Here is a 72,089-nt window from a genome sequence, read left to right as displayed (position 1 = left end):
CTAGAATAATCTAGAAAACAAGAAAGAAAATCCAGAGCCTACTACCAAGACTCCCTCCGGGTAGGAAGAGGAGTAGCTGTCCAATTGTTGATATTGACCCTAGGCCCCACAAACTGTATATCTGCCATACTGGAACCTTCTCCAGCTTCTATCACGTTGACGTCGGTGAACAGCCTTTCAAAACCCTAATTCAAATCTCCATCTGACCCAATCAGAGGTCCGAGAATTTTGGGGACTGACAACTTTCTAATACCTGCTCTGACAAAGGATCTGGAAAGACGTGGAACTGGCTTGGGAAGAACCCAAACCTTTTTCTTCAACTTTCGGGCCCGCCTTACATCTGCTGCTGTAGGCTTGAATCCTAGCCCAAAAGTGTCCAGGTTCTTGGGCAAAGAAACTGGCTGGACCATACCTTGCAGATCAACCCCTAAACCTTTTCCTGGTACAAACCCGCTGTTTAGCATTTCCGAGGCTACCATGAAGGTCGCAGCTGCGATCCTGGGAAGTGGAAGGTCCTCGGCTTCAGAAATTTTATCCACTGAAACCGCGTCGAAAACCTGGTACACCCATGGACCTTTGTCGTCATCAGTTTCTATGAATGGCACAACGGCATCACTCACAATGCCTGTACCGTCATCCCCGTGCACCACTATTTCTTGTCTGTCCCATTCAAATTTCACCATCTAGTGCAATGTAGAAGGCACTGCTTTGGCGGCATGGATCTAAGGTCGCCCCAATGGAAGATTGTATGATACTACCATGTCTACCACTTGGAATTCCATGGTGAATTCCACTGGACCAATGGTCAATCCCAGTATGATATCACCCACCATGTCGGTACCACCTTTATCAAAACCTCGGACGCAGACGTTGTTCCTGTGAATCCGGTCATGATCAACTTTCAGCCTGTTCAGAGTAGTCAAAGTACAGATGTTGGCGCTTGATCCATTATCAATCAATACTCGGGTGACCACCAAGTCTTCGTATTTCACGGTCAAATATAGGGCTTTGTTGTGTTCTGTATCCTCTGCTGGCAATTCATCATCAGAAAACGTCACTCGGTTTACCTCGAAGATTTTGTGCACTATCCTCTCCAAGTAATTTACAGAGATTTTATCCGGAACATGGGCCTCGTTTAGGATTTTCATCAGTGCCTGAAAATGATCGCTGGAATGGATCAGCAGTGATAGTAACGAAATCTACGCTGGGGTCTTTCTTAACTGCTCCACAATGGAGTAGTCTTGTGCCTTCATTTTCTTCAAAAACTCCTCAACCTCTTCCTCCGTCACTGGCTTTTTTACCACCGCTGGTTTGGACCTTCTTAACTCTACGGGAGCAAAACACCTTCTCGAATGAGATAAGCCCTGGGCCTCACATACTTCTTCCACAACCTCCTTCCCTTTGTACATTACCATCGCTTTACTGTAGCTCCATGGCACGACTTTCTCGCTGGTTATCGGCATCTGCATTTTGGGCCTGATGACAACTGGCCCTATGCATGCTGGCTTGCTTGGTACCCCTCGCACCGTTACTTTGACCGGCTCTGGATTCTTTGCAACAACAGGCGAACTCTTCCCCATCACCACACTGGCTTGACGTCTACCTTTTCCAACTGTACCACCTCTTCTCCACCTGTCGACTTTTCTTTTGGACTAGCTCGGATCATCATCACCATCTGTGAGGGTTTCTTTAGCTCCCCTCCTTCGTGCACAAGCTCGATCATGTGGGTTTCGTGGTGTGCTGGCAATGGATTCTGATTGATGTTGGGTGCCTCCGGTGTCTGAACCTCGATCTTGTTGGTGCCAATAAGATCTTGCACTACACGTTTCAACTTCCAACACTTCTCGGTATCATATCCGGGAGCCCCCGAACAATACTCATAGCTTACCGAGTGGTCCATATTTTGGGGAAGGGGATTCGGCAATCTGGGCTCAACATGACTCAACAAACCTAACGGCCTTAATTTGTGGAACAAAGCAGTATAGGTTTCTCTCAACTTAGTGAATCTTCTTTGTCTCTGCACCCTTTTATTTCTGAAAGCCTGATTCCCCCGGAAACCTAGCCCTGCGGGATTCCTGTAGGCCCTTGGTGGTGGATATATGTTTTATGGAGGTGGATATGTATTCTGTGGAGGTATATAGGTATTTTGGGGAGCCAGCACGCGCCACTGTGGGAGAGCCGGAGTCTGGGTATATGTCTGGGCTTGATGGACGGAGAAATGTGGTTCTTGTGGTGGGTAGTAGGGCTGTGGGGGGTAATTTGGAGTGTGTGGGTAATTTGGGTGATGAGGTCTGGCTTGGTAGTGGGGGAAAGGACCTCTCGATCTGGACCAATTACCTGCCTCTATTGTTGCGACCTCTTCTCTTTTCTTCTTCCCGAGCGCACCTCCCGTGCCACTCTGAATGGCCTGAGTTGTTGCTTTGATTGCCGAATAGCTCAGGATTTTGTTGGACTTAAGTCCCTCTTCAATCATACCTCCCATTTTCACCACCTCGTTTAAAGATTTACCAACTAACGTCACCAAGTGACCAAAGTAAGTTGGCTCTAGAGTCTGCAGAAAGTTTTCCACCATTTCCCCCTCTCTCATCGGAGGATCAACTCTTGCTTCCTGTTCTCTCCACCGGAACCCAAATTCTCTAAAGCTCTCTCTCCGCTTCTTCTCAAGTTTCAGCAATGTGAGACGGTCAGGGACGATCTCAAGGTTGTACTGGAAGTGACCTGCGAATGCTTGTGCTAGATCGTCCCAGGTGTTCCACCTGCTCGGATCCTGTCTTGTGTACCATTCCAGTGCAGACCCACTTAGACTTTGACCAAAGTAAGCTATTAGCAGCTCATCTTTACCACCTGCTCTTCTCATCTTGCTGCAAAACCCTCGCAGATGTGTCATTGGATCATTGTGCCCCTCGTATAGATCAAACTTTGGCATCTTGAACCCTTCCGGTAATTGAACATCAGGGAAAGGACATAGATCTTTGTAAGCTACACTGACCTGATTGCCTAACCCATGTATATTCCTGAAGGACTGCTCCAGGTTTTTAAATTTTTGAAGCACTTCGTCCTGCTCCGGGCCCTTAGCCGGCTTTTCAGTCTCCACCGGGATTTCAAAGTGAGGATTATAAGTATATGGCTCGGGTGCTTTGAGGGTAGGTTCAGGGGGGTAATATTGGTTATCGTGAGCCTGAAATAACAGTCCACTGGATGATCTTTGTAACGTGGCTGGTGGGGGTGCCACGAAAACAGGAACATTTGGTGGGGGGAAGGTTCTGATTGGGTGGTGGAGCTTGGGAATCATAGGGATTTCTTCCCTGATAGTAGTGGTGACTTGGAAAGCTTATCGAAGGGCCGGGTGACGGGTATTCCAGCGTGTGTCCTGGTGGGAGAGTAGGAGTAACGGGTGGTTCGGGCCCCTTTTGTATCTTAGCCAGGGCTAGCTGCATTTCGTTCATCTCCGGTCTCATTTTTTCCATTTTTTCCATTGCCTCTTTCAGCATCTGACTTTCCGTCCTTTCCTTTTCAACACTATTTTCTGAGTTAGTCATGCTTTTCGGTATGGACCCTTTGGATCTTGTTTGGTAATAGTAATCTGCCAGAACGTTCTAACAAACTAACTGGTTTGAAATCTTTGGAAAACAACAAACTTATTAGTGTTAGAGTTTAACACATATTGCAATTGCACGTTGGGGGATGCAATGTTCCTAGGCAGTTTAACCATTTCTAACATGTCTTTGCTCCGTGTGCATCATCCCGACTTATTTTATTTGTGCCCTTTAGGTGTTTCTAAAACTTTCCTTTATTTGCTTTCTCTTTCTCTCTTTTCTTTCTTTCTTTTCCTTTCTTTTATTCACTTTTTGTTTTAGCGATGGTCGAATCTTATGTGGATTGCCTACGTATCATGTCCCCGCATGAATCAGACCGTGCGTAGTTCTACCACAAATAAAGACACCAATTTTTGGAAAATTTATTTCATTACTAAAACTTCTATTACAAACTACCCATTTGGAAAAGGAAAACAAAATACAGACTCCGAAGTACTAACATAATTTGATGCCAAAAGGAAACACACGGACAGACAACAGACTTTTGAAAATAGAAAAATATAGATTTGAACTAGGAGTACATTAACTCTTTGAATTTTGGTGCCCACGGGGCATCGTTCGGCCTTTCCGCGGGCTTTGGTGCAAGGCCCCTTTGCAAGATTTTCAATTCTTCCATGATTCGGTGGACGTAACCCATGACTTAAGAAAAAAGGGTATCACAGGGTATTTCCTCACTGCTAGGCACCTCATGGTGATGTAATGCCCAATCTCCTCAATTCTACCCCTGATTCTATCCCTTTCCATGAACAGTTGCTCTATTCGTTGATTCTTTGATCCTAGTACTTAAGCGTTGTCAGCGAGTTGATCTTGGAACTTCTCCATTTGTTCTTCCATTCGGGCCATTAAATCATAGCAGCGCTTCCTGTCCTTTCTGGCATCTCGGGCTTGTTTAAAGACCCGATCTTTGAGAGTGGAATTAGTTTCTCTTAATATTTCAATGCTCGCTTCATAATCCCTTCCCACTTGCCGTAAGTGCTTTGCTCGCGCTGTTGTACCTTTCGCCCATCTGGCCCGAATTCTTGCTATGCAGGCCTCTGATCTTGCCAAACCCTCTCGGCTTTCAATGACTTGGTTCCTCCACCCAGTTATCAGACCTTTGTCGGACCGGCTCCTTTGTTGGTTGTCGGCATCCATTCTGACTCGTTGGATTTGGGCTTTCAAGGCCTTATTTGCTTGAGTCAATCTGTTCTTTTTTCCTGTGTCAGCATCGACTTGCACGTTATTTTCATATTTCAGATCCTCAATTTGCTGTTTCAGCTTGCCAATTTCAACCCGATAGCCTTCTTCTCTTGCCAGCCAGCCCCATTGTTCTTGCAAGTCATTCGTGAATTGCTGGACATGGGCTCTTTTAGCAGGCCTTTGACGAATCTGGAACCTTTTCCCAAACCATGCATCATACTTCGGGTCCACCTCGCCTTTGGCTAAATCTTGCACCATAGTTTTGGGCTCAAGGAATCTGCATTCATGCCACAATTTGCGAATTGTATCTTCCGGGGCTGTGGCATTCGGTCTTATCTCGATGGTATGCTTGCTCAAATCATCATCATGAGGGATAATCTGAAACCTTCCCAATTGACGCAATACCCGATGGGGAGCATATGGTTGGATACTACGGACACCCATCAGAAGAACATAACATTCTTTGGCCGACATGTATATTGCTTCAGTAGCGGGCAACCACACAAACGCCCATTCAATTTGGTCCGCTGTTAGTGATCTCAGTCGTATAAACCAATCTCCAGTACCCTCGGGGAACGCAACACCCGTTACCCGCTTCTCAAACTTTTCAATGCAGTTTAAACCAGTCAACCCGAAGTTCATATACCCCACTCGATGGCAGAGATGTTCTTGTATCCACAACTGAAGTAATAGATTGCAACCTTGAAAAAAACTTCCTCCCTCCTTACACACGGTCAATGCTCGGTATATTTCTGATAAGATCAGGGGAACTATAGTGCTGTCAGCCCTTTTTATTGTGACATCAACCATCCCCACGAGACCTATCTCTATTTTTTTATCGTCTCGTGGGCAAACCATGATTCCCAAGAATGCCGTTATGAATGCCAAGGTTCGTCTTGCTTCCCATTTACCTCTGTTTTCGGCGTGAGTCAGTCCCAAATTTGGCTCATCAAAACCTCGCGGATTACCATAACACTGATATAAGAACTAAAGAGCGCAACATCCCTTTGATAAATCATTATTTTGCACAGTCCAGCTGATATTTAACAAGTCCAGAAATCGGTGTGGCGATACCGGCCTTGGTGACAACAGATACTGACTTCTCAGATTCCCATTCATACCCGCATAACCTGCTACTTCCTCTAGTGTAGGTGTAAGCTCAAAATCCGCAAAGTGAAATACATTTCGGGTCGGGTCCCAAAATGGTATCAAAGCCTCGATGACATCCGTCCTTGCCTTGACATTTAGTAGACTGATGAGACCCCCCAAGACTCTGACCACTATTTCTTTGCTGCTTTTTCCCAAATCGTCCCACAACATATGGAGCTGGAGAGGAACCTCGCTAAAGACGGTGAAGGATTTGTTTTCACTTGTACTCATCCTGCACATTTATTAAGGTGATTTAAATAAAAGCAAAAAAAATTATTTGACTCAAAAAATGATTTGACTACATTTTCAGAAAGAAAGATCCGATTTTCCGAACACGACCTTTCAGCACTTCGGGGATGAAGATTTTAAATCTGTGAGGGTCAACCGATCAAAACTCTAAATGATAATCAAAAGTGACCGTTTATGCAAAGTCAGCCTTCCGGCATCCCTTTCGGGAACATTTGGCTATTTTTGACAAAAACAACATCACTTGATTTATTTAAGACTTCTTTCTTGTTTTTCCAAAATAGTAACCTGACATTGAGAACACGGCCTTACAAAGCTTCGGGGACGAGGATTCTAAGGCTGTGTGGGCTAATTGGTCAAAATTCAAAAAATAATGACCAAAAGTGGTCGTTTATGCAAATTCAGCCCTCCGGTGTCCCTTTCAGGAACATTTGGCTATTTTTCTACAACAACGGCACCGCCCGACTTATAATAAAATTTTTGACATTTTCTGGGTATTTTTGCAAAAAGGGGAAGTTGGACCCGATGAGGGTTGCCTACGTATCTCACATCCGGTGAGAATCAAACCGACGTAGTTCGGGCAAGGAAAACAAACTAGAAAAAACAAGACTCCTTTCTTTTCAAAAATACACTTTTTTTTCAAAATTTTGGCAGAGTTTCGACGCTACTTGGACATTGGTTTTTTCTGAAAATAAGTAGTTATCTCTCTACACTGTTATTTTCTCTTATTCACAATTTTCTAGTATTCCCTAATTTTCGTAAGTTGGTCCGCATGTAAATCTTGAACAAACAAATGCATAAATCAAACAAGATGTAGTAGGATAGTCTTTTCACTTCAAGATGCTTGTCCTAGACGGACCCAACCCCTGTGTTGAGTCCCCTAAGTCAAAATGCACATGATGCAAATAAACGTTCCTACTAGGGATCCGACATGAGGTTGAGTTATTCTAGGTTCAAAACCTAGGTGTTTTTTCTAGACCTGGCTTACCCGAGCAGACAGCTCGAGCCGAGGGGGAGGCAGCGTACCGGGAATACAGAAGCTTCGCCGGCTTTGCAACTTATCCAAACCTCGTTCTAAATTGGGAATTAGACACTATACAGAAAAGAAGTCACATGAAGTGCACCCTACTTCATGATTTAGAAGACTCAGAGAGGAGATGGGTTTCGGCACAGTTTATATATAGTTCACATAATATTAAAGCGGTAAAAGCAGTCAATTAGCACATTAGGCACAGATCATGTAACAAAATCAGATAAAGCCAAACACAATAATTATCTAAGCTCGAATTCTGAACCCTAAACAAAACGTTCTAGGTTCTAGTCCCCAGCAGAGTCGCCAGAGTTGTCACACCTCCTTTTGGCCCGCGCCCGCAGGGGCATATAAGGAGTTTTTCAAATTTAAGGACAATCGAAAACGAGATTTATTATTAAGAAATTCAGAGTCGCCACTTGGGAGATATATGGTGTCCCATGTCACCGGTTTAATCCTGAACCGAAGAAAAGAATGACTCTGTTTAACAGTCCGCAAACTAGAAATTCGGATAAGGAATTATGTTAACCCGGGAGAAGGCGTTAGACATTTCCGAGTTCCGTGGTTCTATCACGGTCGCTCAACTGTTATGTTCGGCTTAATTATCTGATTTTAATACATTTTTGAACCTATGTGCAAATTTTAATTTTTTAAACTGCTTTTGTAAAAATTATTAAAGAAAATTGAATATCGTTTAAAACATGTTTTTGGATCACGTCACATGAAATGCACCCGCAATCCTGAACACATTTGACTCGACGTTTTGGGATTTGGATTTGGGTCGCATGAAATGCACACCCGAGTTTAAGAAAGTAAATTATTAAAAGTGTGCCTAAAAGTGACTAGCGTATTATTATTTTGGGGAAGACAGTAAAATTTGCTAGACGGCCCATCCCGAATTCTAAGTATTTTTAATATATATGCATTTATGAGGGCCCGCGGCTTGTGCGCTTTATTTGGCGAGGCTCGTTTCGTTTATTTTAAAAGGATAATCCTAAAATGACTACATCTTTTTCTATTTCTGTTCGTCTCTAAAAATGAAAGAAGAAAAAGTCCTAATTAACTTACATGCTTGGCAAGTTCGGTCCTCTTATTAATTATTAGATTACAAAAGATGCTAACGGAAAATTGCACTCGAACTCATAAAAATGGAAAATTGTTTCGTGCCTTATTCTATAAGCGAATATCGCTAAAATTGAAATTATATATGAAAAACATATGAGATTGCAAGTTTGGTTCTAGTGACTCGTAACGCCAACTATTGAAGTTACCAATGTCTGCTCTAAAATAATGAACTCAAAGGCATATTAATTTTGACAATTGAAACCTACTCTACTGATATTTAACTATTGCATTTACTAAGGAGGCATGGACTTGCTGATTTCAATTTAACAGCATGCTTAAACTGTTCCTAATTTTTAACTTCAAACAGAAAAATGCTATCATACAAACAAAACTAACTACAACTATAAATACCACCTAATAGTTCATTATAACTATAACTTCAATTAATCCAAATCAACTAAAAACAGTCCAGCTATACAAAGCAGCAGAAATCTACATAACAGTTGTATACAAAATGTTCTAACTACAATCAGTAAAAAAAAGAGAAAAAAAGCTGAATCAAACTTCGGACTTCCATTTTTATATATATTCATGCTTCCACATATTTCAGTTTACAATAGCCAATGTTAGAGTCGTGTACCTGGTATTGGAAACAAAAGAAGAGGAAGATGAGAAACAGCAGATGCAGTAGCAACACAGCAACAGCCACAAACAGCAACAACCCAATAACAGATTAAAACCAGCAAAATCCCAGCAATAACCAATGGAATAGTAACGAGAAACCCACAACAAACTCAGAAAAACCAGTTGACAACCCCAGCAATACCAAACTGAACCAGAGAACTCCCAGAAACAAACAGAGGGCAGAAATCAACTCAGAAATGCAATGAAACAGTACTTTCTGATTCTCTATTCTTTAACTCTCAAAGAATAACACTTTCAAGAAACTTTACTCTTTTAACTGATTTTCAGCAATCAAAGAAGACTAGACTTCCTTACTCTCAATATTGAATTCTTAGTATTGAAATCCAGCCTGTTTTCACTCTCTAACTAACTGAACTTTTGTGTTAAAATCCAGCCACTTTCACTCTCAAACTAAACTGACCTCTTCAACATTAAAAGCCAGCCTATTTTTATATATTTCTAATTCTGAATTTATGATCTCCCAAAATTCCCCCTTTAATCAGTCCAAATGCCTTCTATTTATAGCCATTACAGACCTGCCCCCTCTTTAAAACTTAACTACCCGACCCCCCATCAACCAAAATCTGCATATTTCCACTTAAAACCTACTAAGGAATGCTTTTCCTTATTTTTCGCCCCAATTCCCTCTCGTTCCCCATTAACTTATTAATTTAAAGACATTTAATACCCCACTAACAAGACACTAACATTAAAATATTATCCTAACTGTTCCATTCCCAAATCACCCCTGAAACCCCTTAATATTACTGCCCTAATACAATCTATTTATCTGCATTAAAATCTTTAACTCTAAAATATGTTCAAGCTAACAATTATCTAAAACTAATTCTGATTAACAGCTATAACCAATCCTCCTGACAACTGAATGAATAAGGTTGAATTCCAATTGAAACAAATGAACTAAATTTAAATCAAAACCAAACTAACACAACACAGAACTCAACAGAATCATTAAAGCTGAAGCTGAAACTGAATCAAAATCACATGAATGCAAGGATTAAACTAACACAATTCTAAGTCAAACCTATACAAGAATGCAGGATCATTGTCAGCATATTGACAATGCCCTGAAGCTAATTGCCTAAAGATCAGTACATACAACATTCGACCTCAAACCATTTGACGAAAACTACTAATAAAACTGAATTAATCTACGATAACTAATTAACCGATTGCCTATAACAATTGACAACAATCAATCAGAAATAGATAATCAGGCAATTCAAGCGGCATTGACAGGAACATGGATTTATAATTAGACTTAACTAATCGACGAAACTTATTCAAATCGATTACACAGCCTATAATTATACACAACAACGAGCAAAAACAAATTTGACCAAATAAAAGGTCTGAGGGAGAAGAACAGAACAATCGACAAAAAGTTGAAAAATTAATATAACAATACTAAACAAAATAAACAGACATTAATATCAAAAATAGAATAGAAGGGAAAAAAGAAAAAATACCTTAAAAAAAGAACAGAAAATATCGAACCGTTCTAGCACGATTCGAACCAAACCAATGGTGGTTTATAGTTAAGGGAGGTCATGTGGATATCTAGTGTGAGTTTGGGGTGGATTGGTTTTGGTTCATGGTTTGCTCGAATCTTCAATTGAAGATTCGAGAAGCTGGGGGATGATTCGAAGCAAATGGTTAACGGATTGGTTGGGGGTGTTTAAGTGCTCTAGGGGTGTTAGTTTGGTCACCGGCGGCGTTGTTGCCGCCGGGTTTCAAGCGAAGGTATGAGAGGGCGGCTAGGGTTTGGGCTTTGGTGAGGCTCCGTCTCTGAGAGAGACGATGAACAGGGGGGTCTGGTTTGGGGGGCTGGGTAGAGATTAAGGTTATATAGGGAGGGGCGATTTAATCTTGGTTTTGGATCAAGCACGATCAACGGCCTGGATCAATTCACTTAAAGGAAATGGTGACGTTTGGTCATGCATCGAGACTGGGTCGACCCGGGTTGAAATGGACCAGGTTATGGGGGAAGGCTGGGACCGTTAGATAACTAGGAACGGACGGCTCAGATCAACTTGCCTAAAATGGCGTCGTTTCAAATAATGTTGGGTTGAACTGAGCCGTCTAATGGAAACAAATCAACGGCTTAGATCTGAGGCACCGAAATGGCGTCGTTTGGACTGTCTAAGTGACCAGGCTTATTGGATTGTATCGATTGATATGATTTGGGCCTGATTTTGCATTGAAATTGGCCCAGCTCCGATTTGGTCCAATTTTTCACTCCTTTCTTTTTTCCTTTCATTTTCTTTTAATTCCTAAAAATCAAAATTCCTAAATTAAATTGTAAAACCAAGATTATTTTAAAAAGATATTAATTAACCCTTAACAATAATTAACACACAAGATCAAATATTGATTAAAATAAAATCACACAATTAAACAATAAAAATGACAAAGCTACCAAAAATTCATATTTTTGTGATTTTCATTCTTTAAAATAGGACATGGTTTAATTAATTCAAAAATGGACAATTAAATTCTAAATATGCATGCAACATGTATTTTGATATTTTTCAATTAATTAAAACAAGATAAACATTCACAGACAAAAATAATTATCCAAAATGTCACGCAAAATTCTCAAAATTGTACCCAAAGGCAATTTGTTTTATTTTTCGATTTCTTTTGGAATATTTTTCGTAAAGCAAAAATCACGTGCTCAAATTTCCTATAAGGTTGGAGAGCGGGTTCTGCTTCGGGTTTCACCTATGAAAGGCGTCATGAGATTCAGGAAGAAAGGAAAGTTGAGTCCGAGATTTATTGGCCCTTTTGAGATATTGAGGTATGTTGGGGAGGTTGCTTATGAGCTTGCCTTACCTCCCAGCTTGGACAGAGTTCACCCGGTATTCCATGTTTCGATGCTCCGGAGGTATCATGGGGATCCGTCACACGTGTTGGATTTCAGTTCAGTCCAGTTGGGCAAGGATCTATCTTATGTTGAGGAGCCAATGGCAATATTGGACATGCAAATTAGAAGCTGAGTTCAAAGAACATTGCTTCGGTAAAGGCTCAGTTGCGGGGCCAGCCGGTCGAGGAGGCGACCTAGGAGACCGAGCAGGATATGCGCAGCCGTTACCCTCATCTTTTCACTACTTCAGGTATGCCTCTATGCTCGTTCGAGGACGAACGAATATTTAAGTGTAGGAGGATGTGAAACCCGGCCGGTCGTCTTAAGAATTAACGCCCTGATACCCTATTAATTGTTTTCCCTAAGTTTACTTCTGCTAATGTGATTTGTTGGGATGTTCGGTTTTGAGTTTCGGAGAGTTTTGGGACACTTAGTCCCTAAATGAGAGCTTAAGTGTGAAGACGGTCTCAGAATGGAAATTCGATGGTTCCGTTAGCTCCGTTAGGTGATTTTGGGGTTAGGAGCGTGTTCGGACTGTGTTTTGGAGGTCCATAGCTAAATTAGGCTTGAAATGCCGAAAATTGAATTTTGGAAGTTTTTGGTTTGATAGTGAAATTTTGATCCGAGAGTCGGAATGGAATTCTAAGAGTTGCAGTAGTTCTGTTATGTTATTTTGGATGTGTGTACAAAATTTCAGGTCATTCGGAGGTGGTTTGGTTGGGTTTTTGATCAAAAGCGAAATTCAGAATATTTTAGAAACTTAGGCTTGAATCCGATGTGTTTTGGTTGTTTTGATGTTGTTTGAAGTGTTTTGAAGATTTGTACAAGTTTGAATAAGGTTTTAGGATATGTTGATGCCTTTGGTTGAGGTCCCGGGGGCCTCGGGATGAATTCAGATGGTTAACGGAGAAAATTTTGGAGTTGAAATGGTGCAGTAGCTGGTCTTCTAGTATTTTTGCATCTGCGGTTTGGGGACCGCAGAAGAGAAATTTTGGCCATCTCTCTAGGAACCGCAGATGCGGTATATTTTCCGCAGAAGCGGTACCGCACCTGCGGGTAAAGGGTCGCAATGCGGAGTTTAGCCTTTAGGTGGAGAGCTGCAGATGCGGCATTTTTTCTGCAGAAGCGGGACCGCATGACCGCAGATGCGGAAATCATTGGGCAGAACATATAAATAGTTGCCTTCGCGAATTTGAGGGATTCTTTCACCATTTTCATCCGGGTTTGAAGCTTTTGAGAGAGATTCTTGAGGAAAACAAAGGGAAATCGCTTAGAGGTAACATCCTTAACTTCATAACTCGTTTTTATGTGATTAAAGACCTAATTAGTGGTGAGAAATTTGGGGAAAATGGTTAATTAGGGCTTGAGTTTAAGAGGCCTTTAAATGATGATTTGAGGGGTCATTTGGACTCCGATTTCAGTGTTCTTGTTATGTATGGACTTGTGAGAGTACGAGTTTCTGAAAATGTAAATTTCACCTGATTTCGAGATGTGGGCCCGAGGAGCATTTTGGTTATTTTACATAATTTCGCGTATTAGCTTAGAATTTAATTGTATAATCAGTTGCTTGAAGTGTTATTTATATTATAAAATTGAATTGAATAGATTTGGGCCATTTGGAGTGGAGTACTCATGGCAAGAGCGTGGTTTCAGGTTGATTTTGAGCCGGTTTGAGGTAAGTGGCTTGTCTAACCTTGTGTGGGGGACCTTCCCCTTAGGATTGGTATATTTGGTAATTGGAAATGCCTTGTACGTGAAGTAACGAGTGCGTACTTGTGCTAATTATTGGAAATCCGGCTTTCTTTAAGTGATTACTAGTATGTTTCCTTTCATGTTTCTATTGCTTGCACAATTAAGCATGTTGTTAGCCTATATAAGCATGTCTAGGTGACTTAATTGATTTACTTGATTCAACTTGCCTTACTTGAATTCTGTGTAGCATGCTAGGTTAGAACCACTTATTGCCTTAATATGAATTTTGCTATTTCTGTTTATCTTTCTACTGCTGTTGTGTATTTATTTTGGGACTACAGACATAGGATTCCGGTAGTTCCCCCTTGTCTGTTTACTTTGGGACTACAGGTTAGATTCCCGGTAGATCCCTATGCACATTTACTTTGGGACTACGGGTTAGATTCCCGATAGATCCTCCTGCACAGTTATATGGAAATATGGGAATGCACCCCGTAAATTTCCCCAGTACTGGGTATTTACATTTAGGAATACGGATCGGGATTTCGGTAGATCCCCGAGCATTGATAGTTGGACTATGGGACGAGATCCCGGAAGATCCTTCGGACATATATATGATGGACTATGGGAGGTATCCTGGGAGATCCACTGGACAGTTGTAAATGGGACTACAGGATGGTATCCTGGAAGGTGCCCGATTGTTATCTCTGTGTTGAGTTGTATTTCTTTTTTTGTGGTTTTCTTGTCTCTGTTCTAATTGGGGTTGTTCTTTCAATTCTATGTTATTTCTTACTGTTACACTTATTTATACTATTTTATTTCACACTGTTAACCCTTATATTTTATTTAACCTCAGTAGGGCCCTGACCTTTCTCATCACTACCCAACCGAGGTTAGGCTTGGCACTTACTGAGTACCGATGTGGTGTACTCATGCCCCTTCTGCGCATGTTTTTCATGTGCAGATCCAGGTACCACTGATTAGGCTTACTATCATTGAGGGAGGCGACAGCTTTAGAGACTCCGAGGTACATCTGTCGCATCTGCAGACCAAGGAGTCCCTCTCTATTCCTGCCTTTAGTATTTAGCCCTTCTGTACCTTCTATTCTTTTTTAGAAATTCCAGAGTTAGAGCTATGTAGTATTTCTTTCCTTAGCTTGTGATCCGAGTCTTGGATTATGTTTGGTATTGAGAGTTAAACATGGTGTATGCCGAGCGGCACACTTAAACACTATTACTGCTTCATTTATGTTTTAAATTGTTACTTACGCAAAATATTTGCGTTTTCTTCCGCAATTAGGCTTACCTAGTCGTAGAGACTAGGTGCCGTCACGATGGTTCACAGAGGGCGAACCAGGGTCGTGACAAGTTGGTATTAGAGCTCTAGGTTCATAGGAGTCATGGATCATAGCCAGTTTATTAGAGTCTCGCTGATCGGTTCGGAGACGTCTGTACTTATCTACGAGAAGCTATGTAACTGTTAGGAAAATTCCACTTCATTTGATTTCCTTGTCATGCGATATTTTTGACATCACAATTCTAAACTTCTGTCTTCTATTCTCTCATAGATGAGGAGGACACGTGCTACTCGAGATAATCAGGCACCCGCGCCCCCTACTGCAGCCGCTAGAGGCCGGGGTAGAGGCCGAGGACGAGCACGTGTTGCAGCCAGAGCACCTGTGCGAGCTGCCGCCGAGGTACCACCAGCGGATCCAGCCGGAGTCTAGGAACATGACACGCCTATTGGTACTACCACTCCAGCTCTTCAAGAGACTTTGGCACAGTTTATGAGCATGTACACCACTTTGGCTCAAGCAGGGTTGCTTCTCCTTGCTGCAGCTACATCTCAGCCTCAACCGAATCAGAGGAACAGGTAATCGAAGAAGAAGAAGAGGATTTCCTTACTCCTCGAACTTTTGTTGTTCCCGAAGAGTCAGATACAACCAAGTCAATAGTCGAGGAACTGGAACAGGTCATACTGATCGAGTACATGCCCGAGAGAAAGGTATACCTGGGAACGGGGTTAACCCCTAAACTCAGGAAAAAAATCATTCAATTTCTTATCGATAATATGGATTGTTTTGCTTGGTCCCATTTAGACATGACTGAGATCCCACCGGAAATAACAACACACCGGCTAAGCCTCGACCCCAGGTTCAAATCGGTAAAGCAAAAAAGGAGGGCCCAATCTGAGGTGAAACATGATTATAAGGTAGTTGTAGTCCCTAAAAAGGGGAACAAACTTAAAATGTGCGTAGATTATAAGGACTTGAATAAGGCATGTCCTAAAGACTCCTTTCCACTGCCTAACAACGATTGCATAATCGATGCCACGACTGGCCACGAGATCCTTACCTTTTTCGACGCGTACTCCGGGTAATATCAAATTCAGATGAACCCAGAGGACCAGGAAAAGACCTCGTTTATCTCTAAGTTTGGAACATACTGTTATAATGTAATGTCCTTCGGGCTAAAAAATAAAGGAGCTACATACCAACGCCTAGTTAATAAAATGTTCGAGGAACAAATAGGCAAATCAATGGAAGTTTACATTTATGATATGTTAGTTAAGTTCCTGCACCCAGATGATCATTTGATTCATTTGCAGGAAATATTCAAAATCTTGAGGAAATACAACATGAAACTTAACCTCGAAAAATGTGCCTTCGGGTCGGTTCAGGCAAATTCCTCAGCTTCATGGTCTCAAATCGGGGAATCAAAATCAACCCCGATAAGATTAAGGCGGTCAAGGATATCACCATTGTAGACAGTGTGGAAGATGTACAAAGGCTTATTGGATGGATAGCTGCCTTGGGTCGATTCATTTCTAGGTTGTCAAATCAAAGCCACAAGTTCTTTTCCTTACTCAAAAAAATGATTTCGCATGGACCCCAAAATGTCAACAAACATTGGAAGAATTGAAGCGATACAAATCGAGCCCACCTCTGCTTCACACTCCGAAGGTAGAAGAAAAGCTTTACTTATATTTGGCAGTGTCCGAGATAGCGGTAAGTAGGGTCCAAGTTCGAGAATAGCAAGGTACGCAGTTCCCTATCTATTACGTAAGTCGAACTCTAGGAGATGCTAAAACTAGATATCCACACTTAGAATATTAGCACTTGCATTAATAAGAGCATCTAGAAAGCTAAAGCCATATTTCCAATGTCACCCCATATGTGTGTTAACCACTTATCCTCTCTGAAATGTTTTGCATAAACCCGAGTTATTAGGCCGGTTGGCCAAATGGACCGTCGAACTTGGCGGGTACGATATCGAATATCAACCCCGAACGGCCATCAAGTCTCAAATCTTAGCTGACTTCGTGGCTGATTTTACGCCAACCCTCGTACTCGAAAGAGAAAAGGAACTTCTATTGAAATCGGGTACAACATCGGTATGGACCCTCTTCACGGATAGTGCCTCGAATGTGAAAGGGTTCGGGCTTGGCATTATTTTGAAGCCACCCACAGGAAGCACTATCACACAATCTATCAAGACTTCTAGGTTAACTAACAATGAGGCCGAGTATGAGGCCATAATTGCAGGTCTCGAGCTAGCTAAGAGCTTAGGAGCAGAAGTCATCGAAGCCAAGTGAGACTCCCTGCTGGTGGTGAACCAAGTAAACAAAATCTTCGAAGTTCGAGAGGATAGATTACAGAGCTATTTGGACTAGTTACAGGTGACATTGCATCACTTCAAGGAGTGGACCCTAGATCACGTGCCTCGAGAACAAAATAGTGAGGCCAATGCACTTGCAAATATGGGATCATCGGTCAAAGAAGCCGACATTGTCTCGGGGACTGTCGTCCAATTATCGAGATCTGTAGTCGAGGAGGGTCATGCTGAGATAAATTCTACAAGTCTGCCTTGGGATTGGAGGAATAAGTATATCAAGTATTTGAAAAATAGAAAGCTCCCATCAGATCATAAGGAATTGAGGACTCTACGAACCAAGGCTACTAGGTTCGCATTGGATGAAGATGGAACATTATACAGGAGGACGTTCGATGGACCATTGGCAGTATGCTTGGGGCCGGGAGATACCGATTATGTTCTACGAGAAATCCACGAAGGCACTTGTGGGAATCACTCCGGCACCGAGTCTTTGATTTGCAAAATTATTAGAGCAGGATATTACTGGGATAACATGGAAAAAGACACTAAGGAGTTTGTTATAGAATGTGATAAATGTCAAATGTTTGCACCGATGATTCATCAGCCCGGAGAGCAACTTCACTCAGTCCTGTCCCCGTGGCCTTTCATGAAATAGGGAATGGATATCGTCGGCCCTCTACCAACGGCCCTAGGTAAAGCTAAATTTATTTTGTTTATGACTGACTACTTTTCTAAATAGGTGGAAGCACATGCCTTCGAGAAGGTCATAAAAAAGAAGTTATTGACTTCATCTGGGACCACATCGTGTGCCATTTCGAGATACCTGCCGAAATCATATGCGACAACGACAAGCAATTCATCGGCAGTAAGGTAACAGATTTCCTCGAGGCACACAAAATAAAAAGGATTTTATCAACACCATATCATCCGACCGGAAACGGGCAGGCCGAATCAACAAACAAGACTATTATTCAAAGCTTGAAGAAAAGGTTGAACGACGCTAAAGGAAAGCTCTGCCCAAGGTTCTTTGGGCATATCGAAGGACATCGAAGTCCAGCACAGGGGAAACCCCGTTCTCCCTAGTATGTGGCTTCGAGGCTTTAATTCTAGTCGATGTAGGGGAACCCAGCGCCAGATTTTGACATGCATCGGAGGAACCAAATAACGAGGCTATGAATACTAGCCTCGAGCTATTAGATGAAAAACGAGAAGCTGCACTTGTTCGGATGGTCGTGCAGAAGCAAAGGATCAAAAGATATTATAATAGAAGGACCAACCTCCGACACTTCAGAATCGGGGACTTAGTTCTACAGAAAGTCACCCTCAATACTCGAGACTCGAATGAAGGGAAACTAGGCCCGAATTGGGAAGGACCGTACCGAGTCATAGGAGTTATCGGTAAAGGATCTTACAAACTTGGCATAATGGAAGGCGAACAATTGCCAAACAATTGGAATATATCACTACTCAAACGATACTACTACTAAGGTATGACCTTCTCCTTTTTTCCATTTGTATCTAAAACTAACTCATTGCAGGTGTTCGATCGAAGATGCCGAGGGCACCTTTCTACATAAAGACCTTAGATTTTAAAGCGCACGTTGTACTCTTGTTCCCTTAGATCGGGTTTTATCCCAAATGGGTTTTTCCGGCGAGGTTTTTAACGACGAGGCAACAACTATGTGCTACCTAAGGAGAATTCAACAGTATCCAAGGCTTCTTTTCAATAAACCTCGAATATTGGGGGGCATCACCCTCGGAGGTTATATTTTCGAGGAAAATACTTCACGCCAAAGAGGCCCTCGATAGCCAAACGGTCAGATGAACCGTATCCATATAGAATAGTCGAGCCACGATGGCAAAACATGTACGCATGTACCAATTATTCAAAGAAGCATTCCTTCTATATCAAAACACTTTGTGTCTCAAAGAAATTTGCTATTATACGAACTCCATACTTGTGATTCTGTGAGAAACGACTCAAGGGCCAAAACGTAAATACACCTCGAATACTCGGGGACTGTCATCGATAGTCAACACATTAGAATATCTAAACTCGAATTTATAAGACCTCAAAGAGGCATCCCTCGACTCAAAGGCCAAGGCCATCATACTCGGGGACTAACCTTTCGGACATGTTCGAAAGGTTATCGAGAAACAAGTCCAAGAGACACACCCAAAGGCTGCGTCCATATTAAAGACTACGGTCATACAAAAAGGCTACGGCCTAAATAAAACGGCTCGGAGACGTCCGACTTCCACCATAAGTTAAAGGCCTTCAAATACTTTGAAAAATCGGTTAAATAAGGCTACCCTCGGCAAAACAAATAAAAAGGGGCTTCGATAAAATCAACCCTCGAATAATTTGTAGGCTTCAATAATATCAGCCTTCGAAAAATCCTCGAGAGGTATTAACACAAATGGGTTCTGAGCATTGAACTCGAAAAACCCAACGGGTAAAAAAAGCACATGCTGAGGCATAAAGAAATTTTCACTAAGTCTTTTAGCCGAAAAGAGGGAAAAATTGTAGCCATTTTAGAGGCCGAATTGGCCCAACTTAAAGAGCCTAAGGGACAATATAAAAGAGCCTAAGGGCCGAAACATGTAGAGTTCGAGACCTTGCTCTCACCCAACTCTGACCCAAGAGTCCCATCATCCCGAGCTAGCATCAAATTGACTTAAGCACAACTCGAGGGTTATCAAAAAACCTTAAGAGGTATTCTATTATAAGTTCAAAGACCTCTCATTGATTACTAAAAAATCTAAGGGTTTGTTCTATTCTGAGTCCAAGCCAGTGCTCACTTGATCATTGAAGTTATAAGATCAAATTTTTTCACAAAATAAAGATGAAGCAGAATTTAATACAAATCAGAGATGAAGCAGAAAGAAAGGGAATTCCTTATATTTATAAAGGGTATTTACAGTGCCCACGAGGGGCCTTATACCAAAAAAATTAAAAAAAACCTAAGAACGTAATCCACTTTGGAGCCGCATCCTCGAGAGCTGCATCGTTGGGAGCCGCATCTTCGGGGACTTCTCCCTTGGGGACTTCGTCTCATCTCTTCCGCTATCAGAACCACTAGCAGAGTCTTCATCATCGGAGAGTAAAGCGGCAGCCTCGTCCTCTAGAGCTTTTGCATTTTCAATATCAGCTGAGAGGTTAAAGCCACGAGCGTGCACCTCCTCGAGAGTTTCTTTCCGGGATTGTCGCCGGGCATGATCGAGAGCACATGACAATTTGACTTCAGCAGCAATGGAGATCTCCTGTGCCCGAATGTTGGCAGCTTCGGCATCAGCTCAATAAGAGGCCACAAACGCCTCTACCTCAGATTTGGCCTTCGCACACTCGGCGACCGATTTAGCTTCGAGCTCCTCAAACTTTCGGCTCCGGGCCAAGCTTTCCCCTTTTGCATTTTGAAGATGACATTCAACCGAAGCCAACTGGGCCCGAAGCGTTTCTTTCTCCGAGGCAAGATAGCCCATTTGCTGCTTCCATCCCAGGGTCTCGGCCTTTTTTAGCTTAATCTCCTCTCAAAGCTGCTCCACCAGCTTGCCCTCTGCTGGGCCTGCAAAGCTGAAAGCATTAGTCACTAAATCAAATAAACATGCAACTAACTCCCAAAAAGTTGCATTACCTGCTCAATAAGCTCAGTATGTTCCTGATGAGGCCTCGCCAGTTCAGATCGAAGATCGCTAATCTCCCCCTATTTTTGACATAGAGGATCTTAAGTCTGTCCCTCTCTTCAACGAATTTCTTGAGTTCGGCCTCACATCGAGCAAGCTCGGCTCCAGACTTGGAAAATTCTTCTCGATGGAGCATCACGTCCTTCACACGAAAAGAAAAAGTTAGACTTAGAAAAATAAGAATCAAACTCGAGCGTAATTATGAAGATAGAAACTTACTTGTTTGAGAAGCCTCTAAGCCTCATCAAAGATAAACAACGCGTTAGGGTTGGGACCATCTTCGACCCCTGCAAGGTACTCCTGGAAAATATCATTCCCTTCGTGGGTCATTCCCACATCGGGAGTCCTCATGGCCTGGGCATCTTGGAATTTCCCTTCGGAGAACACATGGCCGGGTGGCGATTCATCTATGTTGATTATCCCAAGTGATTCAATAGGGATATTATCTTCTCTTTGGAGGGCCTCGGAACTAGGCCCATCGGTCTCATCCGTCAAATGACCTCCAAGATGAGGTGCTTGTTTGCCGCCCGATGGGTCGGGGACTCTACTTGAACTCCCCTCCGAGATTTCTTCAGTTTGAGAATGAACCGCATCAGCCATCAATGGTTCGGCGGATTTCGAAGCCTCAGTGCTTCCTCTTTTTCGAGCTACCAACAGGCAGTCGTCATCTTCTCCCTCCTCCTCGTCATCCTGAAGGTGTTTGTCATGACCCAAACCGATGGGCTGCGACGAACACATGATACCTTACTCAATCGAATACCAACATAACATATCTTTTCGTATAATGCTATTAAAAGTAAATGAGACGGAAAGGCTATCGTATGATAACTAGAATAAAACATGTAATACCAACGTATACATAATACATATGGGCCTATAAGACCAAAATGATTACTCGCACATTAAACATAGTCCGACAAGACCATACAAACTTTCATGTACATGACATCTATCTACAAGCCTCTAAGAATACATAATACCATAAAGGTCGGGATAGGGTACCGCCATTCCAATCAATATATGTACTAATCATACAGACCAAAGAAGCAACTCCGGAGCAAATGGAGTGCACCAACACCTTTTGCTGAGCTGATAGCCTACTTGGAGGGATCTTATTCTGTCTAACGGGACCTACGGTCATGAAACACATCGTCCCCAGGCAAAAGGGACGTCAGTACGAATAATGTACCAAGTATGTAAGGCACATAAATGAGTATATAAAAGACATGGAAGAACATGGAGTAAATGACTCAACCTGTAAGTCTGGATAACTCTGTAAATCATGAAATACTTATAGTGTCATGCATATGCATATGAATATCATGTCGTGCATAGGTACATGTGTTTGTAACATCATGAAGCCTCTGAGGGCATCCCATCATATTATCTCGGCCATTGTAGGCAAAATTATCAACGTATACTAGCTGATCAGGTAGTGGTGCGTATATAACGCCATAACCTTTTCCATATCCCATATATATACACACACACATATATATACGCGTATATAACGCCATCTTGGTCATGGGCCAATGTACATGTATAAATGCGTGAAATTCATATGAAATACGTTAATAAAATCTCTCGGTACGTCATAAGACCATTATGCTTCTGATTAATATCATGAAATAAATTTTACCAACTTACGTATTTTTGAGACCCATGAACAGATGATAGAATAATATGATACATGGGGAATCAAGAACATAAACATCTCTAGTATTTTTATGAATAGAGTCATTTATGGAAGTTGTGCATTTTCTCATTTCATTCGTGTCGTATAAATCATGCCAAAAATAAAGAAGAAATAGCCTTAACATACGTGAGTCGGTTCTCCGAATAATCCCTCTAAATCCATACGAACTTATATAGCTGATATGAACACAACGAAAGCAATCACTCTATATGCAGAAGATGCTCGTTACTTTGGGTGAGCTTTTAGGCTTTATTATTTTTACAGTTCATATCATCAAATTTGGTATAGACATAATTTATCGTAGTTTAAATGGTTAAAGGTTTCTAATCATTATAGCCGTAAGTGTGAGCTTTAGAGTTTTTCTAGCTTATGTGAACTCATGTTTTTTTAAGAATAAATATGTCTCTTCTTTATTAATGAGTATGACTCATGCTCTTTAAGACTTGCCACTTAATCATAGTGATTTATGAGTCACAAACCTTAGATGGGTTTGCTTCCACGTTATGTATTTTGGTCCAATAATTAACCACCAATTATCTTAATTAATTGTTAATCTCCCACTAAAATCAATAAATACTCAGTTATCCACATAATTAAGAATTATCTCAAGTTACTTATAATATTACTCACTTTTAATATACCTTATACACCTTACTATCATGGCCATATGGTACCTTGTATGGTACTAGCCCATAAATACCGGGTATTTTAGCTCGGGTTGTATTTTATCCTAAAATATCAAACTTCGATAAAATTTATTTTCTTCGATTTGTCTACCCTCTCACCTTCACGAATTTACTCATCACTTGTTTGAAATAACATAATACTTGTAATCTCAAAATAATCTCATTCTCGAACTTACGTCGATTAACTTATAACGAAACTTTAACATACGAAAATGCGGGATATAAAATCTCATTTTTCGAGCTTCAATCAATTTACTTATGTCGTACTTTTACGTACGAAAACATGGGATGTAACAGTGTTGGACCGCTCCTGCAGATAGGGTCGCAGGATCGGCCCTAGGCTTTCGAGCCTTACTTTTCTTGGGCTTTAGGGAACTCGCAAGCGAAGCCCTTTTCCGTTTCTTCTCCTTGGTTGGCTTTGGGATTTCTTCTTCACCGGGCGGGGGCGGCCGCATAGCAACGAAGTCTCCGAGGCCTGCATAAGATTTAACTTAGTATATTCACTGAGAAACACCAATATATGAACAAGGGAACTCACCATAGTTTTTAGCTTCCCACCGACCCTTGGCCAAATAACACCAATTGTGTTTCGCGTATGAAGAGGTAGAGGCAAGTTGTCGGACCCAACCTGCAAGGTCAGGAATCGCACCAGGGAACCAAGGGGCAGCTGCATCATAAAAAAAGGGAGTTAAATCGAGGAAGAATAGGGAAGCAGAATGGTAATCATCATCGATAAGTTGTACTTACGTTTCATGTTCTACTCATCGGGGAATGACATCCTCTCAGCTGGAATCAAGTCAGAAGTCCTGATTTGGACAAACCGGCTCATCCACCCTCGGTCTTTGTCCTCATCGATGCTAGAAAATAGCAACTTCGAGGATCAATGCTGGAGCTTTATCAGACCGCCTCGATAAAGGCGAGGGCTATACAGTCTGATTAGGTGGTCGAGGGTAAAGGGCATCCCCTCAATCTGGCCCGAGAAGTACCTGATCAAATTGATGATGCGCCAGAAAGAAGGGTAGATATGACCAAGTGTCACCTGATATTGGTGGCAGAAATCAAGAATGACTAGATCTACGGGACCCAGTGATGGATCTACGGGACCCAATGTGAAAGGGTAGGTATACACACTTAAGTACCCTATTTTATGGGTGGTGATGTCCTCTTCGGGGTAAGGAATCACGACATCCTTACCCCCAATTACAATCCTCTTTCACCTGCTTAAATTCATCTTCAGTTATCAGGTAGAAGTATCGAGGCATGGGCTCACATCGGCCTGGAACCGATGCAGACTTATTGATTTTCAAATCGGAAGTTAGCTCGCATGGCCCGAGAATACATTCCTCGATACGAGGTGGCACCGTCGTTCTACCTATGGCCGGCCACGATGATAAGGAAGCTTTTTCTTTCTGAGGAACGGTTTTAGATGTTTTGGTCATTACTATTGAGAAATTCAAAGAAGAGAAGAAGTTGATGTTGTAGCAAGAACATGTTGAGGAAAGGATGAACTCAGGAAAGATGAAAAAGCTAGTGAAGGTTTGAGAAGGATTTGAGAAGTAAAGATTGTAAAAGTTGTAAAATTGACCTATTTATAGTGGTTGTTTTAACGGTTTGGGGAAGCCAACGGCTGACCATCATCCGCCTTCAATTAATGGCCTTGGGAACTATGCAGACAAGACCTTTCAATCACTTCAGTCGCTGACGTCACGAGATTGACATCATGATCGAGGCATCGGAGGATCGAGGAACAATCGTTTCTTATCATCTTACTCTAAGAAACGCGGGGACTATCTGTATACGGTTGAAATCAGGTATGCCCGATTTCACGGGATCGAAGAGTCGCTTCAAGCCCGAGTTCAGGATGGGTCGAGTTTGAGGCCGATAGACTAAGCCCGAGCTCGATGACAAAGTACAAGACTCGAAGACCGGAGTACGTGACGAGCACCGAAATCGAGTATGACCAACCCCGAGATGATGCTATTATGGGTTTGTTACAGAAGAGCATGATTTCTCCCCACGTCTCCAAGGTCATGGCGTAAATTTCGGAATAGATTCGTACGAGTTAGTACAAACTCGTACGAATCCGTACTAGGCGATTAGACAACTGTCCTAATAAGATTCCTTTCTGTAAATAGAAATGTACCTCATTTAGGGTTCCCCTACTATGTAAAGGGGAGCCCAATCATTTGTAACCATCATCAATCATTGTCAAAAGAATATACTCTCTTACTTTCTTGTTCATTACTCATCAGAGTTGCCTCTTAACTTTATTGTCTTTATTTTACTGTTCTTGTTGACCAACCTCGAGGCCATCCCAGCTCAAGGTCGAGACCTGCTTAAATATTGGTTTGATTCAACTTATCTCCTTAACTTATACGTTTGATTTCTTGGTTATTAATTAGTATTGAATTAAATCACATATCTTTAAAATCATACACAAGTTTAGTTATTACTCGTATTTCCGAGATAAACAGCATGTAAATTTGTTTCTCAATTTTGATCACATTCCCTATAAGCCAGGCTTAGAAGTTAGAACACATGTACTTACTAGATCGCTAGACGGTTCAATCAGAAGGGGAGATGCACATCCATGCAATTACGGAAGAATTTCTTTGGTCCAACAGCATTAAAATATGAGATATTTCCATTCTTATACACTATTTGAAATCTTATTACGAAAAATATTTATGTTTTGGTATTTATCCAATCTAAGCATATTTTAGTTACAAAATATATACAATCCACCTTAAAAGGCTCCTAAATCCATTATTTGTGCGTCCAATTAAGGGATTTAATTACACCATTTTTTATTTTTTTTTTCTCTCCTCTTCTCTTTCCTATTTTTCTTTCCCTTAATATACGGTAATCATGGAAGCTATTATTCTAAGTTAAATTAAACGATGAAATTCTTTTCATTGTTGGGGTATATACCCAAAGGGGGTCAGTTCTTTTCTCTGTAGTTTCAAGGATTAAGACCACCTATTTAGGTCATCTTCTTGTAACTTAATTCTCACTCCATCACAAGGTTCTTTCCGAAACAGACCAGTAATGTTAACTCCTCTTTTGATAAAATGGTTAAGTTGCTGTCAAGACTGATATCACTTTTAAAATTGGTGAAATTTTAATTTACCTTTAAAGTCAAACTAGAACACTGTCTAGAGAAGCAACAATGGTATATTGGTGAGTATATACATACATCAATTTCAACTGTTTCTCTGGCCAAACAAATTCTGACCTGTGAGAGAAACATTTAATATATATATACATATAAATAACATAATACAATTTTTCTACATAGTAAAAATAAATTTCATAAAACTAATTATATATTGTACAACTTATTTACAATTTTGATATATTATTTTTACCCAATTATATGACTACAATATCATACAACTTTAAATACAATTTTTATACAATATTATTCAACTTTCATACAATATTTAAATAAAAAAATGTATATAAACAACATAATATAATTTTCTACAACTTTACTACAATTTCGTAAGTATTATGTATGTCATGTCTTCTTCTCCTTCTCCTTCTTCTTCGAGTTTTAATCTGAAATTCAGCAAAAATCAAATCTAATCTTCACCAAAACACCCCCAAAATTGAGATATAAACTCCAAATCATATTCCCAATTATTTGCAACAACACCCAATCCAAACAAATGATGGTTTTTGAAAACCCAAATTCGAACTCAAAGCTTCAAAGCTTTTTAATGGTTGTCAATGGTAGAATTGCTGCTCTGTTTTCCTTTGTTTTACATTACTGGAATTAGGGATTGAGAGATAGAGGAGACATAAAGAGAATTGTCAATTGTTTGCAACAACACCCAATTCACACAAATAATATTTTTGAAAATCCAAATTCGAATTCAAAGCTTCAAAGCTTTTTAATGACTGTCAATGGTGAAATTGTTGCTCTCTTTTCCTTTGCTCTACATTACTAGATTTAGGGATTGAGAGATAGAGAGATAGAGAGATAGAGAGAGAGAGAGAGAGCATGAGGAAGAGAGAATAAGGATGAGAAATAATTGATTCCTAATATAAATAGATACTTATTTAATTTCTAAAATGCATATAATTGGTAAATTTGTATATAGGATGTAATTAAATTAAAAGTTGTGTATGAAGGGTAATAAAGTTTCCAATAATGTATAGGTATGTAAAAATTCCTTGAAATATTATTAACAATATAGTAATAACAAAAAAATGGTGTACATATATCTTAAATAAATACTACTCCCTCTGTTCACTTTTACTCGTCCACCATACTAAAAATATATTTTCACTTTTTTACTTGTCTACTATATTAAATCAAGAGAAAGATAATTTTTTTTTTTCCGGTTTTACTCTTATCATTAATTACTCATTTTCAAAATTATTCCCAAGCCTTTTGAAATGTTATTATTATTAGGAGTTATATGATAAAATACATATTACAATTATTATTCCTTAAATGGAGTGAAAAGTTTAAAGCGGACAAGTAAAAGTAAAAAGAAGAGTACTATATATAGAGGGAGAGAATGGGAAAGTCAAAGCAAGGGCAAGAATGTAATCAAAAAGACAAATAAATTTAAGGTAGAGAATGGTTGCGGCAAAGTTATATGACACAACGCAATGGTTCCAACTCCTATATAAATAACTCTCCAACTTCCTCCCAACTTACTATAAACTGTTCTTCCCAACCATCCGATCAAACTTTCCGCCGTCGCCCGGCGTCACAATTAATTCCATCCAAAATAACATGAAGAAATCAGGATTTTTAGCAGCCTCTCTTTCTGCTGCTGCCATCTCTTCTACTACCACAACCTCTTCTTCCAAAGTTCGAATTTCTCTTCATCAGGTTAGACTTCAATTTGTTTGTAATTTCGTTCTCTCATGTTTTTGCATCACTTGAATGTCGAGAGAAAGTTATCTTCTTTTATTTGAGCAACTGTAAATTTGTCTATGTGTGGCTTATAAATCACGTGTTCGAACAGTAGAAGTAGTCAGTAATGCTTGCAATAGATTAGGTTGTCAGTATGACACACCCTTTGGGTGCGACCCTTCGACTCTTCCATTGATCTTGCATAAACACCGGATACCATATGCACCAGGCTGTCACTTTTTACCATGTAGCATATAAAGTAATAGGTCTTGAATTTGGACTTTGATCATTTAATTAATATGTGTGTTCCTATTAAAAGGGCGCATCCACTGAATTTAAATCTTGAATTCTCTTTTATTTTCAGGATGATAGTTTGAAGAAAAAGGATGGAAATTGTTCAAAGCCTGTGAAATCATCACCATCTTCAGATAATTTTGCGCCCAAATTTGATGGATTGAGGTTTATTGAGACGCTGGTCACTGCTCACAGATAAGTTTACAATTGGCAAATCAAAAAAAGTTTTGGATTGCTGGATAGTAGGAGTATAGTAGATATAAGAGATTAAAAAAAAAATTGTATGATAATTGATACAAATAGCCCATCAACGACGACTCTATTAAGGGCTAAATTCTCTGAATTTGTACTAAAATTACACAATAGTTTCAAGGATCAAAGTTCCAACAAATTCTTTCTTTCATCTGTTTCTGGTTGTAATTTTTATTTTTATTTTTAATTTGGGGGAAACCCCAGATGAGGAAATAGTGATCAAGATGATAACTCCAATTTGACTGAAACTCAAACTCGTTATATTACAGTTCATATTTGTTGTCCTGATTTAATGGATCTTTGTGCTGGTTTTGTACTTCTAATTTTATGTGCAAATGTTGGACAATGACTATAGCTTTGACCACCTAATGTACTTTTTTACGTGGCGTTTAATGGCATGACGTATATCACTCTTTTTCAGAAAATTAATGCAATTATTTTTGTAGTACATGTGCTTTAATTTGCGCACAACCATTTCTGGGAGGAAAATATGTAGCACAAAGGAAAAAGAAAAGGGAAGTGAAATATAAAAAAATAATGAATTGAAAAATCTGAAAAAGCTAAAATAACTGCATAAGATTAGTTAGGCTGGTAGTCAAATAGGTGCAACGTCACAAATTCATTTCTGCAAGTGGCTTTTATTTTTTTTTCTAAAAGCATGTAATTACATTTTTATGACCACTTGCTCTTCTAACCAAGTATCAGGGAAAAAAATTGGTCATATTATTGTACAATTCACTCGAAATACTTTTGTCTAGAAATATATTCCTTTGGAAGTTTGTTACAGTAGATGTTTGAATATGCACTTAATCGGTAAGCAAGAGGGTTCAAGTCACATACACTTTCAAGTTTCAAAGACCAAGTACTTTTACGGTTTCGTTAAATATTCACCTATATCGGATGTTTATACTAAATCATAGTAAAAATGATAATATATAGTAATTAATTATAATTAACGATGACTATATTTGTAACGACGAGTGTCGTGCATTTACGAGGTTTGTCTAAACACCCAATACGGGTAAATTTTTACTGCATCGATAAATACTTACATGCATCGAATGTTGCACTAAATCACACTAATCTACCATGGTTAGTAATTGATTAAGGTGATGGTGTGCATTACTCCCTCCGGTCTACAATAAGTGACCAATCTGCTTTTTTATTTTGGTCCAAAATAAGTGTCAATTTATATAATCAAGAAAAAATTCAATTTGTTTTTACAAAATTATCCTTATGTACGTATCCTTAAAAAGTTTTCTTACTCCTCACATTAAATATTTAATTAAGGATAGTGTAGTCATACTAAGTATTTTTGTATAGAATTTAGTATTTTCTTAATGGGCGTGACCAAAATAAATTGGTCACTTATTGTGGACCGGAGGGAGTACTTAACTATAATTTTATGATAATCATGCTTGTAAAGACATGTGAACCCTCACTTGACTATGATCACAATTCGACCACAGCCCCACTTTTGACGAAGAACACAAGTCGTTCTTTAATCAACACTAAAACCTGCCCAATGCCTAGCCTTAGTCCCTTTTGAAACCCTCACGTTTCACTCTTGTTTCTCACTTAAACTTCACACGAAATTGCACACACCATCTGACTAAGTCTAAAGGCACCTATTTATAGCACATAGGCAAGCCTTTAGGACTTGACAACACATGGACACTTGTTGTCTACAGCTTTTGCCACTTGTCGTGCTAAGACTAAATATGTTCTTATCTTGTAGTTGACATCCCCAACTACATAGGCCATGTTCTACACGAAATTGTAGTGGATACAAGCATAAATCAGACAGGGTAAAGGTGGTTACGAAAAGGAAACAGCCAACTGCTTTGGCATGTGCACTGCATGTGCCCTTTTGACTTGGTCAGTTGATGCACGCCCAAGGATGGCATTGCGCCCAGCCTTGGCTCATTTTGACATTGCTCCGCACCAATGCCTTATCCGCAATCCGCCGCCCATGATTTGGCCGCATATGCCCGATGCCATTGCCGCCCGCACATGCCTTGGCCGAGTTTCTGCCTTGCCCATGTCAACCCTTGTTTCACCTATGTCATTGCTCGTATTTTCCTTCACATAGCCTTGCCTTAGCTATTGAAAGACTTTGCCATCATCCCGCACTGCCGTACTTTAGCTTAGCCCGCACTTGGTGCTGCCATAACCCGAAGTGCCCGTGCCACCGACTTTGGCGCGCATGTTGTGCCATGTCGCCCCAACTTTGCCCACACTACCTTGGCAAGCCTTTGCCAAGCATGTCTTGCCTACCCCAAGACCTTGGCCAATACTTGCCCCCAACAGCCCGCATGACATTGTCTTGTCCATTGCCCGCATGATAGTTTTGCCCACACATAGGCCAATAGCAAGGCCATCACGCCCAATCCTTGCCATAGTTGTGCCACGCCCGATGTCAAAGAGTCAGTCGTGCATTTACGAGGTTGGTTTAAACATTTAATGAGGGTAAATTTTTATCATGTCGATAAATACTTACCTGTACGGAATGTTTACACGAAATCATACTAACATACTATGGATAGTAATTAATTAAGGTGATGATGTGCATTAATTAACTATAATTTAGTGATAACTATACTTGTAAAGATATGTGTCGTACATTTACTAGGTTGGTCTAAACACATATAAATTTGTACCATGTCTAAACGTGGCTTCTTGAAACATTCATCATTAAAACTTCTCAGTGTTCCTTTTTATAATGTCATTGTCATTGGAGACCAACGACATCGATTTGATGAAAGAGTGCGCCTAGCTTGCAAAACGCTTTGTTACTCTCGTTGTAAAGAAAATCTGGCATTAACAAAAAAATACTTCCTAAAAGCTAAGTTGGAAATCTCTATGGAATTATGATAAGATTGGAAGTCAATACAGATTCTTTCTGATTCGCTATTACATTTATTTGTAGGGGGGAAAATGAGATACGAAAAAGTTTGTTAAATGTTACATCTTTTCCTAATATAAAGTAAAAATGTATTAATGGTTGTCTATCAAACTTAATTATGGCTATAGTCCTACTAACAAGGCAGCTGAACAGATTAATAGTTTGGCATATCTTTCATAATAAGGGCAAAAAAGAAGCCACGAAAGCTGCATCTCAATTACAAAAGTTTAATCCTTGTTTAACTTCGAAGAATTTGCTTTAATTTTGTTTTTGCAAATTAACAAATTAGGACATGTGTATATTTGAACGAACGACTTGACCAAAAACTTCTTAATATCGCACAAAATCTAACGAAGAATATGACCTGAGAATAGAACCCACACCTACGTCCTACTAAAATTAAAAAGCATATGCTTATTCAGCTATGCTATTCATATCAGTTCCCCCACTTTCTTTATGAGGATGAGCATCTTCTTGATCCTTTTTTTTTTCTATCTTTACACCTGTTACATCCCTTGGACGCTAAATTGTGCCATAAAGCTTTCAGTATATCCCAATTTCGAACAAACAAAAAGATAGAGACAGGCTATTTTAGTAACAACTGCCCTATGGACATCAAGTCAATCTAATCCGACTAGACATTGATCCATGATTGAAGGAGATGTCCACCCTTCGGTTATTAGTAGTAGTTGATATCATCCTTATTAAAATGAATCTCATGTTTTACTCATAATTAAAAAATTCAATAATCGATCCTATGGACTTATGTGATCTCACGACAGGGAATAGTTTATAGGATCAAGTAACTTGGTACTGATCAAAGCTTTCTGTCATTACTACGTGTATTTTTTTTAATGATGAACCCAATACAACAAATTATGGATCTAAAGAGCGTATAGATTGATATCAGGAGAAGAATTATAAGTAGAGCAAAAGTCGGATCTAAGATCTAAAATTAGTGCAGAATATCTTTATAAAGAAATAAAGTTAGCTGTTGCAGCATCAAGCGTCATTTGCATTCTGGAGAGCTCAGAACCCTAACCTGATTTATTTTAAACATCAATCGATTCCCTTCTCAAAAACCATTGCTTCTAATGAAAGGATTTTAAAGTATAACCAAGAAAACAAAAGCAAAAACAGAGGATTCCGAGTATGCTCATTACTCAAGAACCAACTGTTGTTCCTCTGATGTCTATTTTATATGACTACCACCAGCAGTTTCATGACATTTTCTTTTGTAACTCAAAGACTGTCCCTACTAACATGGAGAACAGCATACCTATACGGAGACAGTTTCATGACAGTTCGTGACAAAAAAATTGTTTAAGAACCGGGAAAATCAAAACTGTCCAAAATGATCTGGATCTTCTGAGCTCAAACTGGTTATTCTTTCTCTATGAAAACATGTTAGTCCTATTGACCGTCTGCTCTGTGTATGTGGCATAGCATCTTCAAAATTGCTGATGTCAATCTGCCAGAAAGGTGAAAAACAACTGCTGCTATTCTTAAAGGATGTCGCGATTGTGTCTTTGTTTACGGGTGATGGACCTACCCATGCGAAGCCGTCGAGCTGTAAGTGCTTCTAACAAAACTTCCACTGCATCTTCAATTGCTTTAGCCTGTTTATCCAGTCCATAGGAAACAAAATTTGGAAGGTCATGCAGCTCATCGAGGAGGCCTATTGCCGCTGCTGCTGTACATGTGCGATCCCATGATGGTTGCGGTCTTCCCTTGGCCAATACATTACACATGAGTTAGGAAAGGCAGAAAGGCAAGTACTAAAGAGGAACGAACACAAAAATAAGCTGCAGTTCGGATCATGTGATTCACCTGAGTTTATGCATCAAGGATGCTCCTGTGTTCAGCATTATGCAAGGAAGCTCATCACCCCACATTAACTCGTACCGGTCCTAACAATTAAATATCTAAGATCAACTGTTTTTCTTTGGGAAATTGATCCACGTAATCAGAACTTAAATGAACCCTAAAAGGAAGGCAACTTTGGCATGACAGAAGAACTAAAGAATACTGTGAATAACTAGTTATACAAAGTCACTCATCTCTATCCAACTAACAATCTTGTACTTTTAATACACGTGGTTCTCTTTTGTTTACCTTATCTATTAAAGCAAAGCAAAGTACAATGTAATTTTCTAAGGGACGGAGGGGAACTTTGGCATGATAAGAGAAATACTGTGAATAACTCGTTGTGCCAAGGCACTCATTTGGATCCAACAATCTTGTACTTATACATGTGTTTCTCTTTTGCTGTATTGCTAAATGTTTAACCAATAACAATGTACTTCTCCGTCATCAGAAGGGAAGGGGGTTCTCTTTGGTGGATTGAAGGCATTTAAGTTCTCCAATACACAGTAGAGGATTGAGTATCAGGGATTTGAGGGTCTTCAATAGGACCCTCTTGTACGTGGCTTTGAAGGTTCGGACTGAGGAAGATATGTATTGGAGAGTACTCAAAGACAAGTATGGAGTGGATACAGGCAGATGAAGAACCCCTGCTATAACTAGTCCATAACTCCATAGCTCAGTTCTTTGGAGAGACATTAACAAAGGGATGGGTGGACTTTTATAAAATATTAGGGGAGAGGATACGTTTGACTGCAGTGATATGTTTCTCAATATCAGGTTTTCGCAGATGTTCTCCGTCTCCACGGGAACAAAAAAGGAAAGTTTGGCTAAGGAGATGAGGAGAGCAGGGGTTGAGGCCTTTTGAGGTATCCAGCTTAGAAGGTAGAATGGAAGAAGTTGGAGACAGGTGGAATTGGAAAGAGAATGGTGGTAATTTTACTGTAGAATCATTTTACATGTTTTACATAAGAGGGAATAAAAAGCGATCTTAAATTATCAGGAAAAATGATTACATATTGAGAGATAGAATTGCCAGTCTCTAGATAACTATTACTATATGCCACTTACAGGTGTGCCCTTTTCTGTCAATAGAACTTACTTTCACCCATCAAAATAACTTTTATACAAGTAAAACACAAGAGTTTTTTTAACTTCTGTACACTGAAGATGCAAGAGTTCTGCAATTTCAGCTCTTATACAAATTAATTGTCTTTTTTTCTCCAGATAGAGCTTTATTAGCAAATTTATGTGCTCTAACATGCAGAGCTGCAGTTGAAATCTGTGCATAAATAAGTATGTGAAAGTAACAAGTTATCATCACAAGACGCAGAAGCTTTTTCAATGTCCAATAATATAATCTCATTAATCTAATTGGTTAAAACTTAAACCTCAATCTCAATTTATTATTTCCGTTCTTTTTCTTTTATCTCTTCTTTTTTACGTGCTGATGAAAAAGTTCGTCGCTTCATAATGAAAACTTGATTTTAAAGCAATAAAGAGTTACATTTGCTGGCTGAAGTACCTTCAAACGGCTGAACATTGCACCCGAATTGCTCCAGGTCCCATCAATTAGAATAAAATTCAAGGAATGGCCTCCATCTGTCTACAAATAGCAGCATAAACGTCAACACTCATGCAATGGAAAATGAGAATATCACATAGACAAGTTGACAGGATTGATCGCCATCACATGGTTTAAGCAGCAAAAGTACACTCACACTACCATTGTATGAAATATTATTAGCAACCACATGTTCAAATAAATCTGCATGGCACCATGAAAATACACGCTTAATAATCATTATAATGACTCTTTCAGTGCACTTCATCAAAGTAGCCAGCCCATACTTTTAGCCAAGGATAAAGGATGACTACTTAGTAGTAAGGACCCTCCACCTCCAAATATAAAGTGGGAGTGAGTCACCAAGGGAGCAAAAAAGTGGAGAGGCCCTTGTAGGCTGCTAAGTAAGGCGGATTTGGGAGGGTAGAGTATATCATAAAGAGAATCTTTCGCTTGATGGAAGAAAATAGCTGAATCTTCCTCTTTCTTGAGAAGAGAAAGGGAAGTACCACCAAATTATATCTCCAAAGCTCCCTTATGGGTAATTCCATTATTTTCTATTATGGAAATTATTTGGAAGACTTTTCACTTTCCTCAAAGTCTCAAATAATTGCTTCCAGAAAAAGAAGCAGGTGAATGACTCTCCATTCCTACATTTGCTTCCCTTTGTCACCTTGTCAATGACAACTTGGCCATATTTCCATGTCAAAAGTAAGGGTAGCGTACAGTTTCAGGAGGGCATTCTACATGTGAAAAAGAAAGCTCGGCCATGCTATCCTTGACAGACTTCGCTGGTGCATTCTTGTTGGGATAAAGGCACCAAACCTTATCTTTTCCTGAAAATAATGTAAAATGCGAATCAAAAGCTAAATTCCCTGCAGGATCTGCCAAAAGTGAGAACAGAATACACAGCATTTTCCTAAAACAGAATACATAACATCAACTTAGCTCCATAAGCAATCTTCTTCTTTGATGCTACATGAATGGGGTCAATCATAATGAAGTATTCTGCTAATTTTGACAAAACGGGAAAGAACTGTGATCATTCCCTCGTTATCATTAACATTTAAACATGGCATCAAACTTCAGTTTGCCTGTACCTACTGCTCTTCAATACATCGTAGAAAATTAACCCCAACAAGTCCATCGGATGACTAAGATAATAATTGTTTTTTTTCTTATTGTCCAAGCGAGAAATTGTCGGAAAGAATTGATCAAAACTGATAAACATGCTAAAAACAATTACAAGGGAAACTAACAAAAAAGTAGCAAAATTTTCTACTAAAGTAGACTCGTCGAAGATGTGGTGCCCCAGGTATCTTTGACATTTCCATGACTCCTGTGTGGTAGAGACAGAGCACCCACCTAGTTATTTGCTCAAAGGAATGTACATGCATACATGCCTAATTCAATAGTTCTCAAGAAATCTCAAATCTGTCTCAACACTCGCATACCAGTCTACCAGACACATGCTTACAAAGTTGAATTTGGTAACTACTGGTTTTGAATTATTGGTTAACTAACAGATTGTATAGTATTGTAGCTATTAAAATGTAATTTTTAGTTTCCATACCTGTTTTTGGGACACAGATGGTCACAGGTACTAGGGCACAACCTCTCACACTCTTGGCTAAATTACATAATGCGTATCATTTTACCAACCACAACAAGAGGTCTACTCCAAAATTCTGTAGTAAGCAACCTTTTTCATACAAAACATAAGCATCCATTTTTGGAATCATGTGGTAGTTACGAGCACTTTTCTGACAACTTCAAGGGATTATACTTGGACAAGCTCTCTAGCTGCTTCATTCGACTAGAGTATTAAATTACCAAACAAATTAAAATAAAATGAAGACCTGCAAGCTTCAATGCACCCCCCATCATTTCCTCATGTTCAGCTATTCCATAGAGGCACAAAGTAGCAGCTTGAATGCCAAATACTTGCCACAACAACTTCCCTGTGTTATTTTGTCGCAAGAAATCCTGCAAAAGAACAAATTGATATTCATATAAACATTCTTATACAGGAAGAATTAAGTGTGAAATAAGAAGAAAATGAAAGGTTGTAAAGGAAAAACAAGAAAAAGGATAGAAAGAAAAGTTCGTACCTTTGGATGCATATACAACCAAAACCGTACTCGATGCCAAAGAGGACATGAAATAAGTTTTGAGCACATACAATCTTCTGAGGGAAGCCAGCACTTGAAAAATTTACAACAGAAACAAAACCAGATGTGATACCATCAAAACCTATTTGTTTGTCAAACAAGAAAAAACAAAAGAAATTTTCTAAGGCAAAATGTGCAGATCACAACATACTTATTCTTTATGCTTTCATGCAGAATATATCTCACACAAAATACAAGAATAAAATCTTAAAACATAACATTGATGTGTCAAGCAAATAGTTTACCTTCTGACAAAGGTAACCCCTACTTCCAAGCACACGACATGCAATTTGTCGAGCTGAAAAGAATTGGAGTTTCGTTTCTGAATCACCTAAAGACTGATATGTTGCTCTATGCTTTTTATCCTCTTGCACCTTGAAGTCACCCTAAGGATCAGAACAGAATTATGAGCTAATAATAATCAAGTAATTATGAAAGAGGCAAACAAACCCGAGGTAGAGCAATGAAATTTCTTAAAGAGAATAGGTAGTCATTATGAGGTCACCCGGCACCGTATATATTTATTTAGCATTACTTCCACTTTGTCATATATTTGCAGGGGCGGAGCTATAGCAGTGGGTGCGGGTTCGGGCGAACCCAGTGACTTTTTCTTGAACCCTGTATTGTATTGAAAAACTCATAGCTTAAATAAAAATATGTCACGCCGAACCCAGTAACAAAATGCATCTGGGTACAGTGGTAAGGGCCGTGGGTTCTCATGGAAAGCACACAGGTTCGAGTCCCCTTGAAAGCAACACATTTTTTTGTGTTTTTTACCAAGTTTTCTTTTATTTTTTTCAAAAAAAAGAAGCACAAACTAATTATAAAATAGAACGAAACGACAAAGCTCTAAACAAAGGAGCCTACTGGTTTCCTTGCAAAATCAGAATTACACTTTTCCTTTTTTGTAAACAAAAGCTCCTCCAAAATACTAAAACAAAAGAAAAAAGATGCATCTTCACAAATTTGCACCCAAATCAAAAAAAGTTAGGGTTCTGTTGTTTAGAACCCACACACTTCATATCCTAACTCTGCCTCTGTATATTTGATCTCTCTTTCCGTGTATGAAGTGAATAAAAGCTGAGAGGTCAAAAAACTTTAACTCCAAAATGTACTTTACCGCAATACCGCTTAATCCAATTTTATCTTTTTCCAATATTATTCATTTTCTCAAGGTAACATCATTGTTTTTTCATTTAAAATCATCAATTTTATGTATATTGTATTTAAATTTTATATAATACTAGAGTAAAATTAGACTAGATATACCAAGTGAGTTTTTCATTTCGCACATAGAAATACCACAAGTTACTGTAACAATTGGGTTGTCAATAAAGGATCTTTACTATATCGTTGTTATAAAATGGAGAAGTGCAATGCATGTTCTACAGCAAAGATGCAAGACCAGCAATATCACATGAGAGTGAATGTTAGGCCTTTGAGATCCAACTTACACAAATTGAATGTTGCAAGAATGCAAATATTAAGATGAATTTGTAATTATATAGGAGGAGAAGATTTTAAGTGATCACATCCAACAAAGGGTGCAAATTGCACAGAAAGAGTGAAAATAGCACATGTAGAGGATAAAGTTGTGGGAGTATTTTCAAAATTTTAAATAGCCATATGTCTTTTTATTTTACAAAGTGTCCTATCTATTTCCAAGTGGCTTCTTGCATGAAGCCTTAAAGCCAAGTGTTGAAGGGCTTTGACAAGTGGCTATGCAAATCTACCATGTGTCTTCATGCATGGAAGACTAGGTACACTTGTTAATATTAAAGCCAAGTGGACTAATATATTTGGACAAGTGTTGCTCTCCATACTTGTCATACATGCAACCTCCCTAATTGCCTATTGGACTAGCCATCATACTCACTCAATTCTCAACCGAGAATTCATCTTGCTTCTTCCTTCTTTATAGTTAGCTAAGCATTACTTTCTTCCTACATTCATTACCTATTATTATTAATTCTTCTCTCCAATTTTTGAACCTGCTGGATTTATTATTTGACTTTGCTGATTCCTGTATCCTCTAAATAAATAGAGGTAGGCTTGTTTAATCGTGGGGAAACATTTCACATTGCTGGAATACTTTCTTAGGACAGTGCCCAACACGACTCAAGCCAATTCGTGTATCTGCTCACAAATAATATTATTGCAGTATTGTTGTCATTTTCCCATGTCATTTCCCTACAAAAGTGAGGTCACCTAAGATGGTTGACCATGTATCATATAGACTTTTTGATTTACCGTTTCCACCATTGCGACAATATGATGATTTTAGTTGATAAAAGGATATGAGGTAGACCTAAATTCATATGAAACGGATGTGTCTTGAGAGATCTAAATATCTCAAAATCAATGCAAACCTGACAAAGAACCTAACATAATCGAAGTAAAAATTCCATATGAGTTAATAAACCTTAAAGCACAGGAGCTGCAAACACAGACATCTGCATACCTAGCAAACCCTACAGGGAAAGTGAGATTTAGATAAATTCTAATTTGCCTTCAAAGACAAATATTTAGTACTGGAATGAATTATACCAAAATAAAGAGCAATACTTGAAATGAAATAGACCTGATTCCTTACCAACCCTAATTCGTTTGGGATTGAGGCTAGTTGGTTGATATTAATAGAAATTGTTGTTAAAAACAGTTGAGAACATTTGGTTCAAGCAATTTGACAATCAACAATTAAACAGTCATCACTTTATCTAGTATCGACTAGTAGTACTACTGAATAAAGGGTCCATCAGAAAGCATTCTGCAACGGCAGAGATGAGTACACCCATTAGTGGCATTCAGCATTCCTACGTTTAGCATTGGATGTACTTTCTAGGCCCAAATCCAATAGCGTAAACTAGGAGTAAACCGTCAAGATAAAACTAACAAATTCACAATGCAAAAAATTGAGATTCTCTTTTTCTGACATTTTGATAGGGAAATCATCAAAGTTTGGCTAAAAAAACATTCAAATTTCAAAAATCGAAGTTTTTTTACCGAGAGTTTGCCGTGATTGCCACCAAAAATCATATCTGCATCACTATCTTTCTGCAAAAGCTTCAAGTCATCAACTACCTGAGTAACCATAGCGGGTATAGGAGATGTGGTACCCCACCCCTGCCATTCTTCAACGCTAATGGCAGCTTCTCCACTGCTGCTTACTTTGTGGGATTCTCTTGAAGGAGAAACAGAGGAATGCATTGTAGCTGTTGTTGTTGTAGACGTAATCGTTTTGCTGCAAAATTGATGCGGAAAATGGAACGAGCTTCTGAAGCTCAAGGGTCTTGTTGGAAAGAACAGCATCGTAATCGGTCAGTGGTGGGTGATTTTGGAATTTCCTTAACACTTTTACCCACTTTGGTTTAGATTCTCTTCCTTTGCATTTTGGGCCTGTAATATTGGGCTTAAATAGCACGGTCGAAAAATAATCATTATTTTGTTGTAACACGGAATGCTGAAATTCCAACACACGGAAAGTTCCAGCATAATATATTGGAGACTGGAGCATATGTGTATGAACTTCGAGCATATTATGCTGGACCAGTATATTATGTTAGAACTCCAGTATATTATGCTAGAAATCCAGTATATTATGCTGGAATATTTTTCGGATTTTGAATAGTGTTTTCATTCAAATTTATCTTTACATAAAAGTGGCTAAATTACTACTATTACTTTTAAAATTGTGGCTATTTTTCAATTACCACTTGTAAATCTGGCTATTTTTAAATTTCGAGCAGTGAACCCAACCTATATGTTATTAGCCCAACCCAAAATTAAAGGGCAAAATACAAAATTGGCCGGTTAGGCGAATTGCATTCTCTAGCCAAAAAGTACATAATATGTATATTTTTTGTATGTAATTCACATATATATAAAAAAAATATACATTTTGTTGGCTATATTTTTGGAAAATATACATTTCTCAAAATTAAACTCCTTAATCCATTTATGACCATTTTTGTCGTACATCATGGAACATTGTATATGCAATTCCACAAACTCTACCCTTTTGTTTTTTTGATAACCGTAATAGTCGAATCATCTTGTATGTACGTCGACTAATTCCACAAAGTATTTGCCACCTCGCACTAGCAACAGATACTCTTTTGTTTCCTTTCAATTTGTTGTACGTGCTATAAAAAAATAAAAGTGGATTCTATGATACAATATAGTATCTTCAAATGTAAATATATTTTAGAGGAGAAGCAAATGTGAGTAAAAAATATCGCGTCTATTAAATTGTAATAGAACACTTCATTCTCCTCGTTTTTAATATTGAACGTATTCTTCCCCTATTTATTACTTTCCTGCAAATAAAAAATAATGGAACAAGAGAAATGATAATTGACTTCCACATAGGAGAGAACTTTGTGGTACAGGTATACTCTTAAACCTTGAAGCTTCTCAAAATAGTCACTTAAGTTTGGGGCTTCAATCAAGGTAATCAACATATAAGTTGGAGCATAAAGTTGATGCACGTATGGTCTAGTCCAATAGAATCGGTCTAATATTTGATGTGCAACAAATAAGAGAAAAATCCACATTCGTCTTTTAAGATTAAGGCCTCACTTAAAATGGTTCCTAGGGCGGCCCTTCCATAAAGCAAGTAAAATAATTGCTTTAGGTTCTACATTTATGGGAGTCTCATTTTTTTATTACACGTAATAAGCTATGTATAAGTTAAAAATGGTATATGAAGTGAAAAAGTTAATTTCTTTTTTTAACAAGTATAGAGAAGAAGGATTTGCAACTGATACAATTTTTGCCAAGAAAATTGCACTTAAAATGCATTTTGAACCCGAGTTTCGTAAAAAAACGTATGATATATCGGAAGTAACAATTTGATGAGCATGCTGATAATAAAATCTCAAAAAATTTCGAAGAGTACTTTGGAACTGATTACTTTATACATAGTAGACAGGGCTATTTTACACTTCAAAATAGATTTGAACAATTCAAAGCATGCGAAAATATTTTTGATCTTTTATTTAACGATTAAAAATTAAAATCACTAGATGATGAAAATTTGAAAAAAAAAATATTGCCTTAATCTCGAATGTTCCTTAAAGCATAATAATCAATTTGATATTGATGGTTTAGTCGTTTAGATTTATTTTCGGAACAATGTTAATAACTCTTGTTTCCGCCGTTTTAGCGGAAAGAAATTTTCAAAATTAAAATTAATAAAATCTCACCTAAGATCAACAATATCTCAATAAAGATTAAATGGATTAGCTATATTGTCAATTAAGAAAGACTTATTAGGAGTTATTGACTATAAGAAAATAATACTAATAATTTTGTATCTAAGAAACACTTGAAAAATAGATTTCAAATAAATAAATATTTTTTTTTAAAAAAAAAGTTAAGACCCCTCATAAAATTTGGCTTTAGACCACAAAATTCGTCGGACCGCCCCCTTCCTAATACATTGAGGTGAGGCAAAATGCTACATCTAATTGAATCCATTATATTTAACGAAATAATTAGTAGTATGAATCTATAGCCTTAAATTAGTGAGAAGTGAGGACGAATACCAAAGCTATCAATGAGTCCACTATTATTTTGTAAGTGAATACATACTCATCCTATTAGAGTGTGTTAAATTCGAGAAATATATATTTTTAACTGCTCTAAAAAATAATAGCCGATGAAATATATATATATATATTTTATAAGCAAGTATTATATACGTATAATATACATATTTTAATATACTATTTAGCTAGTGAATATAATTAGTTTTGACCAGCCAACCAATTTTATATTTTGCCTTAAATTCTTGCTATCAAAGGACATGACCAAACTCGAAAAAGGGGTAATGCATGTAGATTAGGTCACGAGCTAAATGGTCAAAATCAACTGTCCAAAAATCAATAATCTTTTATAGTAGATTAGGTATTATTGTTAGCAAACCAAGTCAATGAGATATACCTTAATTTTTTCTCTTCCTATTTTCTAATTATTTGAAATAACAATATTATCTAATCGTATAAAGCATTATAGTTTAATTCAACAAATAATTCGAAGAGTGAGTTGAATAATAATGCTTTGCTTTGTCGGTGACGCTACCAATTATTCTATCTCCGTGATACATTTAATTTGCTCAACTATTTCTATCAAATTCCAGATTCCAAAGGGATTTAAAATACCAAGGGACTGGAGAAATTTCTTCTAGAAAATTAAGTTATCCAAAAGCTTTTTGAATGAAAATTTGGGGAAAAAGTTGTGTTTGGATTTACTTTTTGATAACATATAATTTTTAGAGCACATTTGCATTGACTTTATAAAGATCCATCTTGCAATCGCTTTTGTTGTTCGAGTAATATTTTAGTAGTTTGATTTGCGGAAAATATAATCTATTTATAAGGATAAATCGTTTCTTTTCAATTTTTGTCGGAGTACTTCAACTTTTGTGCACTGATAATATATTATTTTTTTATTCCACCATCTAATTAAGTTACCTGCCGTAAAAAGTAGTACTTAGTTATTTATAAGGAGCATGGTCTGGTAAACTAAAAGATGGAAAAAGAATTCTATAACATGTTAAATTATTAATTTGAATTAACCTTCGAAAACAACAAAAGGATAACACTAGTTCTATGTTTCTAGTAGAACTTTAGTCTTAGCCATAGTAGTTTATGTAGTTCATGATAATTTTAAAAAATGGACAAATAGATCAAGAAATTTCCATTTTAATTTGTGGTGGGGATCGGATACATAAATAAATAAATATCATGATTGATGGACAGAGAATGACAAGTCAATTTCGAATTTATGTTAGTCTTGATGTTTTCAATTTCCATTAAAATTCTTACACCTAAGAAAGAAAAGTATGAACTTATGCTTTCAAGCAAATGCCATCCACTAGTCGTGATTTGGGGAGAAATTCAAAAATAACCAGATTTACAAGTGGTCATTCAAAAATAGCCACAGTTTTAGAAGTAATCGAAGTTTAGTCACTTTTCATGTAAAGATAAATCTGAACGAAAACACTGTTCAAAATTCGAAAAAATACTTCATTATAATATACTGGAGTTCCAATATATTATACTGGAACTCCAGTATAATATATTGGAGTTCCACTATAATATACCGGTCCAGCATAATATACTGGATATTAGAACACCGGTGCTCCAATCTCCAGTATATTATACTGGAACTTTCCGCATGTTGGAGTTCCGGCATAATATGCTGGAAGTTCATACACAGGTGCACCAATCTCCAGTACATTATGATGGAACTTTCCATGTTGCAGCAAAATAGTGGCTATTTTTCAATGACTTTGCAAATGCTGACTATTTTTGAATGACCAGTCCGAAAACTGGCTAGCCCGCGCTATTTTTACCGTGATTTGCTATACCAGAATATGCAATAAAGGAGTAATTGTATTTTCTAGAAGGGAGTTTCACAAATAGACCACATCTCTAATTTTTAAGAACCTTCTTACGTTATTTGATTTTTCTTTCTTTGAAATAGCGATATTTTTGTACACCACTGATTTTCCATATTAGTCGATTGTCAAAAAGGCTGTCATGTTACTGAAAATAGGCAATGGTCCTGCTATTTTGTGTGTAAGCTAAAGTGTATGGTCAAGCTTGTGTGCACATTTTCTATCATATAACATCAATAATACTAACGCGTGGGAGGAAATAATCCTACATGGTTTTTTATGATTTGGCTAGAAGAAAATAACTCTAGATGTCATACGTTTCATTCACTAATCTTGTGTATTTTGCTAATCTGTCGTAAAAAGATAGTAATATAACTAAAAGAATATCTATAATGGATCACAAAATCAAATCACTAATGTAGAAACTACGAATTGATGATTTGATTTTGAAAGTAACTTGGTCTACTCATATGCGTTCTACCAACCCTCGGAATCGTCTTCGCAAACAAAAGGAAAGCAAAAACAAAAGATTCTTTTTCTTGTCCACCAAGCACATCCCATTTTTCCATTTTTCGTACTGAGATTTTTATCTATTAGCGAAAATAATATATATACACCTGTCCCTCGGTGTGGTCAGTACTCCATACTATCGGACAACGAAGTTTATACTTGTTCACTAATTATGACGGTTCACCAGGGCCTCTTTCTTCTTTCCTTGACGGGAATTTCGCCCGCATTGACCGGACAAAGGTTTCAAAAGAGCATTCCATGGGTCAGCCATAGCTAGAACCTTCCTTCTTGCAGTCAGCTATATAACTCACGCAACAAAGGTTCGAGCAGGATGGCGGTTAGACGAAGTGTGTGTGTGTGTATATATATATATACACACACACACACACGAAAATGATAAATGGCCAAAAGTGCATGATTTTAAGTGCATTTTCATCTCATTTGTCGTGTGAGTTGTGGGAGATTACAGGATATTTGAAGTAAAATATACTCATTACGTATTTCTTATTTGTGGAGTGAACTTGAATGATAATGGAGCAAAAGTTATCAAATCATTACAAAAAGGAGAAAAATGAAGGGATTGGGAGCTCGTCTATTCTCGTGTGTGGCACGAAAACGAACGCGAAAAAGGAGAAAATTGAAGGCACAAAACAACGAAGTGAAGCAAAGGCACGGATTGCTTCACGAAATGGAATAATTTCAAAAGTTGAATCCACGTCCATGGGCGCGCGATGCGCGAAGGCAAACACGGACTCCAACTTTCCCGTCCGAAGTGGGATGGAAAAGTTCCACCCTTTAACAACCCTAAGTGATATAAATACATCAAAGAATGGCTTTTTAAAGATTACACAACACCTTTGAAGGCAAGAACAAGCAAGGAGCAAGGCAGAAGATTCGAAAATGAGTTTTTATCTTTCTTCTTCCTTTTTCTATTATTGGTGATGAATTCTTATATTGTAGTTGTGAAAATAATTATGAGTAGCTAAACTCTTTATTCTAGGGTTTGATGGAACCTCTTGGAGGATGAATTTTTATTGCATTTAATATAAGTTGCCATTGTGTCACGCCCCAAACCTGGGGAGGCGTGGCTGGCACCCGGTGCCGTAGTGGCCAGAGAGAATCACTATGTAACTCATTCATTCCTTTTGTAACTATTATGGGCCTACATGGCCACAACTCGTAATGTACAATTGAAAGTGGGCAAATATTATATTAATGAACCATCATTCTTAAAACATGAATACATATGGGCCGTCAAGGCCTCTGACATACTGTACAATCTGAATCTCTGTCTATAAAGCCTTTAAGATTAACTGACATCAAAGGGGACAGGGTACCGGCCTACTCATAAGTCTGTAACAAAATTCTGACATGATGACTCATAGACTCGGCTATACTCCGAATGAGGTGGAGTCTTATCGATCCTTCGTTGAATGCCAATCTCGTCTACTGGTGGTGCATATATAACACCATAACCTTTTCTCATATCCCATATAAATACATATATACGCGTATATAACGCCATTTGGTCATGAGTCAATGTAAATGAATGCAATGCATGATAAGTACGTTAATAAAATCTCTTGGAGTGTCATAAGACCATTATACCTTTGAATAATATCATGAAGTAAACTTTTTTCAACTTACGTATTTTTCTGAGACCTATGAACATGTGATAAAATAATAGGACACATGGAAATTCAAGAATATAGGTACCTCTAATACTTCTATGAATAGAGTCATTTATGGAAGTTGTGCATTTGCTCTTTTGTTTGTGTCGTATAGATCATGCCTGTAGACATGTAATTTTTGACCCACACATTAGAATTACATTTAATAGTCCTAGTATTTTTAGGATATTTATTTGAGTTTATTTCTATTGGATTTTACTTTATTATTAAATTTAATTCATTTTTAGGCATACAAATTGAAAAATACAAAAAAAAAAGTAGTTTCATTTTTCTATTTAATTCTGTATTAGGTATTTTTAGAAAGACATATTACTTTCAACCTATTTTTATTCTTATATAATCCTTGAAAATACCAAAATGTAGTTTCAACTTTCATTTTTAGCTTTTATTTTAATATTAATAGTTTATCAAAATCAATTAGAAGTTTTTACATTTTTGTAGGTATTTAAATTGGATTTTCAGCTTTCTTTTGGCCCAATTTTGACAAATAGAGCCCCAAAATTTAACAACCCAATTCCTTAAGCCATCAAACCCCTTGACGGCCGTTCGACCCCCTGACTCGCCCCGTTTTCCCCTCTAATCTTGGCCTTCCATTAACTTTGATCCAACGGATCCAATTAATCCCCACATCCATATAAAAACCTAGTTATAACACCTTCCCACAAACCCTAAACCTAAAGAAACCTAACCCAACGGCGCCCACCCCTCTCACACTCTCTGCCGCGCCTAAACCCACCCTAAACCCATCGGAAAATTCCCCAAATCATCACATGGTCCTCCTCCTCTCCTCTCCTTCTTCCACGTCACTCAAATCATACAAATCTCATCATTTCAATTCGATTCACGCGATTTTCTTCCTTTATTTTCTTTGCCTAAACAAAAAATTCGAATCCTTAAGATAAATGTTGGAAAATGGGAGCCGTTGGATTGAAATTTTGATCCAAGACTTCCATTTTCTGATTTTTGTTTACAAAAAGTGATTTTCGAGTTTTGTTGGGGACCACACACGTTTCTTGGAGAAGAGGAGAAGAAGATTCGAGAATGAGCTATATATTTGGGGTCTAGACAGAAAAATTGGAGAGAGGGGAGGAGAAAAAAGGTTTGGAAAGAAGCTAGGGTTTGAAAAAAGAAAATCTCTCCTTCTATCTTCATTTGAATTTTTTTTTCCAGATTTCTTGACTTAGTTTAATTTCAAAAAAAAAAAAAATACAAATACAAACGAAAAAAGAAAAAAAAAGATTTCTATTTTTCCTTCCTATTTCGGATTTGATTTTCAGTATGGAATTTAGCTGAGTTGAGGTGCCGATTCGAGTTTCTGTCCCGGGTCCGAGCGTGCGGTTCTTGCTCTCTGGCTGCTGTTGCTTTAGATTTCTATTGTCGGATTCACTTGTATTTGATCCCAAACGAAATTTAATTAAAAGTTTTGCGTGCTCATGTCTGTTTCTCTTACCTCTTTCCCCTTCTATTTTGATGTGTGATTTAAATGTATTACTGGACCTTTCTCTGAATTTCATTCTCATGTCTTGTTAGAATATATTTTTATATCCTTGGTTTGAGAAATCAACGTGTTGCTCCAGAAATCTTGGTTGGTCATCTATGTGACAATTTTGTTTTGTTTATGGGTTCAATAAGTTTCATTGTAAGAAGTCGAATCTGGATTTTAGATTTAACTTGAGGATCGGAATTTTTAGTTTGAATTTAACTTCACTTCAAGGAATGTTATATGAGGTAAAAAGATTATAGTACTATTTTTGAACTTCAATAATCTTACTATGGAATTTTACTACAAGATTATAATACCATTTCTTATCATTAATTCCTTAGCTTCCTGTTGGTTAGTACTCTTACCTCATGTTTGAGTTCACTGTCATTTTCCAGAAGAAAAGGTCAGCATGTTCATGAAGTCATAGTATCCAATTGAGGAGTGATTTATTGAGTTTTGGTCTCTAAAGTTGTTGGAATCTAATGATCGTGAAAATATTTTAATTTATGAAAAAGTTTAATAGTTTATTCACAAAGTGATATCTCTTGAATGGAATGATGTGACTCTTAATCAGTTTGAGTAACGTTGGCATACTAATATAGCCCATATATCATTTTGGTTAATACCCTTATTAATTGAATTTGTTTAGTCTTATTGGTCCTAGTTCTTTCTTATCTAGGTGTTTTAAGTTTTGGTTCCTTTAAGTTGTCTTGAGCTTCATCCAAGTCTAATACCATTTTGTTTACTATTTTCCTTAATGATTGATAGTTTGAGCTTAGTATCTAGTTAAATTAATTAGTTTTGGTTGTGCTGTTGCTTGACTGCCAGTTTGTGCCTTGAGTTTCTTTATGTGTTGATATTTGATGTTAGTTCACATACTAATGGAAAAGATAATGAAAAGAATTGCCTGTTGGTATGTGGGATTTGGGCTTAAATAGAATTAAAAGAAAGTGAGCATTGGATTGGAGTGATTGTTCTGTTTTAGTTCTACTTTCCTTCTATTTCACTTTATTTTATCCGCTAGGAGCATGCCTAGGCCGACCACTTGGGTAGGCAAATTTTAGGATTTTGCTTGTTTTAATTTCGAGGCGAGAGGTCGGTCCCTTAGTTATATTCAGGGAAATGCCGCGTAGATTTTGTACATATTTTTATCCGGGGTATGCCCCGTAGTATCGTGTATTTGGAGGTCGTGGCAAATTTTGCGGAGAAGTATAGTATATTAGTATTTATGACTTTACTTTTATTTTTCTATTTTCTTTTATTAGGTGGGGATGACCTCTAGCCTCTTGTGTGTGTTTATTTTATTTTTGTGTGTTTTGGTTCAATTTGAATATTTTAAAAGCCAACGTGATCATGTACGCAACCATACTAGCTACGGGACTTGAGGAGTGCCTAACACCTTCTCTCTGAGTCAATTTCACCCCCTTACCCAAATCTCTGGTGCAGACTTAGTTTTGGAATCCAAAGTGTTTTAAAAGGAAAAATTATTTTTAAAAACGGTGACCTGGCACACTGAAACCAATGCCAGGTGGCGACTCTGAGTTATTTCCTTTTGAACACGATTTTGTAACCTTTTAATTTAAAAACTCTTTTGCAAAACCCTTTTGTTATTTTTAAGAGGGTTCAGTGAAGTGTAAAAAAGGGGCGTGACAGCTCTGGCGACTCTGCTGGGGACTTGCGGGTTCGAGCTAGTACTTGATCTTGTTGGCTTTTTAGGATATTCGGTTGAGGTTTTTATGTGTTTTGTTTGCTTTATTTGATTTTTATTTTGTTTATGTCGTTTTATTTGCTAGTTGCTTATTTGTTCAATATTTTCTTTATGTGTTACTGCTTTATAAATTGTCATCATTTGCATAACTCCGAGTCTTCTTTCTGCAACAAGTCTTCCGGAGTACGTTTGAGTGTACACGGCCTTTTTATGAGTCACCCGTGTCTTTAGGGGGTGGCGTGGGAGCGTGGAGTGGGCGGACAGCTAGAGCAGCCGCCAACGACCACGTGCCGCCCCAAATTGCCTTGTCTAATGAACCCAAATTGTAGGTTAGCATTTAGGTCATGCTTATGTGCATCATATCATTTAAACCTAGCATGGTTTGGTCCCAGGCACCGTGTCCCGTTGTAGGAGGCCTATCCAAATTAGGTCAAAATGGGCTTATGGCCCAAAAAGACATTTAATCATCCCTTTGTGCTACATGCTGCATCTCTTTAGGGGTAAAAGGATCATTTGGCGGACCAAAGATATTTGAGGGTGAAATATAAAATGAAGCAAGCAGGGCCCACTCACATTTTTCTTTCATAGTTTTCCAAAATTAAAAAAAAAGAATAGAAAATCCAAAAAGATTTTACATTTTCTATTATTTTTCAAAAAGACAAAAAATAGTTTTTCCAAATTAGTTGTATTTTTAAAAAAAAGCTTTCTCCCATGTCCGATCTTCCCGAACTACGCATACCTGATTCTCGTCTTTCGGGGCGGGATACGTAGGCAAACCACATAGGGTCCGGTCTTCCTAGTGTGTCTTAGGTTCTTGGCTTCGCGGGGTCTTAGCCAAATCTTGCATGTCTAGCTACCTCTGGCCACATCAGCCATTCCTGCAAAATGGGGCCATTTTTGCAAAGGTATCTCAGTGACCCATGTCTTATGATCTTGAGTCCACAACTAGGTGTCATATTACTTTAAGGTCCATTCTTTTTGAGTTTGCATCTTTAGCCACTTCTGGCCATATCGTTCGTTCTTGCAAAATGGGTCATTTCTGCAAAATTAATTTTGGACCATGATTATTGGGAGTTTGAACCCATATAAGCTTTAGTGAGGTATTTCTATGTCTTTGAGGTCACCTTTGTCAAGTTTGCACTTTTAGCCACTTTCGGCCCCTTAGGCCATTTTGCAAAAATAGCCCAACCGTCCCCTAGGAAAGGTTGTGGTGTCATATAATGTCTTGAGTCATTAACCATGTTTTCCCCATTCAGGTATGGATCCACTTACCAACGCTAGAGTATCAATGGTGGTCAAAGTCCCTAGAAGGCTAGTAAAATGGTGGAACATGTTCACATTACTCGAGCAGCGTGATCTGATGGGTAAATTAGGGACTCTTATTTCTTTGATGGACATCACCCCCCGTCCCAACCTTGTAGAAGCAATGATGACATTTTGGGACCCACAGGGAATGGTATTCAAGTTTGGGGATCTTGAGGTGACACCCACCTTAGTTGAGATAGCCGGGTTAACTCGCCTGCCATACCTAGACAAGGATTTGATTTATACAAGGGCTCATTCAAGCACCAAGTTCCTTAAGATCATTGGGATGGATTTAGAAAATCACATGGGATATTTGGATCAATCTTGGGTACCCTTGGACTTTTTGTTCGAGAGGTTTGCTCGTCCTACCGGGTATGAGACCTTCGTAGATGAATTTTCCATATCATATGATTCTTGGAAGAAGAGGCATCCTATGATTTGATAATTGTAAAATCCGAACCAACCCGACCTATGTACATCCCTACAGTGCTACAGATAATCAAAAGCAACAATTATAGAAATTATATTTTATTCTCTCTCTCCCATTTCGAGCTTCTAACTAACTATCAGCTAGGTTGAGTGTTTTATCTCTACAATGCCAGAAAATATATTGTCGCCAAATGACCAGTTGAACATTCTACATATTCGTTTGAGGTCCAATAGACGAAATTTTAAATGTACAGTAACTTTTTTTTTTAATCCTGAATGATAATTTTATTACTTCTTCGATTTAGATGAGCTAGTTTGACTCGGCACAAAATTTAAGAAAAAAAAGAAGACTTTTAAAACTTGTAATTTTAAAAGCTTATAGGGGTAGAAGCTTTGTTGGGATATGACATTTGCGTCGTTATAAAAACTTCTCATTAATGTTAAAATGGGTAAAATGAAAACTTTAAAGTTGAATTATCTCCAATTGTAAAAAGTTTCATTCTTGCAACGGACTAATGGAGAAAATATATTATCTAAATTGAAACAGAGGGAGCATTATGTTTGCTAAAATAGATGAATTAGCCGTTTTCACTAATTTTTGCTTCAGATCATCACAGTCGGACAATATTAGAAAACAAATATACTCCAGATGTTTTCTTCTCCCTCATTTTTCTTCCTTTAATAATGTTCTCACTTGGAATACCAAAACAGTGAAGTCTTTACAGATGCCACTGTGCTTGTGGAAACAGTAACATGACTATCATTCAGAAAATCACATGGGATATTTGGATCAACCATGTTGGATAATATAGCCTTCTCTTTTTCCAGATCCTCTTGTGCTGGATAAATTGCTTAAAAGCTTTCTGATTGTACTATGTGGTTTTTAATATTGTAATAATGGTAATAGTTTTATCCAAAAGTTCTCCTAACATGCCACCAATTTTTAAAGACCAATGAGTCATTCCTTGTTGCCACCTTACTTTGTGAATTAAAGAGTCATTTGGTTGATTATCTCATGCTGCCACATTTGGGGTGGGGTGGGGTGGGGTGGAAAAAGTTTAATTTTTATTCACTTATTAGGTGATTAGGTAATGCCCCGTTATCCGGTAATTAATTAATTATCCGCATAATTAAGAATTGTTTCAAATTACTTAAAATTTTACTTATTTTTAATACACCTTATACATCCTACTATCATGGTCATATGGTACCATGTAAAATAAATACATACACTATTATTTTTATTAAAATATCCATGTAAAATATACATATTTTCTCAACTTATAATTTTCCTAACCTCATATTATAAAGAGTACAAATTTACGTTCGCTTAATTCTTAAAAGGGTAAAAAGATAACCTTATTTTCTTGTGAGAAAATAATTTCTTTCTTTACAATAAAGAAAATCTCATAAACTTTTCTCATATTATGTGTATAATTTAAAACATATACGAATGTAGTAATATTAAAAACTATATAAAATTATATTCTTCAAGCCATTTTTTTTCAAAAATGTTCCACTCAAAATACTATGTAATATATATATATATATATATATATATATATATATATATATATAACAGTATCAAGGTTATTAAACTTATGGGGTGTAACACATTGGATTTTCTCTACTTGTTCAACTACATGATTATTGTGGTTGATTGAAAGCCCCTCAATTGACTGTGCCTATTTAGTGTGTATTACTTGAAAAAGGGTACATATTTAGGTAGTTGTTGAATAACATCACTTCTAACATATATGAGGGATCAATACGAAGAGTTTAAAGGTGGGATTAGGAATAATGAAACTTTAGTGCGATCTTAGTAAACGATAAACTAGTGCCAGCTAGCGTAGTTCGGAAGAATACGTCTATTAAATTGTTATATTTGCTCGAAAGAGAATTATGATATCTAAAGTGCTCACGATCGGTAGAGAATATCTAAGCAAATTTATAGGAGACGTTGCGGGGAGGATTCTGGCGAGAGGGGAAATCATAACCCTAGACCTTTCCAATCTTGTCTACAATATTTGCTTTGTTAGTAATAAAATTATAGCATTTTAGTTACCTTGATTTTAACTAGTAAACACTCAACTCATTATTCAATATTTCTGAAAGTTGATTACTTAAATTCTTGCGAAACTAGCAGTTGGGATTAGTAGGTTAATTTTCTGTGGGATTCGACTCCAGACTTGTAAACTGGATTATATTTGCAATGATCGCTTAGTCCTTTTTATAAGGCATAGTTGGGGATAATTAAGTTTTGGCACCATTGCCGGGGAATTAACGATGTTATTAATTACAGTTAGAAGAATTTCTAGGATTCTTAGTTTAGTCAATTTTCTTCATTTTAAATTCATTATACTGAAATTCTAACGTTTGTACTCTTACGTGTTACAGGTGCATGCCTAGAAACTTCTCAAGAACTGGTGAATTATTTGAAGCATTATTGGATCTTGATAAAGCTTTCAAGGCATTAAATCGTGCAACCAAGAAGGACAAACGATAGGAAAACCTGACAGAACATATCGAACTATGCATGGGGGACATCATAGACAACCAAAACGACCAAAACAATGGGAATGACCCGAACAACCAGGGTGTGGTACCTCTTATGCCAGAAGCAGCCTTGTATGATTGGGCACAACAAACCACTAAAAATCTGACAACCGCAATTGCAGTCCCTCCAATACAAGCGGAATCATTTCAAATTACAAACAACATGCTACATTTGTCGCAGAACAAGGGACTGTTCTCGGGGTCTTACATTGAAGATCCACAACAACATCTGAAAAATTTTCTGTCGATTGGTATTATGCAAAGGCAACTAAATGTGACACCTGAAGCAATAAGACTGACATTGTTTCCATTCTTAGTGACTGGAGAGGCTCAGACTTGGCTTAATTCGCTTCCCATAAACTCCATCACTACTTAGGAGGAATTAGTTAAGCAGTTTTTGAACAAATTCTATCCACCTAATAAAACTGCCAAGCAAGTTGATGAGATATTGAGCTTCAGACAGAAACCAATTGAAACACTACAAGAAACGTAGGAGAGGTTCAAGAAGATGTTTGTCAAGTGTCCATACATGGCATCCCTGATCAGATGGAGCAATGGTTCTACATGGGATTGGCAGACAACTTGAAGGCCAATGTTGATGCTTCAGCAGGTGGAGCATTTTTTAGCAAATCATTTAAAGAATATAAGGTCTTACTTGATAAAATGGCTCAAAACTCAGGATGGATGACAAAAGACTCTACAATCACTCATGTAGTTCACTCAATAGCTCTAGACCCAAACAAATCCATGGCTGAGAATATGGCTACTATGATGATGCAATTGAGCATCCTAACCAAAAAGATTGATGAGCCTGACCAGAAGCAGGTGCACATAGTTGACACGATAAATGGAGGACTATGTACACCATGCATTAATCAGCCATATGTGTGCTCGTGGAGTGGTGAGAGAGACAATCATAACTATCAAGAGAATATGAACTATACGAGCAACTATGAAGGCTACAAACAAGATGGACTGACTTGGGGACAGCAGAATCAATAATATAGGCCAGCACAACAACAATACAATAATAATAATCCTGGAGCTGCACGACCATTGGGCCAGGTTGTGCCTTATCAAAGGCAACAAGGGTACAATCAGTAGAATAAGCAACTAGCTTATCAACAACCTCAACAGCAACAGATAATGCGACAAGATGATGGGTTGTTTGAGATTAAAGGAATGCTACAACAACTCATTGGGTCCAGCGGGAAAATGGAAGAAAAGGTCCACCATATGCAAGAAAAGGTAGTATCACACGACTCAGCTATCAAGGGTATTGAGATTCAACTAGGGCAAATATCCATGGCCCTAAACAATCATCCTCAAGGGACATTACCTGCATACATACATGTTAACTCCAAAGAGTAGGTCCCGAAGCAGCTGATGGCTGTGAGTTTGAGAAATTGTAGAGATCTTGATCTAGGGCAAGAAATTGCTCATAAAAGTCGACCAGTTGAGATACTCATACCAGTACCAATTAAGGTAGATGAGTCAACTAAGCTAACAGAAGTAAAAGTGAAGCCATAAGGAACTAAGAAAATAGAAAGAGGTTGTAAAGGATACTGAGAAAGTGCAAGAGAAGGCGTTAGAAAAAGTGCTTGAGTAGGATCTAACTCAAGTCACAGGAAAGAAGCAACCGCCAGCACCTTTACCATAGAGGTTGGCCAAATATCAAAAGGATGAGTAGTATAAGAAATTAATGGAGATGTTGAAGCAGATTCAGGTGAACATTCCATTTATTGATGCCTTGAGGGAGATGCGTGGTTATTCAAAAATGATGAAGGACTTGATGTCTCGCAAGTTCGACTTTCAAGACTTGGCGACTGTGACATTGACGAAGACTTGCAGTGCTGTCGTGACAAGACCAAGAGCTGAGAGGCTATCTAGCCCTGGGAGTTTCAGAATTTCGTGCACTATAAGCAGCTATACTTTTGCCAAAGCATTGTGTGACTTGAGGGAAAGCATAAACTTGATGCCCTTGTTTATCTATAAAGGGTTAGCCATTGGAAGGGCAAGACCCACATCCATGTTGCTACAGCTGGCCAACCGAACGGTGAAGAGGCTATCAAGTATACTTGATGATGTACTTGTGCAGGTTGGAAAGATTGTGTTTCCAACAAATTTTGTTATTCTAGACTGTCAGGTTGATGAAGAGATCCCCACAATTTTGGGAAGGCCATTCTTGGCCACAGGGAGATCTTTGATTGATTGTGAAACTGGGGGAACTAAAGATGCGAGTGAACGATGAAGAAATAACATTCAATGTGTAGAAGTCTATGCAGCGACCTAGTGAGTTTGCTAATTTCTCTCTGATCGAAGCTGTGAATGTGATTATAGAAGAGGAAGATGAGGCACTGAATGAAAAGACCCCTTAGTAGCCTTCCTGATAAACATAGAAGAGGTAGATGGTGAGGATTTGGCGGAGTGGGTTTTGGCCCTTGAAGGTCAAGGGTATTGGTAAAGAGAACTCAAATTCGAGCCTTTACACTTAGAAGAAAGAAAGGCCCCTCCAGGTAAGCCATCAATTGAAAAACCACCAAAGTTGGAGCTAAAGCCGTTCCCGTCTCACCTCAGGTATTCTTTATTGGGACCTAGCTCGACATTATTTATTGTTATCTCATCTGGTTTGTTGGATGTATAGGTAGAACAACTTTTGCAGGTTCTGAAGGAGTGCAAGACTGCAATTGAGTGGACCATTGTAGATATAAAAGGTATCAACCAAAAGTTTTATATGCATAAGATTCTTCTAGAAGATGGGCACAAACCTTCCAGAGAACATCAAAGAAGGCTGAACCCCAGCATAAAAGAAATGGTGACAAAAGAAGTGATCAAGTGGTTAGATACGGGAATCATCTTCCCCATCTCTAACAACAACTGGGTTAGCCTAGTTTAGTGTGTGCCAAAGAAGGGTGGAATGACTATAGTGAAAAATGAGAACAATGAGTTGATCTCAATAAGAACAGTCACAGGATTGTGAATCTGCATAGATTATAGAAGATTGACAAGGCCACCTGAAAAGACCACTTTTCGCTACCATTCATTGATCAGATGCTAGATAAATTAGCGGGGAGGTCCCACTTTTTCTTCCTAGATGGGGTATAACCAGATCTCTATTTTTCTGGAGGATAGAGAGAAAACGTTGTTCACCTATCCGTATGGCATCTCTGACTTTTGGAGAATGCCGTTTGGCCTATGTAATACATCCTCCACATTCCAAAGGTGTATGATGGCCATCTTCCCAGATATGGTAGAGGAAATAATGGAGGTTTTCATGGATGACTTCTCAGTGGTGGGGAACTCATTCGATGATTGCCTTATGAACTTGGAAAGAGTATTGAAGAGGTGTATGGAGACTAATCTGGTACTGAACTGGGAAAAATGTCATTTCATGGTACATGAAGGTATAGTCTTGGGACACCTAGTGTCAAGTAAGGGCATTGAGGTGGATCGTGCTAAGGTTGATGTAGTTGAGAAGTTGCCTCTGTTACATCTCATGTTTCGTACGTTAAAGCTTCGTCTTCAGTTAATCGATGTAGACTCGGGGATGATATTACCTTGAGGTTAACGTATTTATGCTATTTATAACAAGCGATAAGTAAGTGTCATGAAAGATAAAGGGTACACGAAGTAAAGAAAACGCATTTCACTGAAGGTGGTCGATTTGGGATAAAATATGGGTTGAGCGATAATACCCGATAATTATGGACTAGTACCATGTAAGGTACCATATGACCACGGTAGTATGATGTACAAAGTATATTAAAAAAATAAGTAGAATTTTAAATAATTTGAGATACTTATTAATCATGCGGATAATTAGTTAATTATCGGGTAACGGGATATTACCTAGTTAATTATTAAAATATAAGATAAGACTAACACCCCCCCCCCACCAAAAAAAAAACGTGGCAGCCAATAAGCTAACCAAACATATGACTAAGGGTCATATTAGCTTAGGTGGTAAGACTTTAACGTGTAATAGACAATCTACTTAGTCTCTTAGTCATAAGACATGTCTCTTAGTAGTAGGAATCATATACTTTCTTTCATATTCAAAATCACTTCAAGAACAGAAGCTAAAACCAAAAATCATAATTTTAGTCTATCTCCTACAATTAGAACTTGGGAGTCAATTGATAGTTAGGAAGTTTTATAAAGAACAGAATGTTGCCATCTATAAAACTTTCAACAAATTTCTGATTCTCGACACTTCATTAACAATGAGAACTTTTAAAAGCCTAACAACGTAAGAATTTTGCGGTTATAAAGGAGTACGGTGCAATATTTTCAAGAATACCATACAGATTTTTCCTACTCCAGGTATGTTAAGGCTATCTCTTCTTTCTTTTTGACATGATCCAAGTTATACAGAAGAAACGAGCAAATGTACAGTTTTCATAAATGATTCATAGAGATACTAAATTCCCCATGTGACATATTATTATATCTTCTGTTCATGGCTCTCAAAATAATATGCAGTTGATAAAGTTTGTCGAAAGGAATATTGAGATTATTAACATACTTTCATGCATTTCATGCATTTATACAGGTACATCGACCCATGAACAGATGACGTTATATACGCCTATTTATATGTATATATATATATATATATATATATATATATATGGGAAAAGGTTATTGCGTTATATACACACCACTATCTGATCAGTTGGTATAAGTTGATGATGTTGCCCATAGTGGCCGAGACGATATAATAGGATGCCCTTAGAGGCTTGATGATATTATGTACACCTATACTTATGCACGATATGACATTTATATGCACGTGCATGATATTATAAATGTTTCAGAATTTACAAAGATATTCAGATTTACAGATGGATTTCTTATTTCCATGTTTCATCTATGTCTTTTACGTACTGATTTTCATGCCTTACATACTCAGTACATTTTTCGTACTGACGCCCTATTTCACGTGGTCTGCGTTTCATGCCCGCAAGTGCATGTAGGCAAACTGACGGTCCCTCTTCTTAGGATCCATGATCAACGAGAGTTGGCGTGCTTTGCTTGATCCGGAGCTGCTTTTGATTTTGGTACGATATGATTGTATATATATGGGTATGATGTGGCTCAGTCCCGTCTTTATACAATTGTATTTCTGTTAGAGGTCTGTAGACAGTTATGTATGTTTGGATAGTATGTGGCCTTATCGGCTTTCAATTTTGGATATATATATATATATATATATATATATATATATATATATATATATATATATATATATATATATATATATATATATATATATATATATATATATATATATATATATATATATATATATATATATATATATATATATATATATATATATATATATATATATATATATATATATATATATATATATATATATATATATATATATATATATATATATATATATATATATATATATATATATATATATATATATATATATATATATATATATATATATATATATATATATATATATATATTTGGGTCGTGATATAAGTGGTAGCAGAGCAGTTCTATCCTAGGGTTGTCTCCAGACCATGTCTAGTAGAGTCTTGTTTATGGGTGTGTTGTGCACCACACTTATATACTACATGATATATAGGATGTTATCCTATCTTTTTATCTCAGATCGTGCAAGATAAGAATTCATGTTCCTAACAATATGTTACGTTTTCAGTGATGCCTCCGAAGACTACAGCCACCTAGAAGGGAAAGTCCGTGGCTGGCGAGACTACTAGTTGAGCGCCACGAGTTACCAGGGCTCGGGAAGAGTCTCATAGTGATATTCCATCTCAGAATTCACATAAGCTCCGAGGGGCACTAGCTCCAGCGCCCGCCCCTGTACTTCTAGCTCCTCAGCCAGAAGCATCAGTCAGGAGATGAGAGATGCTATTCAGCTATTAACCCAATTAGTAGCCGTATAGGGTCGGCATCAAGAAGCAGGTATTGGTCATATGGATAGGTCCGTTAGTGTGAGGGTTCGTGACTTCATTAATTTATACCCTCCGGTATTTACTGGGGCAGATCCAAATAAGGACCCACAGGTATTTATTAATAAAATGCAGAGGACGTTAAGGATAATGAAGGCCACTGTGACTGAGTAAGTTGAGCTAGATTCCTATAGGCTCTGAGATGTTGCAGTTAATTGGTATGAGTCTTGGGAATTGTCCAGAGGTGAGGATGCCCCTCTAGCAGTATGGCAGGAGTTTATAGAAGCTTTTCTTCATCATTATCTGCCACCAGAGCTTAGACGGGCCATAGTTGATAGGTTCTAGAACCCCATGAGTGTTTGGAAGTACAGTCTTCAGTTTGATTCCTTGGCTAGGTATGCTCCCACTATTGTATCTAAGATGGATGATCGGGTTCACCAGTTCATGATGGGATTAGAGCTGCACTTGCTTAATGATTGTATGTCGGTCTCACTTCAGCCGGACATGGATATTTCTCGTATTCAGGCATATGCTCAGGGTGTATAAGAGCATAAGCAGAAACAGAGGGCCGATCATGAGCATGATAGAACCTAAAATAAGAGAGCAAGGTATTCGGGTCCTTCTGGTGAGTTTTGAGGTGGTCATAGACAACAGTACCCGAGATATCTAGCTTAGCCATTGGCTAGCGCACCCCCTCAGTTTGGAGGTAAGAGATTTGGTCGTTCCACATATTCAGGGCCTGGTCAGAATTCTAGGGCCTCGGGTTCTCAGTATAGGGGTGAATCAAGTTAGATGAGGTCACCCTTGCCACGATGTACTTAGTGTGGTAAGCATCATGCCGGGTGGTGCCATATGGGATTGGTGTTTGTTATATTTGTGGTTATCCGAGCCACGTTATAAGGGATTGTCTAACAAGAGGTGATACAAGCATAACTCGTCCAGCGGGATCTGTAGCTGGTTCGCCATCATTAGTACGCCCCCCTGGGCAAGGTTCACAAACACCAATGAGTCGTGGTAGAGGCAAAGGCGGAGCATTAGCTCGAGCGATCCTTAGAACTACATTTATGCGTTGGCAGGACAACAAGATCAGGAGTCATCGCTTGATATTGTTACAAGTATATTATCAGTCTCCTCATATGATATGTATGCATTGATTGACCCAGGTTCCACCTTATTATATGTTACTCCGTTGGTTGCTAGCAAATTTGGAATAAAACCTGAATTGGTTAAACCTTTTGAGGTGTCTACACCTGTTGGGGACTCAGTGATAACTAAGCGAGTATATAGGGGTTGTATAATAGTAGTCCATAATCGATATACCATAGCGGACCTAATCGAGTTAGATATGGTAGAATTTGATGTTATCATGGGTATGGATTGGTTGGCTTCTTTTCATGCCAACATTGATTATAAATCAAAGATAGTCCGATTTCAATTTCCAGGGGAACCTGTTTTGGAGTGGAAAGGTAATACATCGTCATCAAGAGGTAGATTTATTTCCTTTCTCAAGGCAAGGAAGATGATCAGGAAGGGATGTATTTAACACTTAGTTCGGGTTCAGGATATGGAAGTAGAGTCACCAACCATTCAGTCCATCCCTGTGGTTAATGAGTTTCTCGATGTTTTTTCTGATGAACTTTCGGGTCTTCCGCCAACGAGGAATTGAGTTTGCTATTGACATACTACCAGATACTCATCCAATATCTATTCCTCCCTATAGAATGACCCCCACAGAGTTGAAAGAGTTGAAGGAACAACTAAAGGACTTGCTTGAAAAAGGCTTTATCAGACCTAGCACATCACCATGGGGAGCGCATGTATTATTTGTAAGAAAGAAAGATGGTTCCTTACGGATGTGTATCGATTATAGACAGTTGAATAAGGTGACAATCATGAATAATTACCCGCTCCTGAGGATTGATGATTTATTTGATCAGTTGCAAGGTTCCAAGTGTTTTTCAAAGATAGACTTGAGGTCCGGGTACCATCAGGTATGGGTTAAGGAGGAAGATATTCCGAAGACTGCATTCAGGACCAGATACGAGCACTTTGAGTTTCATGTTATGTCGTTCGGTTTAACCAATGCCCCAGCAGTATTCATGTATTTGATGAACCATATGTTCAGGCCCTTTTTAGATCTGTTCGTAATTATATTTATCGACGATATATTAGTGTATTTTCATTTAGAGGCTTAGCATGTAGATCATCTACGTACTGTTCTCAGAGTTCTACAAAAAGGGAAGTTGTATGAAAAATTCTCTAAATGTGAATTCTGGTTGAACTCTGTAGCTTTTCTTAGGTATATCATTTCGGGTAAAGGCATCCGGGTGGATACACAAAAGATTGAGGCAGTAAAGACTTGGCCTAGACCCACAACACCGACGGAGGTTTGTAGCTTTCTCGGTTTGGCATGCTATTACAAGAGATTTGTAGAGGGATTTTCTTCTATTTCAGCATCTTTGACAAAGTTAACTTAGAAGGGAGCAAAGTTTCAATGGACTGGCGCTTATGAACAGAGTTTCCAGGCATTGAAGGACAAATTAACTTCAGCACCGGTTCTAACGCTCCCAGAAGGGACCAATGGTTATGTTATCTATTGTGATGTTTCAGGCATTTGGCTAGGTTGTGTGCTGATGTAGCATGGTAAGGTTGTAGCTTATGCTTTTAGACAACTAAGAAAGCACGAGAAGAATTACTCGACCCACGATTTAGAGTTAGCCGCAGTAATTCATGCACTAAAGATATGGAGACACTACTTGTATGGAATTCATGTTGATATCTATACAGATCATAACAACCTCCAGTATATCTTCAGGCAAAAGGAAGTGAATTTACGTCAAAGAAGATGGTTGGAGATACTTAAAGACTATAATGTTGATATTTTATACCATCCGGGGAAGGCGAACGTGGTAGCCGACACCCTCAGCCGTAGATCAATGGGTATCCTGTCATATTTATAGCCGGAAAAGAGGGGAATCACCCATGAGATTCATCAGCTAGCTAGTCTTGGAGTTCAGTTACTGGACTCAGGTGATATTAGAACTACTATTCAGGATACAACAACATCCTCTTTAGTAACTGAAGTGAAGGAATGCCATTACGAGGATCCTGTGTTAGTTCATTACAGGGATACCACCCCTCATAAGGAGAAGACACCATTTGAGATTACAGAAGATGGGGTCTTTAGATATCGAGGACGATTATGTGTCCCTAATTTTGTAGGACTGCATCAGCAGGTTATGGGAGAAACTCACTATTCTCGTATTCTATCCATCCAGGAGACAAAGATGTATCATGATATCAGGGAAGTATACTGGTGGGACGGAATGAAAAAGGATATAGCGGAGTTTGTTGCTCAGTGTCCTAACTATCAACAAGTTAAGATTGAGCATCAGAAACCCGGTGGATTATTGTAGGCTATGGAGATTCCGACTTGGAAATAGGAAGTAATCAATATGGATTTCATTGTAGGCTTACCTCGTACCCAACGTAAGTTGAATTCAATATGGGTGATTGTTTATAGGCTCCCTGTATCTACTATCTCGAATAGAGGAGCTCAATTTACAGCTAACTTCTGGAGGTCCTTCCAAAAAGGATTGGGGACTCAAGTAAGTCTTAGTACAATGTTTCATCCCCAGACAGACAGACAGGCTAAGCGTACTATTCAGACACTTGAGGATATGTTACAAGCTTGTGTGATAGTCTTCAAAGGTAGCTGGGATGATCATCTGCCACTTCTTGAGTTCGCATATAATAATATCTACCATTCCGGTATTCAGATGGTTCTATACGAAGTTCTTTACAGAAGGAAGTGCAGGTCACCTATAGGTGGTTCAACGTTGGGGAAACTACGTTAGTAGGACCAGAATTGGTATAACAAGCAATTGAGAAAATTAAGCTTATATAGGAAAGGCTATTAGCAGCTCAAAGCCGTCAGAAGCCTTATACAGATAATCGACGGTGAGACTTGGAATTTCAGGTTGACGATTGGGTGTTCCTAAAGGTATCACCTATGAAAGGCATTATGAGGTTTGGAAGAAGGGGAAAACTTAACCCTCGGTACATTGGACCATATAAGATCATACGCAAGGTAGGCCAGGTAGCATATGATTTAAACTTGCCTTCTAACTTGGAATCTGTACCCCCAGTCTTTCATGTGTCTATGCTCCGTATATGTATTGGAGATCCTTCCAGAGTTGTGTTAGTTGATGACATTCAGGTCATAGAGCAGCTGTCATATGAAGAAACTCCCATTGCTATATTAGACAAACAGGTTCGGAGATTGAGAACTAAAGACGTAGCGTCAGTGAAAGTACTTTGGAGAAACAACAAGGTGGAAGAAATGACTTGGAGGCCGAGGAGGACATGAAGTCTACATATCCCTACTTATTTCCTCCTCTAGAGAAGGGTCCGACTGAGACGTCATAACCTTGAGGTACGTGTATGGATTCTTGTGTTAGTTAATATCATTAGTCGTGTAAGGCCATTGCCGTTATTGATGATCGTTGTTGATACCCAAGTTTTCCCTCTAATATTTTTGAAATACACATATACCTTTAAAAACTACGCATTAGGATCAATTGGTCTTTTTCTATAATTTTTACATTTTTTAATTTAATTTATCTCAGTATTTTATTCATATAAATAATTACGAAATTGCATCACAAATGTTTTTAAAATATTCCTTGATTTAATATTACTATTTATGGTCCTATTAAGTCCAAATTATTTCATAAATGGCCAAATTGGCACCTTTTGGTTATAATTGCAATAATTTTGCAATTATAGCCCATGCATATATTTTTGTATTATTTTACCAGAAATTAGTCCATTTTATTTTAAAAATTACTAAATAACTATTTTTAAAACATTCCTATGCATGAAAATCATTTTTATAATTAGTAATTATTTTACAAATTATTTTAGTCAATTTATTTGGGGTATTTAAAAAATAGCCTTGTTTAATTTTCAATTTCAGCCTAATTGACCAGCCCAAATACCCTTATAAAAGCAGCCCAAATCTCCCTTAGGCCCAATAGCACGTGAACCCATAGGAAAGGGGCCCTCCTCCAAGAACAAGAAGACCTAATTGTGGGTGCTGTCATTCATGGTCGCCAAGGAGACTAGAATAGAAGAGCCCGTCGACTCTTTTTAGTTTTAGAAGGTTTAAATAAGTGTCTGTAGACGCAAAGTAGTGTGTTTATTCTTTTTGTTTGTTTGGTGGAGATAATCTGCATGCCCCGACCCAATAGCCCCGTTTAATCGTGGCCGTTGATCATTTTGATCAACGATCCACTATTAAACTTACCATATTAACCCAAACGACGCCCTAAACCCTTTCATTATCTCTCATTTCCGCCGCCCTTTTGTTCCCTCGTCTCTCAAATGCTCTCTAAACTCTAACCCAAATTCACCCTCGTCGTCACTCATCTATTGCCGTTCATGGTGGTTTCTCACTACCCCCAAGTCTCTAATGGCCTCTCCTATGCTGGTACTGCCATCTCTAAGGTCCTCGAGGGACCAGGGTTAGTCCGCTTACACCTTTTGCCTTTTCTTGCCTGTTTCAGGCCATTCCGGTTCAATTTCGAGTAAGATCTTCCTATTTCGCCTTAAACCTATGGATTTCTAAGCCTACTTCTTCACCTCTGAGTTATTTTTCTCGAAACCCTAATTTCGTCCTTTGAACTTCTCAGATCTGTGCAAGATCTGAGATGGATCGAACATATTTCACATGAGTTTTACAAAAACCTTCTGATTTTTGAGTGGTTTTCCATTTTCCTAGACTAGGGTTTCCCGAAAATTTCTTTCTTCAAAACGTTTTGCTAATTTTGAGTATTTAATCTTCTATTCTTATGTGTTTTTAACTGATTTCGTAAAGTTTGCTTCAACCCTAACTAGCTTTTGCTAAAACCCCAATTTTTCGACATTTTGTTTGGATTCTGAGTTTGTCCTGGTTACTTGTGCACCGACTTTGTTTTATGCTTTGGTTCCTGTGATTTTTCTTTAGCTTAATTCGACATCTTGTGATTTTTATCTAATGTGCCTCTGCTAAGGTTCTTGGTTCGACTTCTCGACTGATTCTATGTGTCCATATTCATTTTGTTTATTCATGGTAAACCTATATTTTTCTCCTTAAATCAGTGGTGATTTGAATTCTTGATTTACCAATTTGTTTCGTTAAAACCTATGTGTTGAGTCTTAACTATTCCTTTCTTGCCTTATTTGAATTGTCTGCGATACTTGCTAATTTTTACTAATTGTTTCCTTGATTAAACCCCAGTTATTTACCCTCAATTACCCATTATATGCTTAAGTTTCACTCGATTCTTCTTTCCTTAAATATATTCTGCTTTTACCGTTGGGTAATTCCCTTAATTAAGGGGAAATTACGCTAATTTGTGTGTAATTGATTTTGTGGCTTCCTCAATTTACTGAATGATTGATCTCCTTTACCTTATTCTCCATGCTCTTAACTACTATATATTCTCTCCTTTATTTTCACTTCTACACGAATATTAGTTCATCAACCACTACTTTTTACACTCTAAAAAGCTCTCTGCTCTCTCTGCCCTCTCTGCTACTTGTGATCTTTGTTAGTCTAGCCGGGTGTAAGCCAAGGCTGGAAATTACACAACATCTGTCTTAGATCTTGTGTTCTCTTTCTCTAACTGGTATGCTTCTGATAAAATTTTAAGAATCTAAACCTATGTGTTTATTTACTGCCTTAGTTCATCAGTCCTAAGTGCATTCCTGCTTCTGTTTACTACTTATCTAGCATGTCTAATACACCTTGTTCAATATGTGATCAGTATGTCTCAACTTACTTACCTGTCTACTGTTTATCTAACATGCCTAAATACTGCCTTGTTCAAATAGGCGATTAGCATGTCGCCACTTTACTTGCCTATTTACTATCTTGTTTAACGTGTCTTACACTGTCTTATTCCATATGTGATTAGCCTGTTTGCCTGACTACTATTTATCTAGCATGCCTAAAATTTGTTTTGTAAGTGTGTAATTAGCATGTATACACTTGTTAATATTGGCCTAGACTGCCCATTTAAGTTCTTGCATGTTCTGCCTTACTCCTACTAAGTTATCTAGTCCTTCAGGCAACTCTAAGTAGTGTAGTTGGTTCTGTCTAGTGTGCACGTGTTTCAATGTAGCTTTACTATGATCTTTGGTCTATGCTTCAATGACCTATCATTATATCTAACCTATTAGTTCTGTAGAATCCCTTGAGAACTCTATACACCCTATTATTTATGTGCTCCACTAAGGTGTATTCCATGTGTCCCCAATCCCTCTTTCCTTGTGTGAAACCTGCTTGTCAAGTGTTTTCTGAATAATAGTTGTTCTGTGACTTGGGTTCTGATATCAAAATGTTTTTCATGCTGCTTCACCACCAAACTAGCCTTGGTTTTCAGAAAATCTTTTCACTTTTAAGAATCCTCTCTATACTGTTTTATCCAAACTCTTTCAAATCATGTCAAGCACTCTCACTTATTCTTAGGTTATTAAGTTCTGCCCCTCTGGTATGTGTACAGCTTAGAGGTCCCTGAGATCTCTCTGAACTCTGGCATATCAGGGCTATCACTTCCACACTGCACATAAACCAGTCCTTACTTGAGGAAGGTCTGGGCGTGAGCACTGATCGGGATCCTTGAGGTCCTTAGGAAACTCTGACACACCTAGACACAAAATTGGCTATGAAACTTTGGGCATTTGAGACTACTGAAGGCCTGGTACACCAGAAAATTACTTTGGTCCTACTTCAGGCTCCCTATAACTTAATGTATATTTATATTTATGTAATTTATTCAATCCTTGGTCTGTAATAATTAATTGTAAACAAATATTGGGGTGATTAGTGAAAAAGGAGGATTGATGTATACTATGGGTAAAGTTGGGTAGAGAACATTCCTATAGGGTTCATTTTGGTTCAAATGTATTTTTTGTTAAATATCATGCCTATAGGGTTCATTTTGGTTCAAATATGTTTTTTTGTTAGATAACATGCCTATAGGGTTCATTTTGGTTCAAATATGTTTTTGTTAGATAACATGTCTATAAGGTTCATTTGGTTCAAAATGTGTTTTGTTAGATACTATGCCTACAGGGTTTCGCTTTGGTCAAATAAGTTCTACATGCTTTACTTTACATAATTAGACACCATGCCTATAGGGAATAAAATAACTAAGGTTCAGTTTCCATTAAGGCATATATTCAAATTTGTCTCTTTAGAATTCATGCCTATAAGATCTAAAATCAGATTTAATTAGACATCATGCCTATAGGATTTAAAATCAGCTTTAATTATAGAAATCATGCATATAGGATCTAAAAATCAGTTTAATCAGAACTCGCGCCTATAGGTTCTGAATCAGTTTAATTAATTATCCTACTCGTTTCTTTAATAGTCCTCAACGCTGTGTTAATTAATATCATTAGAAAGCATGCCTATAGCATAAAGGACTTCAAAATGTCTTCCCAGAATTGTGACTGCATATACACATTTAGGCAAACCTTAGGGCATTGAATAACTTTGAAACCAGTTCTGTTTATATATGAGATTATCCAGGCTTAACAAGCTATAAACCAGCAGGCAAATTGGTTAGGATTCTGCTACTTTCCTTAGGCATATCCTGAATCTGCAATATTCATCTAGATATCATGTTATTAGGATTTTTGAATTTCTTCAAAATCTATGTTTTAGACGTGTTGTTTGTTTGCCTATATACATGCGGAGGTGAATGTGAGCCTTCTAACTGCTTGTCCTTATTTGCTTGTCCTATATGTTATTTGCCTGTCGCCTAGATTTTTACCTTTTACAAACCTTAGGCTGTCTAAACCTGTCCAGATTTAGAGGTCCTAAATTCCACCAGGACCATAAGGAAGGGACGGGTAGCAGCATGCTTAGATGTCGTTGATTAAACTCTCTTATATATCCACTAAAGGGAGGGTAATGGGTAGTAAAAAGATATGATGCCTGCGCACTAATGTCACATGTAGCCCCTTATTGAGAAGTGATTACCGGGCATTACATGGGTATGATCCTGTAGGCTAATCAACCTAGGACTTCCCTTTCCCAATTCCCATATGTGTTTAAATTCTCTAAACTTTCTTTTCTTTATGATAGCTAGGAATTATGATGCATTTTACACTCCTTCATGCTCAAGTTTTGATTAGAAATGTGTACAAAATAGTCCCAAAGGCTCACAAGTCGTGCTTGATTGCAGGTTTGATCAACAAGGTGACAAGATGTCAAAGATCAGCTCAAAAGGAGTGAAACTCTCACAAGTACCAAGTCAAGACAAAGCTTAGTCAAACAGGGCCAGTGCGGCCGCACACCATTCTGTGCGGTCCGCACAAGTGAAGTTCAGAGAGGGTGTTATTCAGGACAAAAAGCAATGCAACCATAAGGGATTTTGTGCGGTCCACATTGGGATCATAGCGTCCGCACTCGATTTAGTGCGGTCCGCGGAGCCAAGGTTCAGAGAGGTGGTGTTTTGGAGGTTGAAGATCAATGCGGTCCGCGAGCCTTTTTGTGCGGACCGCAATGGAAGCCACCGCAGCCGCATTCGATTTAGTGTGGTCTGCATTGCCCAAGTTCAGAGAGCTGGATATTCAAGTCATGAGCCTTAGTGCGGCCGCACTTGATTTTGTGCGGTCCGCACTAGCCCCGCAGGGGTATGTTTGTCCAAGATTTTTAGCCTAGTATAAATAGATTTTTTTCCCGATTTAGGTCATCAGATAGTTTTTGTATTGAGCTGCGCTCGTTACTTCGTCTCTTCGACCTATTTTGAGTAATTTTAGTGTGACTTCAACATTGAATCTTTAAGTTTATTTTAGCAATTAGTTATTATGAGTTTTTCTTCATCTATTATTTTGTTTTCTTCTCTAATTATGAGTAGCTAGACCCATAAGCTAAGGTTGTGGCTCAACCCTAGTGTGGGTAATTGATGGGTCTTGTATTTTGATGCTTGATTGTCTATGGGTGTTTGATATTTGGGCTAATTTAGTGTTTTAACTGTGAATTAGCAACACAAGTTTATGCCTAGTAGACTTTGGATCTTCTTGAGAAAGAGAGCCTAAGTCTATGAAAGTAGTCCAACAAGGAATTGGGGCGTACTCAAGAGATTGATAGCCCCAATTAAAGGGTTAAACCTAGAGATAGTAATACCCGACTTGAACCTTGATTGATTGCACAAATTTGTATACCCAATTGGTCTTGAGAAAGTCAATTCAGGCAAAATCACTCGAACTACCGAGAGGTATAGAGTGAGTAGAATCATGCAATGATTATATCATATTCCCCAAATGTGACTCAAGAATCTATTAATTGCCACCTAGGTGAAAGTCAATACCCTAGTGCCTTTTAATCATTTGAACAACTCGCAATAGTTTAACCTTAGCTTATTTTAGTTTAATTGAATGTTGTAGTTTTATAAAATTAGAATCATAATCAAAACCAAAAATATGTAGAAGTGCAATTAAGAGCAAATACACAACTCCGCTTTAGATAGACACCTGACTTCAATATCTAATTCCATATGGAAATCGATCCTAACCTTAATCGAGTAAAAGCTGCTTTGACCTCTCTCGCTACTCAATAATATTGCAGGGTTGGCTTCGATCACTTTTTGGCACTGTTGCCGGGGAGCTAACGGTTTTGGCTATCTATATAAATAGTTTTGTGTATTGTTCTTCTTTCCTTCTGTGTTACTAATTTGTTTGTGTCACAACTTCAGGTACAAAATGACAGCAAACTTAAACAATGCACCTCTTGGAGATCTTCCGCCGGGGAGGAAGTAGATGACAATGTTGAAGATAAGGTCCCTATTGTGCCTCAAGAACAAAGGAGAGGCCGCCAGGCCAATGATTATATTCCAGACCCTCCCCCGCCACCTCCAAGAGTGGCTCCTTGAGTGCTTCCAAACCAAGGCTATGCAAGTGCAATTGTCCTGCACCGGATTCGGGCGGGCAATTTTCAAATTACCAATGTGATGCTGACATTGCTGGAGCAGCGTGGGTATTTCACGGGCGCTACCAATCAAAATGCTTACAAACATCTCAAGGGGTTCGTGGACACCTGTTGGGGGAGCAAGCAAACTAATGTGTCCGAGGATGCACTGTGGTTGAGACTCTTCCCATTTTCACTTAGAGGGAAGGCGTTGGATTGGCTTGGGCGACTTCCCAACCATTCCATCACTACTTGGAATAAGTTGGCGGACAAGTATTGCAAAATATTTCTCACCGGGGCATATGGCTGCATTGAGAGATGAGATATTGTCCTTCAAGTAGGAGCCCACCGAACCTTTACATGAGATTTGGGAGCGTTATAGAACAATGGTGAAGGCATGCCCCAACAATGATATGACTGTGGCGGTGATCCAACAGACTTTCTACCGGGGCAGTAACACAACAAACCAATGCATAGTGAACCAACTTATTGGGGGAAACTTTATGAAGCTGTCTTATGATGAGGCTTGTGACATTCTTGACGAGATGGCTGACACGTCTTCTGCTTGGCAAAGTAGAGCCAATGTGCCTCAGGGTGACCCCGCGGTCACTTATTTGCACAAAGAGTTACATGATCATGGTCAGTCCATAGCTGAGTTGACAACTACTATGAACCAACTAGCAAAGGCACAATTGCAACAAGTTCAAAATCCTCGCCAAGTGAATGCTATGGAGGGTGTCAACATGTTTGTCAACAAAAGAAGACAAAGAGGTCAACAGAATCAAGGGAATTCGGAGCAATTTGACAATGATTGTTGTGGATTTCAAGATAATGGTTAGGATGGATAGAGTGAAGAGGTGCAATACATGAACAATTATCAAGGCCAAAGGGGCAATTCTTCCAACCAATAACAATGGAGACCCCAAGGCAATTGGGGCAATCAACAACAACAAGGCAATGGTAATTGGGGGAA

General features: G+C 38.3%; 3 protein-coding genes and 1 long non-coding RNA gene across 5 annotated transcripts; 3 read left to right on the top strand and 1 right to left on the bottom strand.

Moving 5' to 3' along the window:
* Window positions 1–27,816: 27,816 nt before the first annotated feature.
* On the top strand, window positions 27,817–28,950 carry LOC138872532 (uncharacterized). The gene is made up of 2 exons (XR_011400914.1): window positions 27,817–28,057; window positions 28,446–28,950. It is a non-coding gene; the product is annotated as an uncharacterized lncRNA (long non-coding RNA).
* A 3,607-nt stretch (window positions 28,951–32,557) lies between these two features.
* On the bottom strand, window positions 32,558–40,487 carry LOC104247967 (uncharacterized). 2 transcript variants are annotated; one of them, XR_011401040.1, is made up of 8 exons: window positions 40,134–40,487; window positions 37,376–37,516; window positions 37,071–37,163; window positions 36,819–36,945; window positions 35,686–35,795; window positions 34,921–34,997; window positions 33,363–33,442; window positions 32,558–33,257 (listed from the first exon to the last, which is right to left on the bottom strand). XR_011401040.1 is itself a non-coding variant. In XM_009804133.2 (8 exons), the coding sequence occupies exons 1-8, from the start codon at window positions 40,437–40,439 to the stop codon at window positions 33,038–33,040; spliced, it is 1,158 nt and encodes a 385-aa protein (XP_009802435.1). In that variant the 5' UTR covers window positions 40,440–40,484; the 3' UTR covers window positions 32,618–33,037. The 2 variants fall into 2 exon arrangements, 1 of the variants encoding a protein (XP_009802435.1); XM_009804133.2 differs by having other exon boundaries at window positions 32,618–33,257; window positions 34,921–35,001; window positions 40,134–40,484.
* Window positions 40,488–54,194: 13,707 nt separating this feature from the next.
* On the top strand, window positions 54,195–54,590 carry LOC138873015 (uncharacterized). Its single transcript, XM_070151445.1, has one exon. It carries the CDS (start codon window positions 54,195–54,197, stop codon window positions 54,588–54,590), a length of 396 nt encoding a protein of 131 aa, XP_070007546.1.
* A 1,326-nt stretch (window positions 54,591–55,916) lies between these two features.
* Window positions 55,917–56,465, top strand: LOC104247968 (uncharacterized). Its single transcript, XM_009804134.1, has one exon. The coding sequence runs from the start codon at window positions 55,917–55,919 to the stop codon at window positions 56,463–56,465; it is 549 nt and encodes a 182-aa protein (XP_009802436.1).
* Window positions 56,466–72,089: the final 15,624 nt, after the last annotated feature.

Source organism: Nicotiana sylvestris, chromosome 7 (assembly GCF_000393655.2).
Source record: "Nicotiana sylvestris chromosome 7, ASM39365v2, whole genome shotgun sequence".
In the NCBI taxonomy this organism is placed as follows: Eukaryota; Viridiplantae; Streptophyta; class Magnoliopsida; order Solanales; family Solanaceae; genus Nicotiana; species Nicotiana sylvestris.
This window is presented reverse-complemented; position numbering and strand designations above follow the sequence as displayed.

Coding starts and splice junctions, on each gene's coding strand:
- LOC104247967 (XM_009804133.2), bottom strand. CDS start 40,439: ATGCTGTTCTTTCCAACAAGACCCTTGAGCTTCAGAAGCTCGTTCCAT. Junction 37,517..40,133: donor GCAATCACGGCAAACTCTCG/GTAAAAAAACTT, acceptor TCTGATCCTTAG/GGTGACTTCAAGGTGCAAGA. Junction 35,002..35,685: donor TAGAATGCCCTCCTGAAACT/GTACGCTACCCT, acceptor TGCTATTTGTAG/ACAGATGGAGGCCATTCCTT.
- LOC138873015 (XM_070151445.1), top strand. CDS start 54,195: ATGGGGGACATCATAGACAACCAAAACGACCAAAACAATGGGAATGAC.
- LOC104247968 (XM_009804134.1), top strand. CDS start 55,917: ATGGAGATGTTGAAGCAGATTCAGGTGAACATTCCATTTATTGATGCC.